This window comes from Symphodus melops, assembly GCF_947650265.1.
Source record: "Symphodus melops genome assembly, chromosome: 4".
Lineage (NCBI taxonomy): Eukaryota > Metazoa > Chordata > Actinopteri > Labriformes > Labridae > Symphodus > Symphodus melops.
Window position 1 is genome coordinate 10,873,875 of NC_136694.1, and position 56,526 is coordinate 10,930,400.

At 40.3% G+C, this 56,526-nt stretch overlaps 1 protein-coding gene across 1 annotated transcript; it reads left to right on the forward strand.

Moving 5' to 3' along the window:
* The first annotated feature begins 642 nt into the window (after positions 1-642).
* On the forward strand, positions 643-35,209 carry tafa4b (TAFA chemokine like family member 4b). The gene is made up of 6 exons (XM_079342323.1): positions 643-1,144; positions 13,955-14,121; positions 15,165-15,280; positions 22,173-22,328; positions 32,046-32,170; positions 34,203-35,209. The coding sequence occupies exons 3-6, from the start codon at positions 15,166-15,168 to the stop codon at positions 34,212-34,214; spliced, it is 408 nt and encodes a 135-aa protein (XP_079198449.1). The 5' UTR covers positions 643-1,144; positions 13,955-14,121; position 15,165; the 3' UTR covers positions 34,215-35,209.
* Positions 35,210-56,526: the final 21,317 nt, after the last annotated feature.

The following is a 56,526-nucleotide window of genomic DNA, read 5'->3' on the forward strand; positions in this document are numbered from 1 at the left end:
TGATGAGGAGGTTCATCGACTCATGCAATGCACATGCAGGCAAGCACCATGTCGGTCACTGGGAAACCATATAGCAAACTTCAGACCCCCTCCTTAACTCAAAACACACACACACACACACACACACACACACACACACACACACACACACACACACAGCCTTTTTGCATATGGTCAAGCTATGAATATTGAATCCTATTTTAGGAATACCTCCCATGAAAGATGTATGACAATTTTAATCTGTGTATAACAAGGTTTGCACCAAATCCACTCTATGAAACTGTATGTAATGTATTTCCTTTCCTTCTGTGTTTATAGACTTCGAAAAAAAGATTGAACAGAGAGGTAAAAAGTTAATATGTTAAGTAATTCACCAGGGCGACAAAATGGCACAGACATGTTGACAGTGACTCTTTTCAGTGTAAGAATAACTATTATGTTTTCCATCTCTCTCTCTCTCTCTCTCCTCTTCCATACCTTCGCCTCAATCGTCCAGGATACTTGTAAACTGCATGACATCAGTGAGGGAAAAAGGGGGTGTACTTTGGAGCTAGTGAACTGGGCGGGCGCTGCTGCACGTGTTCTGAATTGGGAAGACTGGCTCACATCGCATTTCTCATGTCCAATCGATCCCTGCTCGGGAGGAGCGACGGGAGCGCACAACTATCACTCCTGCATCAGTACACCATCACTCTCATCAGCGCCTCTCCGGCGACTATTACGCCTCTGTGTGACTGTGGCGCACGAACGGGGATAAACTTGAGTGGAGTGTTCGCCAAAAAAAAAAACCCATCAGCCTGGTGTCTCTTTGGGGGAATTACGCACTTTTGTATGACTTTCTCCCCTGTGTAGGACTCAGAGATGAGACGTGGTGAGATCATGCAAGGTTGGACCACATCGCTATTGCGCAAGATGTGTTTTCTCAGCCGGGTCCGGAGGGCTGATACTCTGGCTCGGCTGTAGCCCTCTTCGGCCCCGCGTCAGTATACTTGAACGTGGGCTGTGGGAACTGGACAAGGGGCTAAGAAGGAGTGAGTTGAAACAAAATCAGAAGAGAGGGAGAAGAAAGTGGCAAAGCGCTCCACTATCTATCCTGGATCCTTTACAATATCCTGTGATCATGCCATCGTGTTTATAGATTCGGGTAAGCTTGTGTGTTTTTTTTACCCATTCGCATTCAATAAGAATAGATTCACATTTTAATTCCGCATGTGTTTCCATGGCGCACGGTCAATGGGCTAATGAAACAAGGATGGGGTCAGAGAGGGTCTTGGCTGGAGAGATGTTGGGCAGCAGGGAGAGAAGGAGAGGTGACTGGTTCACTAACTCACGAGCATAAAACAACTTTGATGTTTCTGGCTCAGAGCGCTGCAACATATTCTACTGAGGCATTAACAGGCTGAATTTCCGCCGAATACTTCAATGATTTCACAGTAACTCTCTTTCTTTACGCGTGATTGCTACCTATTCGCAAAAATGGCACAGATCGCATGACGAGCCGATTCCGCTGACCGTGTGTAGCGCGTATTGTAGGTGAAGGCACGGGAAATTGAGGTGAGATTGATGCAGTGTTTCGCCACTGTCAGGTTAAATAAGCGATCTGTTGGAGCTCGTCGCTGCTTAGTTCCTGTATTGAGTGATCTGCGGGGCTGATCCGCTGACCGGGCTCTGTTCACGCGTCTGCTAATCTTGCATGGACCGTGATCGGCAGTGGAATAGAGAGGGGAGCACGCGGGGCTCGGACATATGGGAGAGAAATGAGGTGCCGCCGGGTTCTCCGGGCTGATTGCGCACGGAGGCAGGGAGGTGTGTAGCAGACTGTATTGGACACACACTCTCAGCACACGCAGACACACGCGCCTCCCTACCCCTCTCTCTCTTACGCACACACACACACACACACACACACACACACACACACACACACACACTGAGAGGGGAAAATTACTTGCTGCATGTTAATGGGCGAAGTAATGAGACCCAACCCCTATCGTGTTGTAATTGTTAGTCATCCTTATCTACACCCCTCCCTCTCCCGCCCCCTCCTCCCCACCCCTCCAGCTCCTCTTTGCTTTTTTATTTTTTCATTTTTTAAATCTTGCTGTCCCACTGCACAGGTTTGCAATTTGTACTGTATTGAAAAACTGTAATTATTTGCTCATTGTTTTTAACGCGCGACACTGGCACTCCACAGTAAGTGGTGTCATTACTGTGACAGACAGGGCGGACAGGAGAGAGAGGTAAAGGTGGAGAGAGCAGGGAGGGCTGAGGAGGATTGGTTCAGGGACTTAATTCTCATTGACAGTCACATTAACACAGGAGCAGCACTCTTAATCCTGGGGAGATTACTCTCTCCAACTTGACCTCTTGTCACACACACACACACACACACACACAAACATACACCGACCCACGCACACACACACACACACACACACACACACACACACAAACATACACCGACTCACGCACACACACACACACACACACACACACACGCTTACACACACCTGTAATAGGATGGCACTGACGTCTGCCTTTGCTGCTTTGCTGCTTTTTTTCCCTGTCCGCAGTAGATGACTTCTCCTCTGTCTTTGTCACCCTTTTCCATCTCGTCACACCTTCCCTTCCCTTCCTCCTTTTCTCCCTGTGCACTTTTCAGTGATCCCCCCACACACACACACAACCAAATTCACACACTTGGCAATTACTCCACTCCCAAGGCTCACTCTCATCTGGATCCTTTCTATTCTACACTCTTCCTCCCAGCTGTGGGACATCCAGTATCCTCAGAGGGCAGCATGTCTCAACAGCCTCCTATCTACTTACCCCACAGAGGGCTGTTCAGGATGACTGCCTGGGAACGAGGGGGAATGGATTGTGTGCATTTGTGATTGTGCAGGGGGACGCGGCGAGGCAGAGAGGCAGCAAGCGGCAGCGAGGAGAACGAGGAATGTAGGCAAGAGAAATGAGCTGGAGAGACGGAAAAAAATATTTCTGAGCGACGAGGTGAGGGAAGGAGATAGTGTGTGCGTGTTTGTGTGTCTAAAGGCGGAAAAGGCCCCCTGTATTTGAAATGATCTGTGTGTAAGCCTTTGATTGTAAGTAATTGGAATCTATCAGATCTGTTTTCATGCAAGTTCATAATGATGTGTGTTTGTGTGAAAAGAATGAGATGACTGAGAAGGGATCAAACGTGCACTGGTGAGGGGACAGCAGCACTACAAAAGATCACCTCTCACACACGCGCACATGCATTAACAGACTGACTGTGATGAATGGATACTTCCTGACAGAGAGGAGGAGGAGGAGGAGAAGAAGAAGAGGTGAAGCGTTCTTTCATGTCATGGGGCAGAGAGATGGAGAAAGGTTCTCATTTGTAAACCACAGGGTCCTGGACAGCTTTTCATCTGAGGCAGTTTCTGGCTGTATTAGGCCAAAGGATATACAAAGTTTTCATACAGATGCAGTGGACATTAAGCCTTCACTCATCCAGATGAAATCAGGCTCGGGAGAAAGAGCAGGAGATCCATGATTGTAATGGAAAACAGGGAGATGTTAGATCAATGTTTGTGAGTGGTTGTGTATCTGTTTCTCGTCTCAACCACAGACCACAGCTGGACAGAGGTCACAACCCTTGAAGAAATGAAAAGAAGTAAAGATCAGGTGTCACCGACAGGCCAATGAAAACACGAGATTTCTTGTTAACATTGTGTGGTAGCTCAAACTGGACCCATTAGGCTTCCAAAATTCTAAATTAATTACATAATTATTACAAAGAATGAATATAATGATCATACAGCTTCATCAGGCACTTCTTTATGTGTCAATTACTTAGAAAAACAAAAACGTCAATTTTCAGTGTCTTTTAAAGATTTCAATATCTCACTTATATAGGGTACTGAAATACGAGGTGAACTTGTCAATCTAATAGTGTTATGATAAGCTGCTGTTTATAAAAGCTATACTTCAGAGTTTGGCCAATAATCTACAACCTTCTATAAACACACCAGCTGAGATCTTTCAGAAACAATGTCTGCATTGTGTTGCTTTCCCACCACCCATTTTAAAAGATGAACACTGTAAAAATGTGTTGCTTGATTAAATAAAAGCACAAAGTAAGGGATCTGTAAAAAGAGGGACTCCGTACATTATCTTTTTCATTAGAACAAAAATTACAATTTGATGACCCCCCAAAATTTTTGATATTGATTGGCTGTTTAAAAAATGTATTAGTAATAAAGTAATTTAATTAACTCAATACAATCTTTTTTTACTCATCACCTATGCAGTTCAGATAGGGATCAAGCACCAAATATATATGTGAGCAGTACGGTAGCGTCATCTAAGTTTCAAGTTCAATGAACAAGTCAATAAGAAAAACATACATTTGTGTCCCGTAAGAAGAGGTGTGGCCTTGTTTGCCTTGTCCCTCACACAGTGATCATTTTGTAAAAACAGGTACCAGCTGGCCTTAGCAGTTAAGGCCTCATGTAGGAGCTTCACAGCTGTGTGAGATCTTTGACTTCCATTGTTCCCTCTACCTGTCAGTCAATCAGTGACAGCCCAGCCTCGGCCTCCTGTGTGGTTCCATCACACCATCCAGACTCTCTTTAATTCCACCTAACAGGTCCTTCTTTGACTGACAGTTCTCTTTGCCGTGTGCCCCCCCCCCCACGACCCACCCACAGAAAGCGGTGAAAGGCACAGCTGCCACTTTCAAACACACCGTTCTCATGGCTTTAACGTAGTTGACAGGTTTGTGGGTTACTGGATTATTGTTCAGAATGCGCCAAGTGCTTCTGAAGAGTCAGTCATGTGCTGCTGAGGGAATCTTTCTTAAACATCTGTTTCAAATTCTTTGCAATTAATTTACGTTTAATTTAAGTCATTTTTGATCTGGGAGATAATTTCGAATATGTCGTAAACTGAAAGTAACACAACTTCACAGTCTTCAAGGTGCTTTCTCCACAGCTGCGACTCACTTTGACCATGACAAATCTCCTGAAGTGATAGTAATGATTGTAATTGAACGGGCACAGTTTCTACCCACGGTGCTCCATCTATCACCTTGGATGCAATCTGCTGCTTCCACTCTAGTGTGTGTGTGTGTGTGTGTGTGTGTGTGTGTGTGTGAGAGAGAGAGGCATTGCGTCCCTTTTTGCTTCCCTCTGGCAGCTGGCAGATGTGCTGGTTACTTTGAGTGACAGTGTGAGTTTGTGGGAGTTTTAGTTGTGTTTGTGGGATTCTGAAAAGCTTGCAGCATGCGCTGCAGTGTGAAATGTGCTGTGAGGTTTTGGTGAGGAAGTGGTGTTGGAACCTGGGGCGGTCGTAACAGCAGCCCTCAAACAACGGCATGACTGATGAAGCGGGAGGAAAGGGTTAAACCCTAGGGGATGGCACATCCTGGGGGGGGGGGTTGAAGAGGAGAAACAAACGGGAGAGAGGAAGACCACTGTTGTTGATATCTGACCGCAAAGTTGGATTGAATGGATGTTTGAAAGAGAGGTTTCAACAGAGAGGATCATGGGTTGTCATGACTGAGGGGGAATCTGTCAGAGTTGGAGTGTGTATGTGTGAGATGTGTGTGTGCTGGAGGTGATGGCTTTGTAATGAAAACAGCAGGCAACAGCGGTGGAGGCTCCCTCATGGTGGCTGACTGATGTCAGTCACCAGCGGACAATAGCCTCCCATGAGGATGGCTGTTTGGATGAGGATGAATCCTTATCGAATGTGTGTGTATGTGTACTGTGTGTTTGTGTGTGGAGCGGGATTCATGTTGAAGAGGAGTGCTACATACTTTATGAATGCAACATATATTATTAATTGCACCATTGCATTGTGATCTTGAGATTGTTATTTTATGAAGGATTCACATACCGAAATGATTACTGCTGAAGCACTTTAAACCTGCATTCTCTTTAATGGACACCAGGGGGCAACTTGGTGGTTACAAAAACAAGTCAGAGTATAATAAAGCAAATAGAAAAGTCTTCCTCTTCCACAGTTAATTTATAAGCTCAGCAAACAGTTCCAAAACTTAGTTCATGGCCTCAATTGCGAGTAACAAGTCCTTCTCAATACAACTCAAGTTTATGTTCCTGTGTCGAGTTAAATATACCATAAAGCAACATGTGCTTTAGGGCAAGTTTCTTACTGTAACCTGCCAACCAGGATAGACATTAAAGTGTGCATCTAAAAAAGATGGAAAAGGCAAACTCAAGGCTTCAAACCATAGCAATTAAACATAAGGATGACATTGTGTTGTGACTAACATCAAATCTGTGAACAAAAAGATGGTTCCCAAAAAGAAATAACTTTATTTTTGCATAAGACTTTTTATGTTAGGTAAGACTCGGGCCTGTCATGGTTACGGCATGGGTTTGTTGGTCTCCAAGGAATACATGCGTGTAACAATGTCGCAATGTCCTTAGATGATAAAACACAGGTTAGAGCGTATTGTGTGAATATCCACAAGCATGAGAACATTGATATGAATTTTTTTTTCTGTCAGCATATCTGTTTCTTATATCCATGTGTGATTCTTGTATGAAATTGCTTCGTAACAGTGTGTGTGCGTGTGTTTGTTAGAGAGAGGGTGAGAGGCCCTGCTTGTCTCGGGGGAAGTGTGACATGGTGTCATGCTTCACAGACCCACAGACAAATTAATTCACTTATTGACACTGCTGACACGTCTCAGTGACTTTGTAAAATGAACAATTGATCAGGCTTTCTCTCTCTCTCTCTCTCTCTCTCTCTCTCTATGTCTTTGTCTCTCTTTCTCGCTCACTCTTTTTTTTCACAACCTCTCTCTAGTTCTTCTCATCCATTTTCTACTGTGACTCTTCTATGACTTTTTTCTTTTCTGTTTCTTTTCCCCCTTTTCTCCTTTCTACTTGTTTCAGACACTCCCTTTCCTTTCACTGGCCGATTGACAGGCGAGGCACGTCCGCTAATTAATATAATTACAAGCAAGCTGGTCATTAGCAGCTGAGGGAACTGATATAATCAAGATGTCTGTTTGTCTGGCTGTGCGTGTTTTTGTGTGTAACTGTGGAAGAGATTGGGAACCTGCTTCTCCAGCTGTGTGTCCACTGAGTCAAGGCTGTTGTCTGAAAGTGTCATGAGGCGGAGAGTTGAGTTCTGAGTGTTTGTCCAGAGCTTCGCTCTTTGCCAAACATGTACCAACTCATAAGGTGAGACAGGGGGTCATCGGAAATCAAAGCAGGGTCCACATGAAGGTTGTATTTTTAAATTTTTTTTTTTTTTTACATTAATCATAATTTGGGTACCAAGCACAACAAATGGCTACAACTCTCAGGAGACATGCCTTCAGGACTTCGACCTGCTTTTCTTTGGCTTTGGACCTCTTTCTCGTTCACACACACACACACACACACACACACACACACACACACACACACACACACACACACACACACACACACACACACACACACACACACACAATGGTTGTATTCAAAACATGTTTTCTTACTTAGTGAGGGTGTATTGCCTCGCACTGCCGTGTTTCAATTATTTGCTACCACACCGTCTTTTTCACCCTTTTGGGTAAAGTAAGACTAACTTAGGAACAGTATGATAATCATGGCAGAGGAAAAATAAAGGAGGAAAGATAAAGAAAAAAGAAAAAGCATGGTACAGTCCAAAGTGTAAGCCCTATTGGACAGTTATCCTCCCTGAAAATGCAAACGATTGTATTTTTTTAAAACATTATTATATCCTGCTTGCAACATTTATATTATAAATAGTAACAATAAGTAACTTCACATCTGCATTGTGCATTATATTGGGAGAAGTGTGTGTGTGTGTGTGCTTGCTTGCATCAAGGGCCGGTATAAAATCTTGTAATGTGGGAATTGTTACAGTAGAGCAGTTGCACAGAAGAAGGCAGCGCAGAAGCGGAGACAGAGATCCTACCAAGTCAGGGGAACAATACACAAAGACTGCGCTTCACCAGTTTATATCACAGTGTTTACTTTTCCATCTCAAAAGTAAGCTGCAGCCGGTAAGGGTAAAGGAAGAGGAACACCAGGAGAAAGGCATCCATATTGCAGATACTTGGTTTGAGTGTAGACAAAGCTGCCAAATATGAGTGTGGGTGTGTACGACCATCTCAAAGTAAATCTATATGTATCTATGTATCTCAAACTACTTTCCACATTTTCATCTATCTTCCTGTGCTGAGGCACATTGACTTTTAACAGCCTTTTATTGCTTTATTAAAGTGCAGAGGATTTACAGCACAGGCCCTGCTTGTCTGTCTGTCAGCCGCTCTGAGGACGGTTGTTCTGATCTATGTTCAGTCATGCCTGCTGTGACAAGCTTGTAAAGTAAAAAACAGGGAATAGACCTCTGCTGCAGACATATTGTGTTAGTGTGCTAATTTTTGTTAGCCTCTTTAGTACCGCTGCCTTTTAAATCCATTATTAAAAAAGAAACACCACTCGCCTCACCTTTCCGTGGGACAGGTTGTTTAACTTGCGAGCAATGTGTGAATGTCACAGGTACATTCTGTATAAACCTATTCATCAGTATGAATTTTGGTTAATAGGCGTATCCATATGGGGATATTGGTTTTTGAAAAGATTACTGGTCCAATTGTTGGTGCATGGCTGCAGGAGAGGTGGGTTCAGACTCACACAATGCGCACATTTAAAATGTGTCAGATCTCTTTCTATTTCTGAGCTTTAGCCATAAAAGTGAGGTATAAGGACAAGGGCAATGGCAGACAAAGAGGACCAGAGGAAGTAATAGAGAAAATGATGTTAGAGAGAAAATTAGAAAAAAGGAGCCTTGAAAAACACAAGAGATCTTTCTTTCAGACAATTTGTACAAATATACGCACACGCACACACACACACACACACACACACACACACACACACACACACACATGCGCACACATACATGCACAAGCCTCACAAATACACACAGAGAAACACATACTTTCCATGGTCACCGGATCCTGAAACGACGCCTTGTGCAACAAGGTGGGATTTGGACTTAAGTGCAGTCCGATCAATTGAGCTGTAATGGTACCTTAGTGCCAAGGCCATTCTCTGAACTCTGCAGTCAATAACACTGGCAGGTAATGCTCCTGAATTCAGACTTTAACTCACAACTCGCTCTCTTCTCTTTTTCAAACTAAACATTTCACCAAGAAGAGAATCCTCCTTATTGCCTGTTGGTTTAATAGAGGAACAATCGAGGAGGTGAGCTGCATTACCAACAGATCCAATATTATTTATTTCCTTCAAATAACCTTTAACCTTTTTCTTTATTAAAAAACTGACAAGAATCATATATTTTACAATGATACACACAGTTGCAGTGGACCTTAATGACGATGAAGAATACATCACATAATCGTGGAACTTTTGAACGTATATTGGAAAAAATTCATAATAAATAAATAAATAAAAAAAATATATATATATGAGATAGATAGATAGATAGATAGATAGATAGATAGATAGATAGATAGATAGATAGATACTTTATTGATCCCGAGGGAAATTCAAGTGAGAGAGAGAGAGAGAGAGAGAGAGAGGTTCCAAGCATATGATTTTTTTTTTTTTTAACTGTCCAAATTATTGATTATTCATTATTAATAGTTTGGGGTTTTGACGTGGTTGCAATATTTTCAAGATTGCTACTCAAAGGAACTCTTGTGTACATTTTACAATTGCACACAATCATTGTTGGACAGTATTAGACACATGAAAATGTGTGTTGTATGCACGCACGTACTTGCTCCATCTGCCTGTTGACTCAGAGGATATAGTGAGGAGCATCGTCCTTTAATGGTTGAAAGTCTGAGGCAGAAAAATACACACTAACTGAATATTAATACATGGCATATCGGCTGAAATTTGAAACACTCCCCACGAGATTCTATTGGGCTTTTTGCTTTCACCCGTTTCATTTTCAATATCTGTCTGCCTCAGGGAGATGCACTTTGTTTTACACTGATATGCTTTTTGTCTGCCTTCTCTGTGTCTGGACACAAATCAGCTCATTGTGACATGGTGTGTTGTGCAGTCTTCAATCTTACAGCCTCCATGGTTTTCAATTATGGATAAAGGCAGTAGCGTATATTAATACAGTATATGTTTGTCATTTTGTACTTGATATCAGGGTTTCTATTCCAGACAAGCCTGTATGCTGGTGAAGAAAAAAAATGTTTTTGACAGTCAAAAAGCCCCCCCAAAAGTATTAAGAGAATCACTAGACATCAAAACTTTGCATGGAAAAAGGGGGAGGGACTCAGTCGTAAGGTGTGCTTCTGTAGGGTAGATCATGCTCTTCACTTATCTTACTGTATTAAAAATATTTCAGCAAACAAAACTACCTATCGCCAGTAATGGTCATTTAAAAGCATGACTCTCAGCATGTGACCAAGCTGTCAATGTGCTACAATAAAACATATATAATTGAAGACTGCGAGATGCCAAGTGCATCAGCCAGAGTGTGTTTATGTGAGCACAACAAGGTAAAAACATTACAGAGCGTCACACAAGTTACTGCTCGACAAAGAGCAGCCTCACTTTGAGGCTTAAAGTGAGAACATGATTTCTTTATGAAAGTAGAATTGAAACATAGTCAAGAAAGTAAGCACAGCGGGCTTACTATTAGATTTCAGTAAATATGCTCAGTTAATCAATGTGTTATAGCATCCTGCTCATTTTTACTTTGATTCGCAGCAGTGGGGAAAAAAAGGAAGAGCTGCACAGTTTTCTTCTATGTTGAAGTATTAAGAATATAGAACATTTTCCGGCAGTGGTTTTCAATATAGCAGCAGAACAAAGGCTTTCATTTAATGTGAAAGATCAACAAACTCATCCTGATCATGAAGAATGGCTCTCCACCGAACTGTTAAATGAATACTTTAGTTGTTATCTTTGGTGGCAAGTGAGCAAGAATCAGTTATAGTTTGATGATGATCTGATACAGACTTTAGACAATGAGTGAACCCTGATAAGAAGCACTTTGCATTCAGTTCAATCCAATATGTTCTATAAGAGATAACATTGAATTTGGGGGACGTGTGACATGAATTGAATTAGGAAACGTAGACCAGAGATATTAACAAAAATGCTCTCACAGTTTCACTCCATACGTAACAATGTGTTTATAAAGCAGAGGTGAAGCGTCTATTCTTTACAGAAGTGTAAGGAACTTCTTGTTCTGTTCTGGCAGAGGCGCTGCTTGTCAGTAGGCGATGCAAGCAACTGTTTTGTGCCCCATTCCAGTAGCGGGCACCCAAGGGCTGACAAACCTAAAATCACAGCATTGCCTCAAAATGTGCAATTTTGGCAATCACAGTAGAAGACCTCCTTAAGGGGGCCCCATCTGATAGTACTTACTCTCTATTCCCTTTGAAAGCCAGAGTTTGTCAATGAAAGTTACCAAAGTTACCAAGGAAAATGAAGAGGAATGAAAAAAGAAAGAGGAAATAATGATTGCTGGTTGGAGGAGCTTCCAATTCATTGTTTGCCTCAGGCTCCAATATACTCCAGAATGGCTCCTGTGTTCTGGTGTATATGTAAACCCTGTGAGTGTCAGTAACATCCCCATCATGCAGAGAGTGTCTCACTGCTTTCTGCTTGATGTTTCACATATGTGTTCCCTGATGTGTCACATTAGGTCACTGGGGTTTTATATGGACATGTATATGTTTGTTTTTCAGTGTGCTGTCGGATAATGCTGTTTAGATGCTCCGCATATATTTGTGACTGAGGTTGGATTGTGTCATTGCATGTCAATGAGCCCTTCTGTCACTTCTGTGAGATTACAGCGAGAAATGACACAAATCAGCCCATTTGTCCACAGAGAGCGAGCGAGGAGGTGCAGAGGGTGATATTCGAAGGAGGGATAATTTTAGAAAGAGTGAGACTTGATGTTCTCAGATAATCTTGAGCATGTCTCTGCTCCGCTTGGTAACATGTGTGTGCGTGTGTGGGTCCAACAATTCCTCAGAGCTTTGATGACCACCTGAGCCCCTCAAACACCTCTGCATAATGTTCCCATGGACATTTCAGACCTCTGGTAACATGAATGTTTTGTAAAATGTTCGTTTATGAGAATGTTTATTATTATTGTTACTCGTTAACCTATTCATTTCTCTGTTATAAAGCCACAATGCACCCAGAGGTGACACCATTCCTATGACTGATGGCTTGTTTTTTGTCCCTCAAGTCATGATAAAACAGAACTGCATCTAGAAGCTACAAACCTTTCCACTCTAAAAGTCTACACTATTGTGCCTATTTTAATGAGTGTGTGTGTATCAGAGTATAAGCTGATAAAAATGCATACCACAGCCCAGTCTTTAAGAAGAGAATAAGAAATGGGCCACTGTGCTGCCATGCAGCATGCTTATTCTCACACACACCTTGCATTATTTTACATACTGCGCTGAAAGAAAGCACATACACACATACACACACACACACACACACACACACACACGCATGGGCACACAGTTAGAAATATTCAAACAAATCCACACAAATGCAAATTTATCCGGCACCAATGTGTGATTGCTGTCCATGTCAATGCAAGTGCAAGGCTTCACTTCACTATAACTTGTTTGCGTCTCTGCAGGAGAAGCAATCAGTAAATCAAAGCCTACTTTTCACACATTTGTGAACTAGTCTGCTAACATAATATCGTTTATTATATATATTGAAATCACCACTTAATTCTTGCATTCATTTCCCCTTTTCCAAAATGTGTATTTTTTCCTTCATCCACACTAAATTCCTATTTCTTATCTGTTCACCTTGTCTTTTTATGCAGTCCACCTCTGATCTTGTTTGTTTGTTTTTTCTCTGACCTGCATCTCTGTCTATTTTTACTGGCCTGCTATTTTGTCTCTTTAGAAGTGAAACGTATCTTCAGTACTGTACTGCATCTTTCCTCCACTCATCACGGATGTTGCAGTTCGTTTATTGCCCACCAGGGGGCAGTGGTACTACACTGTTTTGCTTAGCGGAGCTATCGGCCTGGTAAGAGCTGACACATGCTCCTAGGAAGTTCCTGAGCACAGCAGCGGTCTGAGCTACATATCAATGAGTGATGATGAATAATGAAGGTTCGAGGAGGGGAGAGCATTTTGGTTGTAATGTGAATCTGTTGTCTTTCATTTAGATTGCAGAGTAAATTCCTTTGTCAAGAGAGGTGTGTTGACAGACTGGCTGACACGCACTTTTGCCGGGATGATAATTGACTCTGTAGCCTACCTGTGTGTGTGATTATATTTAGAAGTGCACACGCATCCGAAGTTGTCACTCATCATTTATAAGGTAGTCTTTATTCTCTCACCCTACACTGTTTGATTTTACCATGCAAATACTTTGCAAGTGAGTTCGTGTATGCTTGTGTGGGTGTGTGTTTGTGTGTGTGTGTGTGTGTGTGTGTGTGTGTGTGTGTGTGTGTGTGTTTGTGCGTGTGCTTGGGTGTGTATAAAGTAAGAACTTGGGTTTAAATTTGTTTAATTATTTGATCAGCTGCAAATGCTTGATCTATGGAGCTGCATGTTTTTAATGTCATGTGTGTTCCTATGTCTGATGTGCCAGTCATTGTGTGTATTTCAAATATGTATGCAGGTGTGGGTGGGTTTGTGTGTGTGAGTGTTAGCAGGAGAGTGAGAAACACATCGGAAGAGATGCATGTATCTAGAGTGGGGATCACATTCTGCCTTGGGGTAGGTGAAGCCATTGTAAACAATGGATCTGACAGAATGTAGGCCTTCACATCTCTACCACTGTGTGTGCGTGTGCATGTGTGTGTGTGTGTGTGTGTGTGTGTGCATGTTTGTCAGGTGTGTTCAAGTAAAAACCGTCATACAAGGCCATTGGAGGCCACTGAGGAACCCCGGGGCAGGCAAGCCTCTCTGACCAAGTGTCTTTGTACCTCTTCTCTCCAGGGGCTTCTTCTGTTTGAGGTGAGGAGAAGGAGAAGCAGGAGAAATAGGTAGAAGAGGAGGAAGAGGATGGCCGAGCAGTGACTGGATGCAGCCATGGCCTGTACAACCTGTCCATAGAGGAGCTGCTGAGGGGAAGAGAGATAAGAGAAGATAGAGACAACCAACAGGTGAGACCACAGCCTGTGCAGAGTCACATTAAGGAGGAAAACATATTGCACAAGGGCATGATTTTTTACTTTCTTATTAGATTGTCTGAATGATTTTTGTTTTCTCAAGAAAATGCAAACAAAGGAAATGAAATAATATTTCTAGAAGCTCCAAAAGACAAGCTGACAGCATTGGGTTTTTTTTTTTCAAAGATATTTGAACAGATAGACATAAAACAGAAAACATGAACATATGCAAAACCCAGTCATAGTGCTGAAATCATCTTAAAGGATTGATGGAGTACCGCAACTGCTTGGTATTCATTTTTGGTTGATTGATTTATTCCATTAATCAGATGTCATTTCATCGATATGAATGTCCAAAGAGCCACAGAGCTGAAATGCTTCACTGAAAACTAATCAGCAACTATCACGATAATTGATTGTTTCAGTGATTTATTTAGCAAACATGCTAGCTGCGATACTTAACTATACACTTTATATTAGTCATGGATTATCTTTGAAAATGTTGGTCCAACAAATTAAACAATTGACTTACTAAACTTTTTACTTTGGCAAAGGGTTGTGATGGATGACTTGTTCATTTTTGGCATGCGATTGACAAATGATGAATCATTTAATCAAGAATACAATTTCTGTAACAGTCAATGATAAAGCTATAATTAGTGGTGGTTTTAATCCACATATGAATATAGCTTGGCTCAGCTTTATTTTTCGCTCTCACCTGACACCAACTAAATTAATTTAATTGGCTTCTTCCAAATTGTATGAGTTCATCTTTTTTTGATTGTTCACTGGCACTGATGCAAACTTATAGCTCTAGTAGGTGAAATTTACAGACAATATTTGCATCTGCAGAATAATTTCTTCAGGTCAACTCTGTTCTGCTGCTTGTCATTTTTTTCCCTCTGACTTCTATTATCTCACCTCAAAGCAATACTTTTTGTTTGCCTCGCTCCTTTGCCTTCTGTCTTTATGTAGACCTCCTCTCATACCCTAATCATGTCCTCCACTCCCCTTATTTCCCGCTCTCACTCTCGCAGGATGAAACTGTGGGGGAGGTCAGCTTGGCCTTTGCAGGTGGCCTACCTCGTTGCCTTTCTGATGCTCTGCGTTGACCCGTTGTCTGCTGGCAACCGTAACCATCGGGGACCGACAGGTACACCAGCTCTTGCTCTGCAACCTCCTTTCAGCACTCCGAGAGGTTAATTACACTGTCACTGTAAGGGTAAAACACATGTTCCATGAGCCTGTGTCTGACTGACTCATCCCCATCCTGCAGGAGGGAGGCTAAGCCAGGACAATTCGCCCCCATGCTCGACTTTGACATAATGTAATCTAGACAGGACCTCGTTTTGGGCTTGGATGCAAACACGCCAAGGTTTGACTGATTGAGCCCGTCTAGATACAAATGGCACTTAAGCTGTCACAAGCTGTCAACACAAATAGAGATCAGCGTGGGTGTGATCTGATCTTTTCAGAGCACTTTCATGGATGTTGCTGTCGTTTTGAAGCGGCCTAATTCTTAGTAAGTTAGTATTACTATAGAATAGGAAGCACGTCTCATGTGGAACCGTAGGCCACAAAGGCTCTCATGACCTCTAATCCTCAGGCTTATAATTGCCAGGGCTTACATTAATATGCATTGTGTTATCCCTTCAACCAAAGCAGCGCTTCAGTTTTTCACCAGTAAATCTCTGAAAAAAATACATTTACTCTCTGTTATTAATTTCCTGAACCCTTGGATGCAGGGAACCAAAGAATGACCAAGACATTGTTTTTAGTTTATCGAGCTGTGCATGGTCAGTTGTGCTGAGTCACAGCATGTTGTGCCTTGACTTGTTAGCGACTCCCAAGCCACCTCTTGCTTGCTCTTAATTATGACAATTTCCTTAATTATCTCTTGGTTTTTCTGTCCTCTCACAGCTCCTGTTTTGCAAAGTGACCTTTACGTGCCACAGAAATGCTGCCAGCATCAGCCTGTGCACTAAGTGATTGTATTAGTTTCCTTTTGACGGAGAGGAGGCAGCATGCTTACGGCAGGGACACCGCTAATTGCAGGCCCTGTGTATTGTGAAGGTCAGCATGAATGCCCGCCCCCTTCTTATTTCTCTCTGGCTGTGAGACAAGATGAGTCGCTCTCAAACTGACTACATTTCTTATGAGAGGGTTTACTCTAATTGGTAGAAGTTTAAGACCTGTTGGCTGTGAATACCAACATGACACACTTATATACACATTGTTGTTTGAGGCTAAAAAATAATTGGTTTTCATTATGACTGCTGGATACATTTTTCCGTGTTTTCTACGTGTTCTTAGAGTTTTTACTGCTGCTATGTTGGCACATCAGTGAGGCATAGTTGGTGATGTACCATTTACTGCCACATGATGGCTCTAGAGGTCAAAAAATACTTCTCTGGAAGTATGTACATTTTATAAAGGCTCCTTTGTTAATTTGACCTGCAGACCCCTTTGCAACAACAAACAAGCACTGATAACTTTTCAGTGCCATGTAAGGGATAACAAATATTTTTGGGAGATCAGTGCCACAGCAGTGTAGGTATGATGTGTGAATGTTGTTTATAAGCAGCAAGAAATGTGAATTGAATTTGATGTGTTGATGTATTGCTAAAACCGTTTATTATATATCAACACCTAAATTGACAAATTATACCACAGATCACGATCTAAGAATAATTGTAGATTTTTTTTTTTTTATCACAGAAAGTGAATGATATTCTGACCACAAGTGTCACATTCTGTCGTTGTGTTCCTTAAAGATAAAGCTATTATTATAAAGGAAATAAGTGATTCCTCTCTTAACTTTGGACCCTTTAACCCCCTTATTGACCTCTGATGGTCCCTGGACTCTGATTGAATTAATTTTTAAAAAAACGTTTGAATAAATGATAAGATAAACTACAGGTTGGAGTATTCCAATAAAAATAGCAAAAAAATGAAAGTATTCATTACACTTCAGGCATTTTCACTGTTGGCCCTCTCACAAATAGAACCAGACTGTGTAGCAAATTATGAAAGCTATGTAAAACATGCAGCAGAAAATACCTTGGCTCAGCCCTAAGATCATTTATGCTTAACTATTTACTCTTTAACTGTATTTCACCTCAGTCACACTGAGAAATTCATAAGCAGGATACACATGATATAGCGTTCCAGGAGCTGTCAAGGTAATCCTACACAAATAATTAGTCACTCCAACTTGAAATGCTTTTTTTTTCAAACTGCATTTTGTGCTAGTGAAATGATTGATCATGCTTTCAGAGGTCTGTGTCACATTCTCCTGTATTCTGATAATTGAATTTCATGCAAGAATATCATTAAGCGGATTTTCTTTTCTTGTTTGAATTTTTTAAATTTAATTATCTTGGACCAGCAGCTCAAGTGATATACTTCATTCTGCAAAATCTATTAGTGTTGATGGCAACTTTCCACAGCTTGTTCAAATAAACATAACCGATTTCTTTCGGCTTCAATGCCAAACTGCTAATCCATGGTTCAAGTGATATTTTAAATTCTTAAAAAGATACATTTCTGCATGAATTCATTGAGTGAATTCAAGGACCTTGTGTGCCCTCATTGTCTCATGCTCTTTCTGCATGACAATAGTGTCTGTCAAGGTTCATCTCATACTCATGCACTTAAAATTAAGCAAGCTTTTTGAAAACACAACTGTGTGCTTCTGTAACCATTAATATTTAAGCATCAGACACAACAGTTTGTGTTTTCTGGCTGCTTTTAAGATGACTCTTGAAAAAAACACTGCACGGCATGGCCCTATAGAGAGCAAGTTTTTTTTTTATTAGGAATAGATTTGTTGCAAAGGAGTATTCAGCCGTATACCAGGGACCTGTTACGCTAATTACCGTAAAGCCTTTGGGCCTGTTAAATGCTGATAATGTCAGAGTGATTGATGTGATGTGTAGGATCTGGGTGAGAGGAGGAAGGAGAGGGACCAAGTGAGGACAATGAAGGAGGGTGGGGAGGGGCAGCGATTGATTATAGAGCAAATAATGAAAGGGATTCTGTGACCTAGTAACAAAAATGTTGATCCAAAATGATACGTGAAGAAATCCAACGTTTCTCCCCATCTATATCCACTAAACTAATCATTTCTTACTCTTTTAAAACTTACAACTCTCTTTCTGGAGTGTGTCCCCTCTAAATCGACTTTGCCACCTCTGACAGATTTTGCGAGATATCTGGCCTTACATAGCGGCAGACATGCTTGTCAGGTATTGACAGGGGAAAGACACAGCTTTTTGATAAATTGCACAATGCTCACAATGCCCGTGTCTGTCAGACTACATCAATCGCCTGACTAACCCATCAGTTCAAGGTATCTAGGTTTGTTGGCTGCCCAGCTACTGTTGCCACCCCCCACCTCCCTACCTCTCCTACTGCCTATCGCGGGGACAGAAGCATTTACCTCTGCTCAAGAAGTCTTTTCATCTTAGTGTTTGCAGGACTCTATTACATTGAAAAGGCCATAACAAAATGGTTTAGAGGCAACACTGAGACATTAGATACACTGTTATTATGTGTTATAGCTGGAGGCTGACTGCTCCGCACATGAATCTTAAGCAGATGAGGGGCGAGAGGCAGCAGCTCTCTGAACTGGGAAGATGACAAAACCGAGAGGACTCACAGTCAAGCAGCAGTACTTAAGTCTGCACTCAAGACCACTACTGATGTCTTCTGATACTGCTAGCTGTTGATCAACTTTGGGTCATTCCTACAGTATGCGAGTTCAGATGTCCCATGATCATATTTCTCTGACATTGTAAGACATCTGTACAGGATATTCTAATTAAAACAAAGAACAATTCGGGATAAAATCCACTTTGAATGGTAAAAAAAGAATCAATTCACCCTTTGTGGAGATATTTGTCTTTGATGAAACTCAAAAAACAAGAAACCTGTCATTCCTTTAATTTCTACAGCCAAGAGTGAAACGTCAGCAATGCTATAAATTGCATTTGTCATATTTAACATTCACAGAAAATCATGCACTAATCATTTTACCAGTATACAATTGTTTGAAATATCTCTTCAATATGTTGTATTTCAAGGATTTGGGGGCGGGGAATTAAAGAACCATGATGGATCCATGATACAAACAACATGCTGTTGACTCCTGAATCTTAGCGAACAACATTGGGTTTGCTGGTTAACATCCAGCCGTTGTTTGGCCTGGCTTTCAATTCACTACCCCAACTGAACATTAGCATGATGGTATAATCTGTGTTATTTTATTCAGTTTAGGATTCAGCCCAATGCAGCTGCTAAATACAGGACCTAGAGTCAGTAGCAAGCTTAGCTTAACTGATTATTGTAAAAGCAAATATGAAAGGCTTCAGCTATATCTATGTTCTGTCAGGCACAACTAACGCAACAGTGACATTCGTCAATTGATGCTCTACAATATCCAACATTACATTCAGAGAATCCGAGGGGAGCATTGCTAAAAGATCCAAAATTGTGTGAATGTTTTTGTAAATGTTCAAACAGTGTTTTTTTCTTCTTTCCCTCATTAGCCTACATCGATTTTGACTGAACTCTGTATTCTTATAAGGGGGGAAACAGAAGCACATTTGTGATAAGTGAAACTGAAACACTGTCAACATGTTGAGGAATTCATCTACGTCTGCTGTAGTTTGCACAGATCATTCAGGTATATTGGTCTTTTCGAGCACATCATCATTGCTGCTGAAGGAACACTGATGTCTTTTAACCTTGAAAACAGAAATAAGAAATGTTGGCTTCTCCTTAGACAGTCCTATGCAAGCCTGAATTCACAGTTTTTAAGGTTAAATTATCATACAAGGTCTGATGGACGCAAAAAAGTTGCATAAATGAAGTTCAGTGCATGGAAACCTTTAAAGCAAACAGCCTCAGCCCAGGCCTGATGTAAGCACTAAAGAGAGGAGACCTGTGAACCTGCTGACCTCATTATACTAGCAGGAGGCGATCCACTCTTTGTTCCCTGACACCCCTTCTCCTTCACCTGTTTGTCTCTCTCTCTCTCTCTCTCTCTCTCTCTCTCTCTCTTTCCTTCTCACTAACAAGCTGCCTGTTTCTGAGACGAGGGCAGCCGATTGACACACCAAGTCTCTGCTCTAACAATAGAATTAATTCTCAGTACAGAGTAATGATAATCAGAGAGGGCGCAAGGCTGATTAAAATAAAGGCAAGTTGATGCTGTTTCAATTATACTTTCATTAATTTACATTGTTACGCTGTGCTTTCATTCTGATTATTTCTGCTCTAATTACAGCTGCGCAGATATTTATAATCCCACTTACTTCTGTGCCGTTTTATTAAATCTAAGGTTCTTATCAATAGATATAGGTTGTATGTGCTTGTGCATGAGTGTGTGTTGATGTGCGTGTGTGAGGAGGTTATACGGCAGCTGCTTCAGTCTCATGAGAGCCTCAGACAGAGGAGTGAGGGAAATGAAAGTGGAGGGATGATAGCGAAGGGGCGCCCTCAGAGAGCCTGGGATCATTGATGGGGCTCTCTGGAGAAGAGAACAAACAAACTTTAAATCAGAAAGGATGAGAGAGGCCATGGCCTGCAGAAATGGAACCTTCTGTAGTGTGTGTGCACACTGTGTTTGTGTGTGTGTACAGCTATTTGTGTGTGTGCATCTCTGTGTCTGCCTGAAAATCTCATTCAGCTGAGCGTGAAAAGTTTTGGAGTCTGGGTAAAGTCACGTACATAAACGAAATCTGGGCTTATGGTACAGTATAACCAAGGGTTTTCCAGGGCTGTAAAGAGGCTTATAGGTAGTAATGTCGCCAGCAGGGTTTGCTTTGCTCTGGAAACCATGCCAGAGACTCTCAGGAGTGTGCGACAAGCTTTGGGAGCGAAAGATAAGGCAGCTGGTGTCTGTACCGAAGCCATGAGCAAAGATTAGATATACTAAACATTTTGCACAACATTTGTGCTCGACAGGTTTTCTTTTAGGTGGCTACAAAACCCTCCTCCTAAGAGGTTCATGGGTTTAATGTGCCGAGTGAAATGTAACATTAGCATACACATTATGCAGAACACACTGCATTACATTTACATAAGCCTATTCACACGCTATCCTTGCAGCACCCACACGCTGCTGTATTTCGTATGAACAGACTATACACCAACACATGCTTCAGAAGTCTGCACACACCTGTCCCTGCAAGATTCCACAATGGGCATGAAGCCGCATTTATCTTTTAATCGATATTCTATAATCACAAAACAAAACACAGTTCCCATATGAACAGATAGGATACAATTAGTGTTTGAGGCTATATAATTCAGGTTCAAAGCAATTGTTTTTAGTAACTTCACACTCACCTACAGTGCATATGAAGCCACTGGGGAGAAAGGTTTGTGTTCAAAATCACTCTAAGTTAGGCGCGTCCCTCTCTCCAATTATTGTCAAGACAATGTATTTATTAAGCAGACCAACGTCCACCCTTCAATTGTGCAGACAATTAAGGGAGATTAGATGTTGTTTGTGTGACACTTATCCTCATATAAATATAACTACCAGAATCAGGAATAAAGGAATCAGACATACGCACAGACTGAAAACAAACAATGCAAAAATGTGTGGATGAAAGTGCAAAGGTTTCTGAGTCTTTCTAACATAAATACAGATATAAAGTACCATACTCTTTGTGTCTTGCACTACTCCCCCCACATTCAGGGGCAGCTCACATTGATAACATTAGAGCTGCTTCTGTCTCTAAGTTAATTATGGCACTGGGCTGAGAATAAAAGCAAAGTACAACTAATGAATGCGAGAGTGTGAGACTGGAATAAATTGAAGAGTTTATACAAAAGCAAATAATTCTGCAGATTTGTTTATTCCTCTGAGGAGTTGTTGAGGTGTATTTTTGATTGTTTTTGCAGCTCAAAGTAATTTGAATTTAAACTCAATTGTTTTGGAGTAAACACCAATAAGCTATAACATCAGTGGAATAATTTTGAGCTAAAAAAAAAAACCCAAACCCTTTCTGCTTTTTTTCCTCTGTCTGTTTCAGTCTCGTACCAGGTGAAGCAGGGGACATGTGAGGTGGTGGCTAACCATCGCTGCTGTAACAAGAATAAGATTGAGGAGCGCTCTCAAACCGTCAAATGTTCCTGTTTTCCTGGGCAGGTCGCTGGCACCACCAACGCCAGACCCTCCTGTGTGGAAGGTAAAAACTGCACCACCTTTGGTTTTTCAGTGGCAAGATTTAAATGATCATATAAAGAATGGGCTGTCATCTACATTTATGGAAACTAGTTAGAGTTTTTTAACAGCAGGCACACGTTGTCATCATAATCTTTTAAATGTTACTCATGTAGTATTTAGGTTACGTTTGTTCTATATACATGTACATCTTCTGCATAAACCAGCTGCAAGATTTTACTGTAGCAAGATGACAACTGAAGTCAGATTGATATTCAAGCCAAAAATTGTGATGGATTAAAACAAAGACAATATTTGAGACAGCCTTTGCATCTCTTTTGAACACTTTCCCACAACAAGGTGTCTGATATTTTGTAAAACTTTAATCATTTTAAGGAATCTGTTTTTATAGGCTTGGACAGCTCTGAGCTGCTCAGCATGTTCATGTCAAGATTCAAAGTCAAAGAGGTTGTCTTTAATCTGCCTGCATCATTAAAAGCACTACATTCGACCTCCCTCCTAAAACAAATCATTACCAGATTAATTTAGTAACATAAATAAACAAGTCAACCGCAGAAAGACTAAGAGGTTGCACTTTATTTTAGATTGCTGAAAGGTCAAATCATGTGTGACGATTGATCGTTTTTATGGCAGAGAAAAGGAAAAACCGTTCATCTATTAAAGATTAACTGAGCTTAACCTTCTAAAGGTTACAATACAATGTTACAATTCACTTAGCAGACACTCTTATCAAAAGTGATGAACAACAGTAATCCATTCATACTCTGCCACCAAAGCAGCAGGGTTAAGTGTCGGGCCCAAGAACACATCGGACAACTTTGATGTGAACTCCAACTGAGCCACAGCCGCCCAGGTGGTTAGGAAAGGGAATACATTGATAGAAAAAAATGACACCTGGCCTTTCTGACATTCTCAGCAAAGCTAATAGAAGAACACATGCTCATAGGGGGAGACAGGAAGAGGATGAGTCAACATCAAAGAAATAAAATCTTTTGAGATATGAGATGATGAAAAGAGGCCCTTATGGTCCCCTTTTTTATAATCATACAAATCCGTAATAGTGATTTAAACCTTATTTTAAAAGGCACACACTGTAGCTTTCTGAATAGGAAAGCCATGAAATCAAACAGCATTTCTGAGCCCTTTTAGTCCCACAAGTTTCATCATGTCGACAAGAAACTGTGTAACATGTGAGGCTCAAGTATCTAAAGCAGGAAGTAGAAGACCAGTCACCGGTGTGCTCGCGCCTCTTTTTGTATTCTGTGTTGTATAATAGAAGAACCCAATGTCAGACAGCTGTCGACCATGACTGCCTCTGTCTTGAGACTTTAAATTTGCACTACAGTTAAAAGACCCGATTTCATTTGGCGCAGCTCTCCATTTAATATCTAGTTGAGGCCGTTATGAATATTACAGATGGCGATAGAGAAAATGTTTTTTCATTATCTCTTTTTAAATGTGAGGACATTGAACCCATGGAGACTAGAAACCACCTTGTTGAAACTATTAACTTCAGTCTGTCAATAATGAAGTTATGTATAAACTAGGGGTGGAACTTGATTAAATTTTTTTAACAAATTAACTCGGGGCTTTCCAATTAATGAATTGAAATTAATCGCATTTTAAGTGCATCACAATATTTGCCCTAAAAAGTAACACTTCTCAATCTAAATGGATTTTGGTGGATGCATGAATGCAATACTTGCACTTTTACTTGCTTCTCAGTTTCATAAAGCTGAGCTTCTTTGAAATAGTTTTTCTGCACAGCAGCTGGAAAATTGGATCATACGTTGCTACCTTTAGCACATTTTCTAAACCCTCTTCTTCTACCACCAATAGTGGTCTACAGTCCAGAGCAATCAATTTCGTGACAGAATATGTAAGTTTATCAGACGTTGAATTACTAATTTTGGTCCAATAGACAGTCATTTGGTCGAGTTTAGGCTGCAAACGCTACTTGTTTATACTTGTGGCGAAGCTAGCGATAAGTTAACTGTGATTAAATGCGTTAAAAAAATTTAACACATTATTTTCTTGTAATTAATTGATCGTAATTAACACGTGAAAGTCCCCACCCCTAATATAAACAATATGATAAGTCAAGCATATGCAATAAAGAGGTTGTAGGACAAAAGCCTACATCAAGTCATTATGCTGTTCATCTTGTACCGTCTGTTTGTGCGCCTACATCCGTGCTGTGTGGGAGTGTGTTGATGATAGACAGACGAAACCTTCGGGTCGTTTTCATAGACCTTATTTCCAGACGTTTTTTTCTGCTCTGCGAGCTTCTGCCCAGCAAGAAACAAGCCGTGTCACTGACCCCTATCATCCACTGACGCTCTGCTGATATCACAAACACACACACAGTGTCAGCCAAGTCGATCCAATCTCGCTGTATTAACCCCCTACCAGAGCAAAATACATAGTGTTCCCATATGAGAGCAGAACAAGTGCCCATTCTCCGAAGCTCAGAGGTTAGTCAAACTGTTAAGGTCAGTTAACAGAAGGGTGGGGGTGATTGAGACTGAACCCACTCACACAGATCTGACTGACTAAAACATAACAAGACAGAATACCGACTTTGAGGGTCCTGTGCAGGCAAAGATGAGTTGATGTTTTGTTCAGATTGTGGATTTTCAGTCTTTGGTTTGCATGTTTTTAACGAAAACCTTTATCTGCACATCATTGCCCTGATGGCAAGTGAATAAAGAGGAAACAACTGACAAAGAAAATACAATTTAGTAATATGATAAGAAGAATAACTCAGCCTACATGTTGTCAAGATTAATATGTTACTCATTATAAAAATATACAAACCAAGAGGGTGGGAAAGCATTCAGATCTGACTTTTATTTGATAGTGACAATCTACAGTATATCCATTACGCACAAAGTACAGATTTAAACATACTGTTCATGTTTATCGTAGTGTTAAAAAAATTCACTCACCACAGACTTTGCTATCCTACAAAGTAATGATACGTTATGCAAGTGAAAGTCAATTAGACTCCCAAGAGAGAGGAAACTCCCAGTTTTGTCAGAAATTTTATTAGAATTGTTCAGAAATACATTCGGCACCAGACACAGCTATAGAACATAGGAAATCAATTGTGGCGTGTGTGTGTATTTCACAGCAGTGCTCTTGGACTTCAGAGACAGAAGAGATGCATTATTCATAATCAAGTCCTATGAGCGTATAAGAAGTGTAACTTTGCTATAAGATAAACTATTACGTCAGATAGGTCTTTTCTGTTAACAATCTTCCTGAATAAAAACATTTGTTTCGATTAACGTAACCTATTCTTATTTATTATTTGAGCCCTGCACCTGCACTTGTTTGATTTGAAATGAAACAAACAACTCTTCTGAGTTTTCATTCAAGTGTGAATGGTGCCTGACTTCCTGTGCTCCAGGCATGTACTCAAACTGTCTGAGCAACCTCCATATGAAGAAATCACAACCAAACTCCCTCCACCATCATTCAGCTGCTGTTCCTGAATGTGGCCAGTAGACGGTGCTTTTCCCATTTAAATAACTCTGTTACAAACATACCTGCAAGTTTGTTTCAGTACAATTTTCTCCCAGTGAAAGAGTAGATTTGTAGTTTAACCTCTTTGATGAGTTCCTCGGAGGGAACAATTGCTTGATAATGATAAAATCAGGGAACCATAGCAAAGATGATTGGCTTTGTGATGGACGTTGGGATAAATAAAGGATCATATGAAACTTTGATAACCTATTAGAACAGGTTAATTCTAAAAGGTGCTTTTGTTCTTTTGTTTGCTTCAACACTTGCAATAGTTTGTTAATCATGAAGAATTACACTGATGAGGAGATAAAAGACTGACAGTTTTTACTCAAAGTCAAACAATGGTAAACTTTCTTTTGTAAGAACAAATCACTTTTTATTTATCTTGCGCTCTCTCTCTCTCACACACACACAGATGCATGCACACACACACACACACACACACACACACACACACACACACACACACACACACACCTTTGTGCTCCCATCACACCAGTCATAAGGTTTTCTAATTTCCTTTGCAGATCTCTCCTAACACCTCTCATGTACGAATCCAGCAATCAGCAGCTCTAACCTCATGAGTCACACTTGACCTCTGATTCTCAGTTAGAAAATATCTCACCCCACCAAAACGCTGTATTATGCACACGCACACACGCACACGAGCACAGACTCACACACACACACACACACACACACACACAAACACACACACACACCTACACACACACACACACACACACACACACACACATTCTACTCTCACCTTTTAAGGCTTGAGCACTGATGGAAAGAGACAAACTCCTCTCAGTAGCCTTTGTAGAGAAGCTGTAGAGTAAATGGAGTTACATTATTGATGATGACTGAAAGAGGAGTCAATGGCAGCAGGCCCATTACTGGCTGCTCTATGTTGAACCCATTACTGTGAGACTAACTTTTCAAGTCAACTCCATTCAACAAAATTACTTTTACTCACCATTAATGAGAATTTATATTCTTAAAGAATTAGTGATGGTAGTGTTGTGAAAATTTATTTAGATTTACTCATTCAAATTATACGATAAAGCCATGTATAACACTCTGGAAATGGTAATCTTTATTTACTTATTGTATTTCTTTATTCAACACTATACATGAAAAGTATGTGGGCGTCACAATTTAGTAGTTCCATATCCAAAGGTATTGTCTCAGAAAGAGTTTGATCATTGATGACATTACATTTAAGGAGCCTTTTAATGTTGTTCGTGATACATGAACACATTTAGTTTTGTTGACTTGTTTACCTGTTGTTAAACGATCAATTTGATTAGTAACTTGTAACTGCAACCATTCAACAGACTAGATATAGAGATTTAAGTGATAACCAAAGTAACACCCACTCTGGAGTTTACTAAGTTCAAAAATGGAGGTAAAAATGACTTTTAATCCTCTAACACTTTCTTTTGTAAAATTGTATCGGTTATGGAGACAGTCAGAGAGCGTAGAAATCAACTCAATTGTGGAATCAGTTTGGTGTTTGATTCGTTGCGCTCTGTGACAAAAAAAAAATTGTATTTCATTACTGGCTGGATAGATGTAGTAAGGTGTTTCAAACACATCTATCTGCTGTTGTTCACTGTAAACTCTGCTCCATAATGTCACGCTTCTGTCATTTTTAAAAAATCTGGTCTCTGTGTTTGTAACCCTTCACCGTGCATTATCCTTTTCTGTGCATTTTTCCACTTTTGTTTTCTTGTCAAGCGTATCTGGGTGTGTTGACATTGCTGTGTGAGCTGTGCCAACAGAGATACAGTGTGTTAGTAAATCATTCTAGAAAGAGATGGATGCTCCTCTCCAACTGCGTACACACTGCAGGATCACTGAGTGGAACAGTTACAATGCCTTAGGGTATCCATACCTCTGGGTCCATCCCAAACTTCTTCTTCGTGAGTTGGCTATTGTTCATGTCTGTTTGAGTGTGTGTGTGTGTGTGTGTGTGTGTGTAGGTGCATCATACTCTCTTGAAATATTAATGGTCAGGGAGCAGGTCCACAGGATGGTCTGTGATTTTGCTTTCACGCCTGACACTGCACTGCGCGGTGGGGAGTGCACACATGTACATCAAACACACACAAAGGGCTCTAGATGTGCACAACAGGCTCTACACATATTGAAAGACACATGCAGATACAAAGTGAGAGTAAAATACCTATTGCACTTTGTGTTGCTCCATTGAGTGAGTGCCTTTGTGAAGTATTAATGGGAAATACTCAGGCAGACTTGCGCACAAGTGCCCAGATTGTATTAGACTGCCGTGCTGTACGTCAAACAAGCTACATTTGATTGACACAATAAGAGATGTTGTGATCGGGTTTATAGACTGTATCAATGGATGATCTATTATTCTTTCACATGACTAAAGTAACTTGAGATGAAAGGGATGATGGGGACCCTTGATGATGAAAGACCCTTCAAGACCCTTCAACATGCATTTGAGCTATACCAAAACTAAGTGTGGCGCAAACTTAATTGTTGTGTATGTTTGTGATAAAAATGATACACCCGCACCACCACTACATAAAGAGATGCTATCAAAGCAAAAGCACAGGAGTACGGCACACACTCTCAAACAACAAGTACATCTAATATCATACATTGGCTTTAGATGTAGTTGCAGGTTTCTTAACAATAAACACACTTTGTGATCTTGAAAAATCAGAGAATAAACACAGGGAGCCTGCAGTTTCACTTTTGTCCACTTGATGTCACAAACATTACAATGACAATCCACAAGGCAAAGCAGGAGGAAATAGATAGCAGCTGTGTTGGCTCATAGAAGCTGACATACTTGCTCTCATACACAAACAAAAATAAAAAAGCTGCATCCACAACTCGCATAACAGTGACTGACATTTATCGTGTTTGTGTTAGATTGACGTGCAGTGATCAGTAGGAGGAGAGACAGGGCTGTAAGTAGCCTCGTAGCACAGAACCCCCGCAGACCTTATTTAGAGAACCCCATAGAGTACAAGAGAACTTGGGGAATAACACCGCCTCAGTCCCTCGTGTTGCCTAATCACCTGCACCTAAAGCAAAGCTATGTCTAGACGTTTGCCCACAGCTGTGCCAGCGCTGAAAGTTTGAGCGAACTTAAAAGGACGCCATTTTGTGCAGAGATTCTTTTGTAATGAGCTGAGAGGAACTGTGATGAAATGTATGAGCTGTAAACCTTTTTAATTAGCAGTATCACGTTCTCGATATGTTAATGGGACTGATCCAATCAGAATAGAGGTACTCCATGTGTTATACACACATTTCCTTGATTGTATGCATCCTGGTCTATGTCAAATAAATTGTAGGTGAATCATGTTCACGTTGACTGTAGGTGCAGAGGTGGAAAGCCAAAAAATATATTATTGGCTCATCCATTTGAGCTAGTATTGCTTTTCAAGTTTTCTTTATGCCCTTTAAGCATTTGCTAGTGTCACTGTGAATAATGACCAACTTGTGCATTTAGGTCATTGGAAAGTGTTGTTGAGAGGAAGCAGAAAGTGATAAAAAATTCATAGTCAAAAAGGTTGGCAAATTTGCTGATTTACTCCATTTCTTTTGCAATATGAGGATCCCTTAAACTTGCATTTCTGTAGAATAAATATAACCCTCAGTAAGGATACCATTAGCTGTGCAAAAAATATAGATTTTTGACAACTTGCATCTTTAGAGCTTATTTATTAACCTGATGTTGTTCAGAAAAGTTCAGTGTGAAATCTGACAATTTGTGATTTAACACAGTTTTCTATGTTTGACCAAGATTTATGGTGTCTGATGTGTACTAGTTTTAGTTTGAAGCGGTCATTGGTTGTATCAAGAAAAATTGCTTGTGTGAAATGCAAAAGGGACTAAATGTACTGGAAGTAGGCCAGCTGTACAATAGCTTACCGTGAAGGCATCACATCCAGCCAAACCAGAACCTACCAACTGCCTCCACATTCACTATAAGTAGGGCATAGAAACAAAATAGTCCCAAAGGTGATGATCTCAGAATTAACTACTACAGGCACACTAAGTGCCTCTGTAATCTCTTTATCTTCGACCTGTAGAGCCCTGTCTGTAAGTGCTGTCAACATGCAACTAAACCATGCATGACATCACAGGCCATACACCTGCGACTGCTAATGTCTGACTTGACAGGCAGATGCTTAGCTGACCCGCCCTCCCAATACAACATGAGATAAGCTGCAGCGAACACTTACTCCATGGTAGCACTCACAGGCCATGCCCATTAGCTCTAAATAACACTCTCACAGTGTAAAGCACGGTCGTCGACACCATAATGACCACATTAACGAGCATTACACAGCCATTGGTTTTTAGAACCACTCGCTTCCACTGAGCTCATGCATCATAACAATGTGTTCGACATTATGCCCTGTGACTGCTGTGTTTTTTGGTGACTTGGCATGTTGGGTTTCTTCTGCTCTCTCTGTTTGTCTTTGGACTTGTACAGCCTGTTCTCCACCCATTTTCAGTGTCTTAACTCACCTGTTCTATGTTCTCTGTTTCATCTTCTCTTTTCTTTGCATCCTCTCATTTCCCTTCCAATCTCAAGCTCTGCCTCTCTTACTTCAAACCACGACTCATTTCCCTTACTACAAAGATGTCTTTTTCAGTGAACACCTATTATTTGGCGAGATCTTCCTCCTCTTCTGTAGTGTTTTGTAGTTGAAAGACTTTTTTTTCCCTTCCAATGCCACCTTATCTCCTCTCTTTGTTAGAAACAATAGTCTCTGAAGGTTAAAAAAACAAACAAACTTCAAAACATCATCAATCCACCAGTTTAATGATTTTGGAGAAATGGGTGCACTCTTTTATTCCTCCCTGCGTCCACACTTGAGACGGAAGGGTGGATGGATGATGAGTTCGGAGAAAGGGAATTGAGTTATTCTCAGCTGTCGAGTTGTCTTCTGTCTAGACAGTGGGTCAGATGATCTGCAAGATTTGAGTGTCAGTTGCTAAGGCATGAGAAAACTTGGGGTTATAACACTTGATTAGCTGTAAAACAGTCCCAGTTCTAAAGCTGTATTTTCTCTTTTATTTCAAACAGATATACAGGAAATGATCACTTAATGTTGTTAAAATGAAGATGCACTGAGGGGAAAAAAGAAAACACTTAAAATGCGTTTTGCTTTCATGCACTATATGCAGGAGACATGAGTTTCAAATGCTGATATAAAAGAGCATAAATGTTAGTGTATATCACATGACAGCATGTCTGTTTCTAAAGATTGCATTGCGTTATCCCAATCATGCTCTTGCTCCCTTTGTTTACTTATCTGTATATTTTCTAAAATAAAAAAGTATGTAGTATGTAACGGATGTTACACTATGTGATTGAGAGACATGCTTCTCACACATGAATATGAATTACACACATGCCAGGACCTGTGGATTTGGGCTGCTATACAGGGAGCACACGGGGGGGGGGGGGGGGGGGGGGGGGGTCAGAGCCTTGCTTAAGGGTCCCCAAAGAGATCTACTACGTTCCTGAGTGATATTTATTGTAAAAACGATGTGCCTTGTGTTATTCATATTTCTACAGAAACAAAGGAGAAGTTAGGTGAAAGCTGTCATTTCATTCAAATTACTGAAAGTAAGAAAGAAACTCTTCTCTTGGATTAGTAAATAACAGTTTACTATAAAGTCTCCAGCATTACAGTATGACCCCACCCCACCTATATCCAAATACTTTGCTTATAATAGAAATTGCTGCCTAAGTAGGAAATCTGGTGCTTCATCCCCATTTCTTTTTTTGTAATATCAGAGATTACTGCTCGACACCAGTCTGTAGATCCCATTTTTAGGGATGACATTAATCTAAATTGAATAATAAAGGTAACTGATAAACATTTAAACACAAAGTGCTCAGAGATACAACTGGGTGCAACTGAATAAACAGGGTGTTTCACAAATCTAGTTTATTGTTCGCCAAGCAGTAATCCGAGGCTGGGGCACTAACATTGTAAAAATAAGCCTAGGTTTGCTCCCATGTTTGAATAAAAAGGCTGTTGATATGAAGTCCACTTTGTAGGAAATAGTGACTTTGTATTGTGTCCTTTTGTCATCCTTGGTCAATAATTCAGCTCTCTCCATCTTTATTTGCAATCTATTCACTAACCTGCCGTCCTTCCTTTCCCTCCATGTGCTGCTCCAGCCTCCATAGTCGCCCAGAAGTGGTGGTGCCAGATGCAGCCGTGTATGGACGGAGAGGAGTGTAAGGTGCTGCCTGACCTGACCGGCTGGTCCTGCAGCACTGGCAACAAAGTAAAGACCACAAAGGTAATATGAGCCGTTCTTTATCTCTTTGAATCTGTTTTGTTTGCATTTTATTTCTGTGCTCCTTTTTTGTCAATGTTTATCAAGCCAATTCCAATTATTGTAGCATCTTTGATAACTTGAATATGTAAATAATAACAAACCTTATTAGTGTTCAAACCAAAAAGTCCCCTGAGAATCACACCTTGTCCAGAAAGAACAGACAAATACTCTATGCACATCTTCCAGCTTCACTAACATTTGATGTAGCCATAATCGAGCAGGATCTTCAATTGAATTGATTTCCCCCCCTCTGTGAGACATCTAGGCTCAATTTGAGTCTGGTAAACAAACTTTCAGCTGCAGCACTCTAACTGCTATGTCTCATATTCATTTGACAGCAAAAGGAAGAATACAAAGGTGCTTACAGAGAAAATCAAAGACGATCTTCTGCACAAAAGCTGCGTGGATCTTAAAATACCTACAAGAGAATGTGGTCTAATTAAATCACTGAGTCAAACTTAAGAAAAACACTCTCCTGACAAGTACGAAGCTAATCAACAAACAAGTTCCAACAATAAGTCTAATTGTTAATCTGCCCTTGTACCTACTCAGCCAACATTTACCATGACCCAATGTAGAAATCACAAGCCCTATTTACACGATGTTAACAGACTCAGTTTAAATGAAGCTCCTCCATGGCCCTTTGTAAACTGTTGAGGTGTGAAAGTTAATTTGCGGGACTGACGACAGGGGTGTATGTACATTCAACAGTCTCTGTAGTTAGATGGACCAGCTGCAGTTTATTTACAGGTGAAACATAAAAAAAAGGGAAACAGTTGTGAAGGAAGCGGCGCAGGCGCCATAAGAGTAATTGCTCGAGATGGCATAACAGCACAACATCTGTCGCATTCATTAGAATGCATTATGGCGGGGGCCTTCCACAGAGGCGCTACAATTAAGAGTCATAATTAAATTGGTGAGCGGGATAGACGGGAGGAACAGAGGTCCTGCTGGGCTCAGTCACAGGCAGTAGAATTAATGACCCTGGGCCTAACACCAACCTTGGGACCTATAGGTGCAATTATCCTCATTCTGTTACACACTGCCGTCTCTCTTCTTCCTCTTTGCTCCTTTTCTTCCATCCTGTCTGACTGGTCGATCAGCTGAGGGAGAAATGAGGAGCCAATGGCTGACTGCATCAGTGGACATTAATTGTGCATTTGCGAGGTGCTTTGGGACCAGGGAGCAGTTACTTGGAGACTTGATGGTAGATGTCACTGAAGATAGTTGCAATGACACATCGATTCCCTGGCAACCGCTCAAACGGCCCTGCAACCTCGCTCCCTCGGTTTCTTTCTTTTCTTTATCCTGCATCTCTCTCTTTCTACCCATGGCCTCCTTTCACTACCTCGCCGTCTCATTCAACATGATGATCTGTATCTGTCCATCTGTTTTCACTCCCACACAGCGTAGGTGTGCAGGAGAAAGATGCATAGTTTGCCTGGCCAAGCCACTGGAATTCTTTTTAACAAGGAACAGCAAAGATACTGCACTACAACGTACATATTTGCACATGTCCCCCTTTAAACATCTTTTTTACAGTACTTTTTTTTTTTACAGCATTTTAGGAATGAAAAAAACAAAACATGAAATCGTTATATAAACAAGCATTGCTGTTCTTTTTAAATTTAGATGAGGTTTGTTGATGGAAAACAAGCTCTATACAATTCCAATTATATGCCTTCAACTTACTGCCCAAATGTAAACAAACCATTACAGCTTGGAGACATGTGAAATCCAGATCTAGCAGTTGGTCCATGCAATCAGTCAGGCAGCTAAGCCTAAAAAACAAATATTTGCAATAAAAGAAAAATGACATAAAGGCAGAAAAATAGTGCAAATGGTTTGATTTGGTATATATTTTCCTCTTGCTTCATTGGATTTAAAAACAAAAAAATGAAAACTGTTAAGCAAGAAGCAGAGTCACTTTGTGTAATTACATGTCTCCCTGACACTGACACTTCTCTTATCTGTTGTACGGTTTCTTTTTTAGGTCACACGATAGCAAGAGAGCCAGCGAGGCACAAGGAAACCTGAAACTCTCCATGTGGAAGAGATGGATGACTCACACATATTTACTGTACAGTGGGAAAAATATCAAGGAAAAGGACCGCTGTCAGGCCATCCATCACAAAACAATGGGATTAAAAAAATGCACTCTTCTCAAACTATGTACACTTGGCAAAGTGGAGCCACACATGGAGCATACACAGTATGCTTGATTGTGAGACCAACGGCCTACAATCATGGACATCCAGGGTACATCTGGACTCTATTGTACTCATATTTATAAACGATGGACAGAGTATGGAATGATCAAAGTGGTCGATTTCAAACACAGAATTAGCATTTTTAAGAATATATTTCAACAAAGCATTAGTGGATGAGTGTCAGATGAGCTGTATTCCACAGCTCAAACCTGTTGTCTATGTAGAGCTTCTACTGGAGATACTTAAGAGATGATCTGGGAGAAATGAAAGTGAAAGCAGCTGATAACTAGCAAATAGCAAATTAGCATCAAATTGCTCTTGTGGGTCAAGTCACAAACATAAAGACTGTTTTGCGTGACTCATTTCGCAGTTCTAATTAGGAATTGCAGTGTAGGAACATAACAGCATATTAAAAATTCATGTAAGATATTTGCACTAGCTGAAACCGTTTGGGAATGTTTTGTTTTTCTAGATATCTTTCATCCTTTGCTGTGGATGTCACATGGAATTGAAGGTGAGCATTTTGTTGAATGTCTGACACGTGAAGTAGATTAAAAAGAAAACTCATTCTCCATTTGCCCTGATTAGTTATTGGTCAAAGTAGCTCATAGAATTGAGCCATGCTTACATACAGCTTGGAAAAATATGAAGTAGCAAAGTGTGAATCATCCAACTCTTTTTTTTGGGTCTAGAACCGTTTTTTCTTTTTTTTTTCAAGTTCAGCCTTCAAAGTTAGATATCTCGGATCTTGCTTATTCAGACTGTGACATTTCTTATGTTCACTGTTTAAAGGAGGCCTATAAAATGTTCAAACATGGAGGATGTGGTGTCTTTGTGTTTATTCTAATTTATTGTAAATATTTTCTTTCTCTGTCTCAATGTTCAGATTTTTCATCTTTACAAGCAGTTGTATATGAAAGGCAATATTATGAATGTGTTTTTGCAAAAGCTCTCCAAAAGATGCAGTTATACATGCACCTGTCAGATGCAGTTGTTTCTCTCTTTTTAGCCACGTTACATATCATCACAGTTGAAACTTTATTTCTTAGCTGTTTGTACAAGTTTGCTGCTTTCTGCTCTCGTGCTTTCCAAATCCATTTTTTCTTTTGCAGACACACATCCAAGCGCAAGTCTTTCTCAAACTGTTTCTGTCTGCCTCTCTGATATGTGAATGTGTCGGGTCAGTGTGCCCAGGGGTTAGCCCGCCGGGGGGCTGCTCCTCTGCGAATGAGAGCCTCTGCTTTCAGACATGCTGCTTTGTGAGCTATGATAAATCTGTGGAAGCTGAGCCGCTGCCTCTCCAGCGCCAGCACCAGCGCTGAGCTCTGAGCCAGAGGGAGCTGGGGGACAGCAGTGCTACCAGTGGCAGGCAGCTCCTCTCGCTCATTACTGAGAGGCCTGGAAAGCACTGGGCTCCTCTCGGGACTACTGACATGGAATATTTTTAGGCCTACAGTCACACCACAATGCCCTCTTTCCTTGAGCAGTGTCTCTGCAACAGTGGTCCATTTAGAGTGGGAATACAATGACACCGTACAACTGCATTCACACACAAGCACATACATCTATATTGAAAATGAAACACTTCCCATCCGGCAACTCACATCCATATATAGACGCTTAAGAGAAGAATAATGACAAGCTTAAATTTCAGCCAGGATAAAGAAAAAAAACATCTCAGAAGCGTTTTAGCATTGAACTGTATGATGGCTCTGTATATTTCCTCATCATCTCTCCTCCTCTCATTCCCAAACTTGTTTTCACTCTCTCCCTCTGAGGTTTGGTGTTCTGCAGATGAGCTTGGCGCCTTGTCTCCGTCCTTACACGGCTCGCTGCAGCAGAATCAATATTTGACGACAATTTGCGCTGCGCTGCTCTCTTGTGGCTGTTGTTTGACGCTGTAAGTCTAACTTTGGTTCCTACCTGCTAAAGCCTGGCAGGAACAGATTAACAGCTTGTCTCAGGTCACCACTGTTTAACAACATCTGGAAAGAGAACAACATGTATATCTACAACTGCTGTGCAGGGTTTGCAGCCCTGCAGCAGCTCACACACTCCCTCCTCTGCCCTTTTACCATCTATGTGTCAGAACACAACTGAACTTGCAAAGTGGCCTCAAGGTATCTGGGAGGGATTTTTTATTACCATATCCACTTTTAATGAGATGTTATATGGCATGCAAATTAAGCAAGTATCAAGTTCTATATATGGCTGTATATATTCTACATTCTTTGCAGGAAAAACCTGCAAACCCACGTCCAACATTCCTTTTACCTGGCTTAAAATAATAATGAAATGAATCTGCTCACTGTAGGAATTTAGCAAACAGAGACATTTCTCAGTGAAAAATGCTTTTAACTGTAAGCGGATATATCTGTGTCAACAGGTGTCAAGCCTACCAAATATCCCACAGAGACTGATAGCTTTCATCTCCATGGGTTAGCAACTGTTTGGATCCAGAGGGCAGGACCCATAGACGAAAACAAACAGCATGGAGGCCATGAATGCAAAATAACATTCTAATGAGAGCCAGATAGGCAGTTTGAGTGGGAATGGAAGAATGATGAGCTACCTATAACAAATGTAGAGATACAGAGCTATAGCTGTGGCATCTTAAGAGGGAATCTGTGAAGAGTATTTAAAGTATGTATTTGTTTATGCACAAGCCCGGGTGTCTCCCAAGAGGCCACTTGCATCGTCAAACCAAACGCATCCATAGTCCATCATCGCACACAGCGGCAATTCACACAATCGCTACCTAGAGAGGGAGAAATAAAGGGATGAAACAGCGTTGTCTCGGCTTATGCATCGTCTTTTGTCAAGTCCAATTTGTATTAGCCTCCAGCCATATCCAGGAAATATGGCTTCAGCTTCATGTTCAGCGAGAATGGTAATCTTCAGATGAAGTGAGTTTGTCAGAGGCAGCGAGATTTGTGACAACTGGAGTCGACTCTTGGAAAAGAAGGGCTTTGCAATTGTAGAGGTAACAGACTCTTATCCCTGCTGTCTAAATAGTTGACATTGATTTAATATAAGTCAGAAGGAGATTAGCTGATGAAGAAGATCTGATCTGCGTTAACGGCGCAGGATGGCACTGCATGCTCTTGTCGCTGTCACTTCAGAGGGAACAAATCAACTCAAACCAAAATGTTTCCTTCAAAAAATCAAATCTTTAAACTAACAACAGCTGACATATAATTAATCTGATGGGCTTTTGCACAAATGCTCTCAAAAAAACGTTGTTCAGGCTCTTTCTAACTGTATTTTATCATCACTCAGCACACTATAGTGCTCTCTGTCTGCATCATTCAGTATTCTAGTGTGGCACCTTATAGTGCAATGTGGCCATGTGACTTGACTGGCTACCACAGCTGGTTAGCCGTCGTGTGATGGTTTGAGGATTAATTGCATTAGCTCCACTCTCTTACCCAGCATAGAATATGTGACAAAAACACCACAAAACATCCCATTAAATATTCAATGAAACCGCACAAAAAAATACGGCAAACAATCAAAAGTGTCTTTAATATTCATTTTGCGGTGGGCCTGCGACGGGCTGATATTGACGGCGGAATGAACAGGGGATTCATTAACATCTTCCCCCTCGCTGCTTCCTTTTCGCTGAGCCGTTCCTTGCTGCGTCGTCAAACTCACTTATCTCTCTGAAGCAATTAGCCACTGGAGGCTCCACTGACCTGCGCCTTTGTTAGACTAACGGGCTACATTAGCATGGCTGTAGCCTGGCAGTCTTGGCAATGCATGTGTCAGTGCCAATGTGAGCTGCACTGATAAAGAAGGCGCCCTGGGGTGTGTGTGTGTGTGTGTGTGTGTGTGTGTGTGTATGTGTAGGGTTGTGTGTGTGTATGTGTTTAGGAGGCTGCAGGAAACACATGCATGCCAATTGACTAACTGATACTTATATTGAGACCACATATTCTTTATGTATTTATTCCCAAAATGGAATGAGAGTGAGTTTGCTCTGGTCCTGTTTGCACAAGGGGGTTATAATTAACATGTCAATTTAATCAATTCATATCTCTGTGTGAATGTTATTCTGTCTCCATTTATGCTATGGCATACAAAAAACAAATTCAAGGACTGATGCACAGTGACACTGATAGTCTCCACAGCAGCTATCAGACAGTGGCAGTATACAGCTTGATACACAATACCTCATTTATGTTCTGTGAAATGTGTGCAAACGCTTAGCGGATGATTTAATTCAGTGCACTGAAGCTATAAGATTACATATATCTACATGACAATGTGAAATGCATGTGGAGATTTACTTGCTGTCACAGCATTTAAGTACAGAGACATGAGTAAAGTGCATGGCCTCTAATACTGCTAGTGAAAATGGTACACTATGGCAACAGGGCTATTTTCACACTTCTATCAAACTTGCAGTGAAGTCGCAAGAACACAACAACAGAAAGAGTCATAAAGTTGACGAATAAAAAAAACCCTCTTAAAAAGCAGCTTACATATGTGCTAAGAAAGAAATACCTTACCAGTGTGTGTTTCAGTTTTAACATCAATGATAACAACAGCTAAGTATGCATTAGTCATCATTAATCATCCAAATGTGCTACTCTTTATTTTTAAACCAAATTAATGGTTTGTTTGCCTGAGAAATCTCTCCCGTCTGGTTTGTGGGGTGGAGCAGCAGCATCCTCATAAATTTTCCTGGCAGGTGAGGTATGGAGAGAGTGATGAGACAGAACACAGGAGGATCAAACACACAGAAACAATTAGTTACGCTGCCTCTGTGGTCTCAGTGATACAACTTTAAAATCACTGCAAGCAGAGACATATTACGTTTTGCAAGGGTGTGGTAAGTGTTAAATCCTCTGTTAGCAGGTATCAGTTCTTGTTGGCATTTCTTTCTTTCTGTAAAGCTGAAAGATTTCTAAAATTGACATATTCAATTTTGATGGATTGTGCAACTTGAGTGCCTTGTCAATTTAAAAAAAGGATTTACATGTTGATGGTTGTTATGCTATAATGGATTTAAAGCTCAGCTTTAACAGAAAAACAAAGTGAAACTCCCCTAAAATAATCCTGAACCCTTCCCAATACGTGTTGCACTCCTAAGTGTTAGGATTAAAGCCATTGCTTAGTAATGAATAACAATAATCTCTTGATTTTATATTTGTGTTTCTGAAGTTTTTTAACAACATAGTTTGAGAACAGACCAGGCCTTAATCAATCCAAAGAGTTAGAACCCTTAACGTTATGGATGTATTTCATGAAATGCACTGTTATGACAAAAAAAATAACAGTTATTATTACAGTACAGAAGGTAATTTGTAAATTATGGCCAAAGCTGTTTATAGTCACCTGAGGTACATTTTCCAAAATGAAGTAGGGTTTTGTTTAGTTTCAACAAAACAAAACTAGAATATAGAAAATGTGAGGTTGAGTAGTAAAAGAGTAATGGTTTACTTATTACATATCATGTGAATGTACAGAACACAATAAAGTTGCCCTTGACTTTAGGGCAACTGAATGCATAGAAAAACAAAATACTGGTGTGAGATAAGGATACAAGAAATGGAAAGTTTTTTTTATGGAGATTTTCATATTGGCTGCCATGGACGCAGGAAGTGGGGCTGCTGGGTGTGCTACAGCACCGCTTATTGGCGAGGGGGAGATTTAAAAAAAAAATATTAAAAATATTTTTGCACAATTTATAAATTCCTTATGAATGGTCTGGGAAAAGATTTTGACACACTTGTTTTTTTTAATTTTGATTTAATTATTTTTAGGCATAATCAACACAACATAATCAAGTTTACGGAAGTTACGTTGCCATCGTCAGGCAGGCGCGTGGTTGCAGACGCCGAGTGAAGTGAAAAGGTTCTCCACTCGCTCCATGCCCGCTCTACGAGTGTCACAGTTCAAGATGTAGTATCATGTTGGAGTAAGCTCCAGTAACAAACAAGAGCCATGTTTTCAGAGACAGAAAAACTGATTGAGTTACGTCTGTGCCTACCCGTCTATGTAGCCTCATCCGAGCGCACTTTCTCAACCTTGCGTCTTTTGAAGACATGGGTACGCAGCACCATGACCCAGAAAAGACTCACAAACTTTTAATTGATGCATGCCCACAAAGACATCATGAATTCCCTGGATTCCCCTCATTACAGACTTTATTTCCACGACCCAAGAGTGCACCTCAAGATTTGGACACCTGTAACCAGGGCACCCTGTCTGCAGCTCAAATTAAGATCATGGTGCCGCCGTGCACTTTCATACTTATGCAGTTTAACATCACACTATAGTGTTTTTGCAAAATTGTGGGGATGGACAGTGTTATTTTGATCGTGTGTTCTGTGCGTAATGGATTTGGAGAACTGTTTAATAACGTGTAAATAGTCGTAGATTATTTCCTTGTGGTTTGCGTAAAATAGTTTGAGATGGAGGAAAAAAAGTGTCATTTTGTGCGTATGTTTGCGTAATGAGTGTGGAGAGCTATTCAATAGTGTGCTTAGATTTTCTCAGATTCTTTCTTTGTGCTGTGTGTAAAAGGATTTTGGAGCCAATAGGGTGGTGTGTGACAGGTGCAGTGACTCAGGTTGATGCCAGCTGATCAAACCTATTGTAATGTTAAAGAGTTATTGTGAAGTTTAAGTAATAGCGCATATATTCCTCTGAGAACTGATGATGTCTGTGTGGCCCTGGATGTGTTCACTGAAGAGTGTAAGACAATGACGTGGTGAATCTTAAACTATTTATTTATTTTTAAACATTTAAAGGTATATATATTATAAATGTATTCTAAATAGGCTCATAGGTTTTTTTTGTCCAAAGAACAACAAACGATTTTCAAAGCACCCCCTGTTCAAAATAACTTCCAGCGGCCCTGTTGGCTGCAATGTTTTTGAAAGATAAATTGATTTGAGATTATGTAATGCTTTACACCACATGCCACACCCATTCACACACTGAAGGCAGTGGCTTCGATGTATTGAGACCAGAAGGAACTAATCACATTCATACACCACAGGTGAAGCAATTGGGTGTTAAGTGTCTTTCCTAAGGACACATGGGAAATGTTGCTGCAGGAGCTGGGGATCGAACCATTGACCTCCCAGAGACGACAACTCTACCAACTGAGCCACAGCTACCCCTCACTGTGTTTCTTAATGCCAAATAAAGTCAGTTACAAGTCTAAAAGCAAGCATGTAGAGCCGATAGTAACTTTTCAGGAAAAAGATGAGGAAAATGTCAAATATATTATACAAAAAAAAAAAAAAGAAACTCCAATTGTAGATGTAAATGTTGCACGCATTACACAGCTATGGAACAACAGCTTCAATATCACATTAGGATGTCATTAGCCTATAGCCTATTTCTAGTTTACAACATGGAATATGTTCCACAATAAAAATGTGTAAGCTGCAAAATAAATGGGTGCTTAAGAGTTCACTTTCTTCTTTGAAACCTATTTACCTAAAAAATGATTTAAAAAAAGTGAATAGAAATGCTTAACCTTTCAGAAAAGATGGTCAAAAACTCATTGATAATCATTGGTTTATAGTTACAGAGAGTTTATTTTCGAGGGTGTAGCATATTTTTTACACACATTTAAATAATTAAACAACACTTTATTGTACCCCACCGCAGCTTCCTGCTGTCAACCAGCTATGCTACTGCTGCTGTAGCAGAGCAAGCTTTCACATGCATTCTTTCAGAGCCTCCTGCACATCTGCCGGTACGAGCAGCCAGATGCCATGCCCTCAAACAGACGACAAGCTTTACAGGCGTGTGACTGGCGTCTCTCATCTCACTGTACCCTGTCCCCCCCCCCACAGCTAGGGGCGATCTGCCTCCACGGCTGCCTCTGTGCCAGCCTGACAGATGTCCTGTCAGCACAGATGTGAGTGGGGTGGGCTGTTGGTGATGGTGGGAAACAGCAGAATCACGCTAAATCACTGTGTAATCAACGTGTGTGGTTGGGAGGTGATGGGGGATCAGCGGGCGCTCAAACATTTACAATTGGCCAGGCAGTCCTTGTAAACAGGAGTGGTTGTACAAAAGAGGCAGGTTGAATAATTGATAGGACGTAAGAGGATCTGGCTTTGGGGGATTTTGGAGCATTGATTCTGGCTAAAAGGGAGTGAGTATGGATGGGGGATGGCTTTCCTGGTGCTTACCTTTATAAATGCCTTTTTCCTTTTCTTTAGCCCTCAATTTTCTGTACCCAGGTATTTCTACCCAAGCATGCGATCATTCTTCTCTCAGTGTAGTGCGTTTTTGTGTGAAACCGTGGGCAAGCCATACCAGCGCATGACAACAGCATAGTCAGGTAGGAACAAAAGAGCAGGCTAAAAAAGAACAAGGAAAAAACATTAAAAGAAAGATGTGATGAAAGATGAAGTAGGATAACACAAGAAGAAGACGAAGAAGAAGAAGGATGGAGAAAAAAAATACAGTATGTCAGTAAAAGGATTGAGAGAGGAACACTGTCATAGCAAAACATTTCATTCTGTGAGCCTCTGGCACAAAATGTCAAAAAACAACAAATATAGGGTTTGAGATTTTCCCACTTTACCTGGATGAAAGTCATTTATAATCAGCTCTCTCTCACACACTGAAATAAATGCACACACACACAACCTCTCATAACCCTTTCATCTTCCTGCTGCAGGGCTCATAAAACAAGCTGATATAAATAAATTCATCAGTCTGGTTTCAAGCTTTAGTCTCGCAACCAACACACACGTGTGCAGTGCAGCCTAACACAGAGACAAGCTCACACTGTTTCACAGCCTCTTTTGACTCGCTCACTCCACATTCACATCATGTCCGCAGACTGGGAAACGAGCTTATCTGTGCTTGTTTCACTTGAGCTGTGCTTTGCAGAACTAGGAGGAAATGTCTTGAAGTCTCATTTTCGTCTTATCTAACACAATAGGTATCAAGATATGACATTTCTTCACTCTGGTCACTGGTTAAAAAAAAAAAAGCCCACTGCCTTGTTATTGTTGTGGAAGTGATGGGCACTTGCTCTATTGTAATGTAAATTTGTCTTTGAAAGAACTTGTACAGCTTCACCATCAGGTGCTTTGACTGTATATTTCCTCTTTTTATCAGAAAACATCACAAGCACTGCACTGGTGTATTGAATATTTTGACATCAGAATAATCTCTATACTTCAAAGTCTTACACATTCATGGTTTTCTCCGGTAGCTGCAGTACATAAGGGCCTGGTCTTGCCTCACCGTAACAATATGCAATTAGATATGATGGCTATGCTAATGCTTTCCCTCCTCCTGGCATCCTACAGAGCCCATGTGTCTGGGGAAAGTGAATAAAGATGAGTTCTTTTTTTGGACTTTGTCTTGCTCTGAGATTTGCTTCATCTTTGCTTCAAATGAAGCCCATTTTGTGCATTAAGTAAGTGAGAACAGTGGGTGGCTTCTGCCAGACAAGAGACATGTGTTTGTTTGGCATTGGGTGGGTGGGTTACATCATCTAGCTGTCGGCCTCGTGGCCGTGCGCTCCTCTGTGTCGACACAGAGACAACGCGCTAAGACCATCATCAGAGGAAATTAGCTCAGTAGCATTGAAAGCGCTCGCTTCGCACAATAGCCAGTGGCCATGCTAAATCATTAGCCTGTCACTTCGTTGGGGTTGAGTCCAATTATTCTCTCAATCCGCCTCCAAACCAAATTGCATTATTGCAATTATATCCATTGCATGACATATTGTTGTGTTGGGGGGGCAAGAGAAGAGGGCCTTAAAAAGACGGGAGAGGAAAATTATTTTGGTGGCATTATCAAGCATTGGGAAACGTCTCAAGGTATACTCGCAGGCTATATAAAATGGCCCATTGATTATGTATTTTGCTGTAATGACCCTGATATTTACCACATAAATACTGTATCTGTCTCTATTAGCCTTTTTTTCATAGATGAAGATGCTTTCGATGTCAGACTTTATAATATGAACAACTCCTGTTTCTTGTAAGACTTTTTCTACTTCCTCTCTCTCTCTCCTTTTCTCCCCACCTCTCCCCACTCAGCACAGCTATTGCTGTCAAAGCACTCTTGTCATCAGGCTGTCAGTGCTAATCATGGTGCAGCTGATCATGGTGCATCAGATCGTTATCTCGACCTTCCACACTGATGAAGTCCGTGGTGTAGTAAGAGCGTGGTCCTGTCAAACCTGCCCGCCGGTCCTGCTGGCGTCACCTGCTTGAACTGTAGATCAGAGTTCCTGCCAGGGAAGTCAGAGCTGCATGTGGAGGGCCTCATACTGAGCTGTGTTCAGCAGTTACCCTACACTATCTTTAGCTTGATTCCCATGTTGGCTCATAGTTGCAGCAGTGATTCTGAAAGATGACAACTTTTCTCTGTTCTCACTAAAGCAAGAACATGGAACATCGCAAGAAAAGTTCATATTTGCAATAACTTGACTTTTAGGTTCCAATTCAACAACTCTTCAATTTTAAAATTCTGCCCTTTTAAAACAACTGTTATAATGGTCAGTATTTCTTTTTTTTAAGAGTCTATATCTTATACTGTACAGCTATGTGGGTGTTTGCCTTTTGTGTCTGTCTATTGTGAAACCTTCAACAGTTAGTCCAAGGCAGACCTCTTTGTCCAGAAGTGATCTGACCAACTGTATTACAGAACTTTAAAGTTCATTAATCGATTTCAAAATGCCTGAGCAGCTATCAGAAGTTTATCATTGTCTCATGGGACCTTCATTGACAAACTGCACATAGACATTGAACTATTGAGGGCATGGACACATTCAGAAAGATAAAACATGACAAATCAAAAGAGAGGAATGTTGAATTTCCCTCCTTTTCAGAAAAGAGACAGCGCTTAAGTTTAAAAGAAAATTAAAGATATGTCATATACAATTTTTCATCAATAGTCATGTAGAGATGGATTAAATCTGTTCAAATGCCTCCTGATTTTCTTGGAGAGAGGAGGACAGGAAAGGGTAGGGAGGACGTAGGAGGTAGATAGATTTGTCCTCTAAACATGTTTTTAAAGTTCCCTTTAGATGACACAGTTAGATAATTCATCTCTTTGCTGATAAATGTGTTCTTTTTAACGTGTTTTAACAGTTAGTTTGTTGTTGTCATCATTTGTCTTTGAATAAAAAATTGCAGCAGACGTGTAAAAAATAGAACAGACAGGACACGAGTTTAAAGGGGGTATATGAAGTGAAAATTACTTTATATTAAAGGTGAATATAAATATTTTTGATTTGTTTATTTAGTAGAAATGTCTTTTTGACAGTTATTCTCTATAGCAGTGATTCTTCAATTATTTGTTTTTCTGGCAGAGAGAGAGAGAGAGAGAGAGAGAGAGAGAGAGAGAGAGAGAGACAGAGAGAGAGAGAGAGAGCGAGCAAATAATTAGGAAGTTCAGAAATTTTATGAGGAGAGGAGAGAGATGACTTCACAAGGTAGAGAAAAAAAGTCCTGAAAGCAACCACTTCACACCTACCGTCATCATGATCATCCTCTAAAAAGATTACACTTTTGCCGAAAGAAGAATTAAATACAATAGAAACTGAAAGTATTTCATAGCTTAAGCAAGATTGACTCTTCAATGTTTTGTTTTTCTTAACAGCTGACAAAAGCCCAGGAAATACTGAACTACAACATCACAAATGTCTTTAAATGACTTTTTAATCTAAAGTCTGATTCCCTTTTTATTGAATGTGTGGAAATGTGTCAGTCATGTTTGGTTAAAGTTTTCCCTCCAGGTAGAATTAGCATATTTCACTGAAAATTTGAAAATCTAAAGGCACTTTATCCATTTACCCAATTTGTTTAGGACAGCTCCCCCCCCCTCCTTTTTTTAAGAAATAGATGAGTCCTGTATATCATATCCTGTGACCTCTATTTCCAAATTCCTTTTTCAGATGAGTAACTCAATAGTTGTTTGTCTGCTCTCTCTCAGACTTTAAACAAGTTTCCCAAAACAGAATATAGACGAATACCACCACCTGCAAACTCTAAGTTTGTGATTAATGGGGCTCAACATGAAATTTCCCCAAACTTTACAAGATGAATAGCGTCCCCGTCAAGGCACTTTTCAAGACCACAAAGTCAGAAAAAAACAATTTGGCACAGGACTTTGACCTGTAGATAGATTTCCTAATAGAAGAGCTGATATGTCCCGGCCTCTTATTAGACTTTGGTAATGATGTGGCCTGTTTACAGCTTGAGCCCTCAGCTCATCATAAAAGCAGTTGACCTAATAGTCCACATTGCTCTTCAAAAAGAGAGTGCGTCACAAGCTTCATGTCATTTAGGCAGCCAGCAGTAATGTATCATTCATTTCAAGCCTGGACATCCCACATAGACGCATGTTCTCAGAGATGTTTTAGATTGACCCCACTTTTGACAGCTAACTAATGAATGAATAGAAACTGCAGAAAACCTAATATGTTGAGGAATCTTTCCCAAATGATACAGCGCGAGCAGACGAGTCTGACTGATGTTGCATTTTTGCTTTCTTAATGAGGGTGTAGATGTTTGAAATGTTGACATGAAAACAAAGCTTTTTAAGTTTTGCTTACATTTTGATAAACATTTGCTTTTGGTCACTTAGAAGTGTATGGTAATAAAGTATGCATTTATGGACAGATGGCCAGGGACCTGACATTCTGAAAGCGTGAGAGAGATTTAGGAAACATGCAATACTCTGACCACCTGTGCTTCCTTAAGGCTCCCCATCCTGCCTGAGGGTCACTGTGGACGCACTCGGCAGATCTCCACTAAATCTTCTCAGAATCATGCTCATTAACTCACTCAACATGTGTGTACGGCAGTGTGTGTGTGCTACCATGTTGCCATGTGCATCCATCAGTGCATATGTTGTCCAGTATGTCCTTGTGTGTGCGCGCTGGCTTGGCCCCAGAGGGGTGGAGGAGACGGGGTTGGGGGCTCTGCGTGTGGGGATGTGACAGCACTGGGGCAGAGCAGGGCCAGGCGGCGCAGCTCCATCTGTGGCCCTTCTGTTTCTGCACTACCTGACCTTTGACTGTCTTTAGGTGTTACATGACAAGAAGATCTGAGCCAGAGGCTTTAAGGGCAGCTAGCACTGCAGACTCAGTATGCACAGAGGTTAGCTTGTTGGTATGAATGAGCAAGAAGTGGTTGCAGAAAAAAAAAAAAAACATACATCTTGCCAGAGGTCAAATGATGGTTGGATTCAGGAGTCAGTGTGTGTGTGTGTGTGTGTGTGTGTGTGTGTGTGTGTGTGTGTGTGTGTGTGTGTGTGTGTGTGTGTGTGTGTGTGTGTGTGTGTGTGTGTGTACTTCTAGATAAAAGTGAAAAAAAAAAGATTTTGTAGAGGCTTTGATTCACACTTGACTCTGTGCTAATGAGAGAGAAAACTGTCACTTCAGCGGGCTAATTTGGGTGTAATATCCCAAAGTCAGCCAATCCACTGAGGAGAGGAGAAAAAGAAAATTAAGCATCTGCTTCATTTCCCTAACTGGCCATAGCCAGACTCATTAACAAGAACTATGCTCATACAGAGAGGCTCCATCAGGACTCAGGTCCTCACAGAAACATGAGCACTGCCAGTTACAGCATGTAGAGTATGAAGTCTGTACCGCAGTTCAACTCTGCATGCGGCGTCACAGAAACACAAAACGATTGTCTTAGAGAGATCAAACTACACCAGCATATAAGTGACAACCTTTATAAAGTGAACTCTTCATAAAATATTGATATTGCAGACATGTCTTTACATTAAGACAGAGCATCTTGTTAGCCTCTGTGTTAATGATGGTGAACTGCAAGGCTGGCTTAAACAAAGCTGCGTATCGGGCGGCTGAGCTGCATGGAAACATTTCTGCGTCACTGAAAGTGAGAGCTGGGCTCATATTAAAAAAAGCAAAAGAACAGATGGGGTGCAAAGTACTTTTCCATCCATGGCAGTGACAAGGTTTGCAGTCGAAAGCAGTAAGAGGCAGTGAGACAAATCAATTATTTCTGGATGGGGCAAAAGTTCTTAAATTTCATTAGTGACGGCCTAATTATAGAGAAACAATACGCTGATAATTATAGCTACAATAATTAATAGAGTTTTTATGACAAGAGGAGCATAGACAACATAATCATCAGCTAATGTCTTATTATATAGTTAATATTCTGTAGTGGGAGACAAGAGAGCTGGAAAACGTGGGCCGTGTGAGAAAAGACAGAGCCTTTTGTTACAGAAGTACAGGATAGAATCAGTCTGAATGTGATGAAGAGTGAAACATACATTTGATAACTTCAAGCAGTTGTAGCTCACAGTTACACAGCTAACCTTAGATAAATAAGACATTGAAGGATTATTCAAATGGGACACATTCCAACATTTTAAAGCACTTTAAAAGTTCTTTGATGATAAAAAATGAATTGATGGGGATCGTTTGGAGGAGTCTGGATGAGCCTGAAGTCTAGACTGAGATACCTCATGATCATTTTAAGATGTTCGGGAATTTTCAGCATGGTCCCAGCAGAACTGACAAAAGCATTTATTACTCCTTTTGTCCAGAGGTGTTTTAGTGCTGACGACAGGTAAAGACAAAGTGTGCGTCATACAAGGTTTGGGCAGGAGACAGGGTCATCCGTGACTGCAGGTAAGTTGTTGTTGTGTTATTCTTTCAGCTGAAAAACGATGTTTCCATGTGTAGGTGTGACAGATGTTTTCACAGCTGGGGCACAGTGGGGAATTTATGGATTTGTACTGATTTGCCAATCAGGTCAGTGCCCAGTTCAGTCAAATGTAAAAGTAAAGAGTGTGTGAGCTTGTAAAGTAATAGAGAGGAGAAGGTCTATGAAAAATAGAACTTTAATTACCTAGATTTAATTATTTCAAGTCATATGTGCTCACTGCAAGATCAATCATTTTGGAAGAGACTTTGAATGGAGACAATTTACACCGTTGTGCCCCAATGTAAAATCTGTTTTGATTACAATTCTTTGAAATAAGATCAAATGAAAAGAAATAAAAAAGGATAAAGTTTGAAATTAATGCAACGTAAAACAAACACAGCCTTGTATTTGAAATAGTTTCGGGACTGTCAAAAGAAGAGAAGACCAATTGCCATCGTAGAAGCAGCACACTGTTTTCTGCTCTGCCTGGAAAGTCAGACAAGGATTTTCTTTCAAAACTTCGGAGGGAGATTAACAGACTCGGTTCATGAGGATAGAGTGCACACAGTTAAGCGCAAGACTAGTTTTGCTTGTGTAGTTTTTATTACATAAGGAGTTTATTTTGAGCTTAAAGAGCGTGTGGGAAAACACATTTTGAGCTAAAACCTAGTAGTGAACGGATTTCATTTGGTTTATTACTAATATTTATGTAGTTTTAGTGCTCTTTTATTTTATCTGCTGCGTGCACCTGTGTCATGAAGAATGGATCATTTAATCAGCATTAAATTCTATAGACACAAAAAAAGTGCCTTGTTTAAGTAAAGCAGAGAAGTTAGTTGTTCCTTTTCCCCACATTTGTCTGGTAGCATTCTGTATCATACATTCTTCATGACAGATCAAACACTGGGCAAGTCTCCATTGCAGAGTTCTTAAATGGTCCAGGTCTCACTAAAATGGTTGACAACTCTTTTATCCTTGTAACCATGGGGTTACAAGGATACTTTTCACTGTAATTGAATACAACATGTGACAACTTGATTTAGTTGACAGATTGATTGATGAGCACTCATCAAAGAAAATTGACCTGACGTTGTGTCCTGCAGAGCTCTATCTAAGGCCCACTTCTTTCAGCCTGTGAATGTCACCACTTAGCAATAATATTAGAATTTGCAACACCAATTTTCATAATTACATATAATATAATACCCAGCAATTTATCCATTTAAGCTCAAATGACTACTAGCAGCTTCATTACATGTATCACTAATATAGCTCTGCAGATGACTCACATCTTGTAATACCGCACAACATAAGAAACCCAGGGAACCAAAATGTATTTTTACTGAACAGTAAGGAGTAATAACTTTGGAGTTATTGTTGATTATTGATTCTGATTCCAGAGCGAACTGTAACTGAAATATGCCTCTGTAAATTAAAAAATATAGGTACAGTAAAATAGTTGCTGTGTCACAGAAAAGTTTGTGCTTTAATCTCCAGCAGACAAGACTAACTCTATAAAGTGATGATGATTATAACTATTATTATTAATAAAGAGTCATTTCTGGATTTAAAGCAAGGTCTCTGTGCATTCCTGATACCCCACTCCAGTCACAATCTAATTAAAAAGCTATCTCAATTTTAGTGCCTACATAACAGCATGACACAAAGCATTCTTGATATGAATTGGCAATAATACATTATTTAATTTTCACCGCTATTGTTCATGTATTCTTTCAAAATTTCCATTTTCTCCAGTCTTCAGTATCCATCTTGCTGATCATTTTAACACATGGGTTTCCAGTTTAAGTAATTGTTGTGTGCTTTGCAGGTGGTGCAACAGAAACCCAAGACCATGATCAAGGGAACTACAACTGCTCATTATAGTGCACTAGAATAAAATACCCTTAGGGAAAGTCATAAACCATCGACTCATTATTACTCCTGCAGACCTTTACTGGTATTGGTGGTGTCAACTTCATTGTAAATGTGAAAACCCCATCACATCAGACTGTATGCCCTGCAGTCAGCGGCAATGACAGATGTCAACGTGTGAACGATTGTCCTTGGGTAAACCTCAAGAGAGTTGGTGGATATGTTGCTACATATGATGTAAGTTGTTGGAATAAAGTGTTCTTGTGAGTGTTTAAGACTAATATTTTATATACATAAACATTTCATAACCAGTGCTTTTTAAAAAAAAAAGATTTAACAGGCATTTGCATCTGTGTCTATAATAAAGCAACACGTTTAACAAGACGTGACATTTATCAAGTACTACAACGAATTCCAATCACTGTTTATTTGTTGGCATATGAAAGCTGCAGTATGTTTTATTAAGTGTACAATTGTCTGTCGTGTTGCTTAGATATGTGATCCTTAGTAGTACATGTACATCTTAGCTGAGAAAACATGCATTAAAACACAGAAAGCAACAATTGTGTCAAACTACTGTTATCATCCACTTCTTTAACAATGCCAATACGTTAACATACTCATACTTTTATGAAGTTTCTGGAAAAAACTGTCATGGCAACAACAAACATAACTGCATCTAAAGAATGTGCAAATATTTTTTTATATTCTAGAATAAAACATGTACAACTAAATAATGAATGGCTGAACAATATTGTGCTGGATTTTGCTCTGCGGGTATTTTAGAATCCTTTGCTCCAATTTGCACAAAGATTGATTTAATATTTTAGTAAAGGACACTTGTGTTTTTCAGTATATTTTTATTTGAGTTGCTGACAGAAGCAAGAACCTGAAGGTACGTGACAATGAAATACTGATAATCATTCTGCATTAAATCTTGTTGCTGGGAAAGAATGATAAAAAATAGCAAATATTAAGGTCTAGCAAGTCAGACAAGATCAAACATATATAGCAAGAGTCTCTGATGAGGTCAGGGCCTGACTTTCTCCCGAACACACCACAAGCATAATGACACACAATCTGGCAGGAAGAAGACCTTTTATTAACATCAGGAAGGGCAGCACCTGCAACTGCTGCCAGGAAGAACACTGTGTTGGTGAAGGGCTTCAGCTGGCGGCAATGACCAAAGAGTCAATGGCAGCATCTGCATCCACTGCCAAGCAGCAGCCCCTTTGTCTGACAGCTTGGAGAGAGAAAAAAATAGCCAGTGCAGGCAGAAATATTTGGCCCTGTAAGCCCACACAGATGGAAGACAGTTTGACAAGGAAAAGAAATAGCCTAATGTTTGGTTTATTTTCACTTCCTTACATCCTTATTTGAAGCATCAGTGCTCTTCAATGCACTGAAATAAGTAGAAGTCATTACTTATATTGACTTTTTCGTGTCTGCCAGAACACCTTGTGCATCACTGCAGGAAGATGTTGGAGGCAGTGGACTGAGTCATGGCCAGATCGGACTGTGCGTCTGCCAGTACGCCCGACTAGCAGACAGGTATATTGACTTTCATTCATAGGACATATCTTACTGTTTGCTCAGGGTAAATGTAAGAGCTATAACTCTGCTTGACTGATGCTGTAGATCCCCTTCAAAGTAAAGAAAATATTCCTCTTATGAGAAAACCTGGCTGGGTTGCTACAGGTTGTAAGCGGGACATTCACATTTCTATGGCACCTAACAGGGCACAACACAACTCATCCAGCTAGCCTGACTGCTATTTACACCTACACACATCCTAGATGTATATGTGACAGCTTAGTGTGTTCCACTTCAATTTTATCCATTTCTTTGGGAAAATACAGTTACAGACCAAGCAGCAACTACTGTCTTAAAAAATTAAGCCAATGTGGAAGTACAACAAACTGCAGTCCCTCAAGTGTCCATTTGAGGCTGGCTGCAAAAGCCCTGTAAGTCACATAGACCCCAATGTAAAAAAAGGACAAGGTATTATATATAATAATTTAACACATACATTTTGATTTTATGAAGAATAAGCTAGTATAAGTCTCCTGGCCCAAATCAGTCCCAGCTTTTTGCTTATTATTCAGTAGAACACCAAAGATTTGGACAGGCTTTGATAGACTACAAAATCGATGCTTTAATTGATATTTTCGAAAAGACGCACAAGTTTGAAAATGAGTCAACGCCTGCGAGCCAGTTAAGGCAACCAACTTGACATGGCTCATTCTCAACAATCACTTGACAAAACATCCTTCCAATTAGCTGTCTATTTAAACTGAAACAGATGCTCTAGTCTTTCATTGCCAGCTATGACCTGCACCAGTTCTAGCTCAGACTCAATAAAAGATATTGTAATATGTTTTATAGTAACAAACAAAAGATTGAGCACACGCCTTGTCTCGATCACAGAAGAATGTGATCTAACCTTGATAAATGCCTTTTCTATAAATCCCAATGAATATGCAATTACATCACACTGTGGGCATGTCTCAGCACATTCATGACATCCTATATATGAAATGGATAAAGAGCTGGTGCCGCTGTGCATAATGATCTCTGCTTATGACTTCTTCATTAGCAGCATCAATGCTTGATCACAGCACAAGGCATGTATGACAAAATCCCAAAGTCACCAGAGACTACAAGGACTAATGGCTGCTGATTATTTCTCATTCCTGGTTCAAATCTTTTTTTAGACAGTTCCTCTCTTTGTGGAGTTTGCATGTTTTCCCATTGCATACATGGGTTCTTTCCGTGTACTCCGACCATTGGTGACTCTTACCTGTAGGTGTTAATGTGGCTGGTTGTCTGTCTCTATTCGTCAGCCGTATGAATGACTGGCGAACAGTCCAAGGTGTACCCGCCTCTCGCCCAATGACAGATGGGATCGGCTCCAGTCCTGTGCGGCCCAGAACGGAAAACAGCAGTAAAGATAATGGATGGATGATTACTTAAAGTACCTTTGTGACCATCTATGATTGCATTTAAAAATGTAATGTTGGCAGAGGTAGTACTTTAATTCATTTCTAGGTTTCCATGCAGATGATAGAATCAATCAGGACAATTCGCCAGTAACACATTCACATACTTTACTGACAAATTATCCTTAGGTGAGACTATCTCAATGCTGTTATCTGTAAGTGAGAGAAGTTTAAAATCTGTCAGTTTATTCTCTCTTCTTATACAGGTGTATTTTTTTTTATGTATCCACTCCCTACTCGGTAAACATTGTATTTGCACCTCCAGCTTACCTTTGAATGAATCCGTCAAACTTCTCATTTTAAGCTTGATCCAAAGAGAACTGTTCTTAATTAAAGATTCTGAAAATGTTATAGATAGCCTAGTTGAGTGCTCTCTGATACACCATCTATCAACAACCTAAAATGCTGTTTTGAATTCTCTCTCACAAAAGACTGAAGCCCCCACCCCATAGAAAATATGATCTTAAGGACCCACAGACAATCGGAGGTGTCAACGACTTTAGCTGAAGCTAGGTCAATGATTAAAATGCATATAATCCACAGAGAGTTATATTCGGTCTACCAGGAAGTTTAGAACTGAAGAGGTGGAGAGGTGAAACGTCTACAAGATCTTTAACGAAGTCCAATAGTTTGTGACCTATTGAGCCAGGATGCTGCTCTCTGTGTCACTACATGTGAATTTCACAAGCAATCTTTCAATGTGGTTGCAAAGTGATTAATGCCCTGCACTGTCTTTGAATCTTCTGGGCTTTAATCAGCTTCTTAAAAGATCAGATTAAGCCTGCAAAGTATTGTTTTACCTTGTCTTCACCTTCATTAGAAAGTCTTCTGTTCAGCAATTGCTTATTTATAAAAATGTTGAGTCCAATTACTTAGCTATGATAATAATGCAACATCAGAGGCTTTGAAGGCATTCAAGCCGTTGTCCTCTCTTTGACTTTATTACCAGGTTTTTTTTAAGGGCTTCTTAATCTCATCACTTCATGTTGATCACAAGTGTATTTGGATTCCCTTTGAGCTGCCTCTTTTCATGAGCTATTAATGTCATGTGCTGTCGAACTGGGCTCTCTTAGCTGACTTACCAAGTCATCCCTTTCCTTGTCACAAATCAAATTAGCTCAGGCTGTGATTAATCATCAGGCGGAGCACCCGGTGAAAGGGGGCTGACACCTTATTAATTTCCTTAATTACATCTTGTATTAGGTTTCAGAATCATCCCGTCTAATTATGCCGCCTTTGACTCCAACTCTTTCAACCTGGCTACACAAATTATTTGTGCAACCAGGGGTATTTAAATGGATTTCATTTAATATGGGCACATGTGATGAATGTAATTAAAAAGGTGGAAGGTTTTCACATCTCTCATTTGCTATACAACACACAGTCATGGACACTTTTGAGTCACATATCATAATTAAAAAATAAAATCATCTTGTGATAGAGTAGTATTACTATAAAAAATCCTTGTTTTGCTATATAATGGTAAAGAAAGCTAGGCCTGAGAAATACCTTGCTATTTATGATAACGACTTACAGTTAGCAGTTTTTGCATCCTTATGCGGTGCAGGTAGCCTGGGTTGTATCAGTGTAATACTATTTAGCATGCATTAAAACAAATGTCTGAGAGCTGCAGCAAAGAACTGTGCTTGTGGGTAACGAGAAAATTATGAATCAGCCAAATGATCAACACATTTCGTCTGAGCTCGTGGATACGCTCGCAGAGCTTTGCTGCCTCTGTCATTATTTGTGTTTAGAAGGCAATTCTGGAGGTGCTGAAATGAAAAAGAGAGATTATGTGGCTGAGTGCACATACCCAGCCTACAGTGTGAACCAGAAGAGAAGGACTGCGCTGTTTAATCGATGGCACAGGCCAGGCATTCATTTACTAAGTTGTCCATTTTGGGGAGAAGGTTTAAATAGCTTTGCTCTGAGCAGTCCTGGAAAATGCATAGCCAGTGTTAAATGAAATGAGAGCAGTGGCAGGGGACATCACCATAGTGGCCTGCAGTGTACTGGGGATAGCAGTTTAAAACGAGTGGAACCTTTCTAATTTAAAGCTTAGCTATTCTGTAAATCTGCTTCTTGTTAAACACTAAGATGCTTCTTTATGTTCTAAAATGCTTCTAGAAAGCATAATATGCTACTACTGTATGTTTATTTGATATTATCAGGGTGCACACTGTAATACACAGTTGGAGGTTAAGCTCAGTGTATCAGAGTCATAGTTGAAAGGATCAGCCCAAAGACACAGGGCCACGAAGAACAACATGAAACACAGTGTTACATTTAGTGGCTCCTGGAAAAAGAAAATATCTACATTGTCCATAAATGTCTTCATATAAGTAGTACATCAAATGTGTGAGGCATTGATGACTAATCAAATTTAACTCAGTTAACAAGTTAAACATAGGAAGAAAGAAAAATAAACATGTATAGCATGGGACACAGTACTTCAGACAAAGAGCACGCTCTTCTGTGTTTGAAGAGCAATTCCTCATTTTGTGTGCACATCGATATTAGCCTCAAACAGCAAAACAATTCAGTGAAATATTTGTCACCACAAAATGATTTTCGACTCATATTGTATAAACAAGCACTGTTAAAGCTAA

Bases quoted from the DNA above. Each gene is read 5' to 3' on its own strand.
- tafa4b (XM_079342323.1), top strand. From the start codon at position 15,166: ATGAAACTGTGGGGGAGGTCAGCTTGGCCTTTGCAGGTGGCCTACCTC. The intron at 15,281-22,172 runs GTACACCAGCTC...TGTCTGTTTCAG, and splicing joins TAACCATCGGGGACCGACAG to TCTCGTACCAGGTGAAGCAG. The intron at 22,329-32,045 runs GTAAAAACTGCA...GTGCTGCTCCAG, and splicing joins CAGACCCTCCTGTGTGGAAG to CCTCCATAGTCGCCCAGAAG.